Raw genomic sequence first — 72,089 nt, 5'->3', positions numbered from 1 at the left:
GTTATGCTTAATTTGTCTTTAATTTCTCCTTAATTTTACTTTTTCTCTCTTAGTAATAAGGCCTGGATCATCTTCACAGGAGATCAGCAAATTGACTACTATTCTCTTTCCATCAAAAAGCAGACATAACACATGCTATGTTTTTCTCTGGTATAATTCAATTTGGATTGTAGTTTAAATCTACTAATATGGAATAAATTATATCCTCCCAAAATTCACATGTTGAGGCTGCCATTACCTCAGAATATAACTGACAGTGTTTGGTGATAAAGCCTTTAAAGAGAAAAATTAAAATGAGGTCACTAGGGTGTCTCTAATCCAAGATGACTGGTGTCCTTATAAGATTTAAAAGACAAGGGAAAGTGCTATAGTGATTATACAAAAGAACATGATAAAGAAGTCAAAGCATACTGATACCAAAGACATCAAAACACACAAAACAGACGGCAGAATAAGAAACAAGAAACAACATATCTATAAAATAACCAGAAAAACAACTCAATGGCAATAGTAAGTCCTTACCTGTCATTGATTACTTTAAATGCAAATGGATAAAATTCTCCAGTTAACAGACATAGAATGGCTGAATGGATTAAAAAAAGGTACAAGATCCAACAATATGCTGCCTGTAAGAGACCCACCTTGGCTTTAAAGACACACATAGTACAAAAGTGAAAAGACAGAAAAAGATAGTTTAAGTAAATGGTAACAAAAAAAAATAAGGCAGGGATAGCTATACCTAGACAAAAGACACTATAAGCTAAAGGAGACAAAAAAGGCAATTATATAATGATAAAGGAGTTAATACATTAATAAGATATAAAAGTTGTAAATATCTATATGCCTAACATTGGTACACCTCAACTTATTTTTTGTGTGTGTGTTCAATTTGTTTTCTTCCAATGTTTTCCTCTAGGAGTTTTATAGTGTCTGGCCTTACATTTAGGTCTTTAATCCATTTGGAGTTTATTTCTGTGTATGGTGTTAGGGAGTGTTCTAATTTCATTCTTTTACATGTAGCTGTCCAGTTTTCCCAGCACTACTTATTGAAGAGACTGCCTTTTCTCCATTGTATATCCTTGGCTCCTTTGTCATAGATTAGTTGACCATAGTTTATCTCTGGGCTTTCTATCCTGTTCCGTTGATCTATATTTCTGGTTTTGTGCCAGTACCATACTGTCTTGATTACTGTAGCCTTGTAGTATAGTTTGAAGTCAGGAGGCCTGATTCCACCAACTCCGTCTTTCCTTCTCAAGATTGCTTTGGCTATTCGGGGTCTTTTGCGTTTCCATACAGATCATAAAATTTCTTGTTCTAGTTCTGTAAAAAATGCCATTGGTAATTTCATAGGGATTGCATTGAATCTGTAAATTGCTTTGGGTAGCATAGTCATTTTCACAATGCTGATTCTTCCAATCCAAGAACATGGTACATCTCTCCATCTGTTTGTGTTGTCTTTGATTTTTCATTAATGTCTTATAGTTTTCTGAGTACAGGTCTTTTACCTCCTTAGATAGGTTTATTCCTAGGCATTTTATTCTTTTTGTTGCAATGGTGAATGGGATTGTTTCCTTAATTTCTCTTTCTGATCTTTCATTGTTAGTGTATAGAAATGCAAGAGGTTTCTGTGTTTTAATTTTGTATCCTGCAGCTTTACCAAATGCATTGATGAGCTCAAGTAGTTTTCTGGTGGCATCTTTAGGATTTTGCATGTATAGTATCATGTCATCCGCAAACAGTGACAGCTTTACTTTTCCAATTTGGATTCCTTTTATTTGTTTTTCTTGTCTGATTGCTGTGTCAAGGACTTCCAAAACTATGTTGAATAGTAGTGGAGAGGGTGGACATCCTTGTCTTGTTCCTGATCTTAGAGGGAATGCTTTCAGTGCTGGACAATTGAGAATGATGTTTGCTGTGGGTTTGTCATATATGGCCTTTATTATGTTGAGGTAGGTTCCCTCTATGCCCACCTTCTGGAGAGTTTTTATCATAAATGGGTGTTGCATTTCTTTTTGTCAAAAGCTTTTTCTGCATCTATTGTGATGATCATATGGTTTTTGTCCTGCAGTTTGTTAATATGGTGTATCACATTGATTGATTTGCGCATACTGAAGAATCCTTGTGTTCCAGGGATAAACCCCACTTGATCATGGTGTATGATCCTTTTAATTTGTTGCTGGAGTCTGTTGGCTAGTATTTTGTTGAGAATTTTTGCATCTAAATTCATCAGTGATATTGGTCTGTAATTTTTTTTTTTTTTTAGTATCTTTGTCTGGTTTTGATATCAGGGTGATGGTGGCCTCATAAAATGAGTTTGGGAGTGTTGCTTCCTCTGGAACATTTTGGAAGAGTTTGAGAAGAATGGGTGTTAGCTCTTCTCTAAGTGTCTGATAAAATTCACCTGTGAATCCATCTGGTCCTGGACTTTGGTCCTGGACTTTTGTTTGTTGGGAGATTTTTAATCACAGTTTCAATTTCATTCCTTGTGATTGGTCTGTTCATATTTTCTATTTCTTCCTGATTCAGTCTTGGGAGGTTATACCTTTCTAAGAATCTGTCCAGTTCCTCCAGGTTGTCCATTTTATTGGCATATGGTTGCTTGTCGTAGTCTCTTATGGTGCTTTTTATTTCTGCGGTGTCCATTGTAACTTCTCCTGTTTCATTTCTAATTTTATTGATTTTCTTGATGAGTCTTGCTAGAGGTTTATCGATTTTATTTATCTTCTCAAAGAACCAGCTTTTAGTTTTATTGATTTTTGCTATTGTTTTCTTTGTTTCTATTTCCTTTATTTCTGCTCTGATCTTTATGATTTCTCTCCATCTGCTAACTTTGGGTTTTGATTGCTCTTCTTTCTCTAGTGTCTTTAAGTGTAAGGTTAGATTGTTTATTTGGGATTTCCCTTGCTTCTTGAGGTAGGATTGTATTGCTATAAACGTCCCTCTTAGAACTGCCTTTGCTGCATCGCATAGGTTTTGGATCATTGTGTTTTCATTGTCATTTGTCTCTAGGTATTTTTTGATTTCCTCTTTGATTTCTTCAGTGATTTTTTGGTTATTCAGTAGTGTATTGTTTAGCCTCCACGTGTTTGTGTTTTTTACAGTTTTTTTCCTGTAATTGATTTCTATTCTCATAGCATTGTGGTTGGAAAAGATGCTGGATATGATTTCAATTTTCTTGAATTTACCAAGGCTTGATTTAGGACCCAAAATGTGATCTGTCCTGGAGAATGTTCCATGTGCACTTGAGAAGAACATATAATCTGCTGTTTTTGGATGTAATGTCCTATAGATATATATTAAATCAAGCTGATTTATTGTGTCATTTAAAGCTTGTGTTTCCTTACTGATTTTCTGTGTGGATGATCTGTCCATTGGTGTAAGTGGGGTGTTAAAGTCTCCCACTATTATTGTGTTACTGCCGATTTCCTTTTTCATAATTGTTAGCATTTGCCTTATGTATTGAGGTGCTCCTATATTGGGTGCATATATATTTATAATTGTTATCTCCTCTTCTTGGATGGATCCCTTGATCATTATGTAGTGTTCTTTCTTGTAACATTTTTTTATTTTAAAGTCTATTTTATCTGATATGAGTATTGCTACTCCAGCTTTCTTTTGATTGCCATTTGCATGGAATATCTTTTTCCATCCCCTCACTTTCAGTCTGTATGTGTGCTTAGGTCTGAAGTGGGTCTCTTGTAGACAGCATATATATTGGTCTGTTTTTGTATCCATTCAGCCAGTCTGTGTCTTTTGGTTGGTGCATTTAGTCCATTTACATTCAAGGTAATTATCAGTATGTATGTTCCTATTACCATTTTCTTAATTGTTTTGTTTTTGTTTCTGTAGGTCCTTTTCTTCTCTTATGTTTCCCGCTTAGAGAAGTTCCTTTAGCATTTGCTGTAGGGCTGGTTTGGTGGTGCTGAATTCTCTTAGCTGCTGCTTGTCTGTAAAGCTTTTGATTTCTCCATCGAAACTGAATGAGATCCTTGCTGGCAAGAGTATTCTTGCTTGTAGGTTCTTCCCTTTCATCACTTGAAATATATCATGCCACTCCCCTCTGGCTTGCAGAATTTCTGATGAGAAATCAGCTGTTACCCTTATGGGAGTTCCCTTATATGTTATTTGTCTTTTTCCCCTTGTTGCTTTTAATAACATTTCTCTGTCTTTAATTTTTGTCAGTTTGACTACTGTGTGTCTTGGCATGTTTCTCCTTGGGTTTATCCTGCCTGGGACTCTCTGCATTTCCTGCACTTGAGTGGCTATTTCTTTTCCCATGTTAGGGAAGTTTTCAACTATAATCTCTTCCAGTATTTTCTCAGGTCCTTTCTCTCTCTCTTCTCCTTCTGGGACCCCTATAATGCGAATGTTGGTGCGTTTAACATTGTCCCAGAGGTCTCTTAGGCTGTCTTCAGTTCTTTTCATTCTTTTTTCTTTATTCTTTTCCGCATCCGTGATTATCACCATTCTGTCTTCCAGGTCACTTATTCGCCCTTCTGCCTCAGTTAATCTGCTCTTGGTTCCTCCTAGTGTATTTTTCATTTCAGTTATTGTGTTGCATATCTCTGTTTGTTTGCTCTTTAATTCTTCTAGGTCTTTGCTAAACTTTTCTTACAACTTTTCTATCTTTGCATCCAGTCTTTTTTCAAAGTCCTGGATCATCTTTTCCATCATTATTCTTAATTCTTTTTCTGGAAGGGTGCCTATCTCCTCTTCCTTTAGCTGTTTTTCTGGGGTTTTATCTTGTCCCTTCATCTGGTACAAATTCCTCTGCCTTTTCATTTTTTCTTTCTGTGGCTATGGTTTTCAGTTTCACAGAACGAAATACTGCTGATACTGCTTGATACTGCTCTCTGCCCTCTTGTGGAGGAAGCTGTCTAGGAAGCTTGTGTGTGTTTCCTGATGGGAGGGACTGATGGTGGGCTGGGCTGGGTGGGCAGAGCTCAGTAAAAGTTCAATCTGCTTCTCTGCCAACAGGTGGGGCTGTGTTCCCACCTCGTTTGTTTGGCCTGAGACTACCCAGCACTGGAGCTTACAGGCTCTTTGGTAGGGCTAAAGGCAGACTCTGGGAGGGCTCACACCAGTGAGCACTTCCCAGAACCCTCACCGCCAATGTCCCCATCCCTGAGGTGAGCCATAGCTGCCCCCCACCTCTGCAGGGAACCCTCCAACACCAGCAGGTAGGTCTGGATCAGTCTCCTATGGGGTCACTGTTCCTTCCCCCAGGTCCTGGTGAGCACACTATTTTTTGTGTGCCCTCCAAGAGTCGTCTCTCTTTCCCCCAGTTCTGTGGAGGTCCTGCAATCAAATCCTACAGGCTTTCAAAGTCTGATTCTCTGGGGATTCCTCCTCCTGTTGCCAGACACCCAGGCTGGGAAGCCTGACATCGGGCTCAATACCCTAACTGTAGCGGGTGGACTTCTGTGGTATAACTGTTCTCCATTTTGTGAGTCACCCGCTCAGCATTTATGGAATTTGATTTTAATGGGATTGCACCCCTCCTACTGTCTCACTGTGGCTTCTCCTTTGTTTCTGTATGTGGGGGGGTACACCTTAACTTTTAAAGCAAAATCTAAGAGAGGTAAAAGGATAAACAAACAAACTATAATAGTTGCAGACTTTAATATCCCACTCTCAACAATGGATAGATCATCCTGACAGAGAATCAATAAAGAAATAATGGATTTGAACACACTGTAGATCAAACAGCCCTAACATATAGAGAACAGCCCATCCATTAACAGCAGAATACATACTCTTCTCAACTGCACATGTAACATCTTCTAGTGCATACCATAGGTTAGGCCAGAAAACATGTATTAGCAAATTCAAGAAGACTGGAATCATACCAGGTATCTTCTCTGACCACAATGGCTCGAAACAAGTAATCAGTAACAAGAGGAAACTGGAAATTCATGAACACATGGAAATTAAACCACACTCTCTTGAGTAACCAATGGATCAAAGAAGAAATTAAAGGGGAAAAAAAGTGTCTTGAGACAAAGGAAAGTGGAAATACAACATATTTATCATCTTTCTTGCTTTTTGATAAACAACCTAACTCTATGCCTAAAGGAACTAGAGAAAGAAGAATAAACTGAGCCCAAAGTTAGAAGAAAGGAAATAATAAAAGGTCAGAACAGAAATAAATGAAATTAGAGAACAAACAATAGAAAGGATGAAGCAAACTAGAAGTTATTTATTTGAAAAAATACATAAAATTGACAAATCCTTAGCTAGACTAACCAAGGAAAAAAGAGAAAGGACTCAAATCAACAAAATTATAAATGAAAAAGGAGACTTACAACTGATATCACAGAAACATAAGAAGAAACTGTGAACAACTACATGCCAACAAACTGCACAACCTTAAAGACCTGGAAAAATTCTTAGAAACATATGACCTACCCAGACTGAATCAGAAGAAATAGAAACTCTGAATAGATAAATACTACTAAGGAGACTGAATCACTAATCAAAAATCTCCCAATGAAGAAAAGCCCAAGACTAGAAGGCTTCAGTGGTAATATTTACCAAACAATTAAAGAAGAATTAACACCAATCCTTCTCAAACTCAAGAAATCAAAGAGGAAGGAACACTCCCAAACTCCTTTTATAAGGCCAGTATTATCTTGATACCAAAACAGAAAAGGACACTACTAGAAAAGGAATCTACAGGCCAATATCCCTGATAAATATGGATGAAAAAATTCTCAATAAAATACTAGCTAACCAACTTCAGCAACACACAAAAAGGATCTCAGGTTATGATCAAATGGGATTTATCCCTGGAATGCAAAGATTGTTTGACATATGCAAAGTAACTAATATACATCATATTAACAGAGTGAAAGAAAAGAATCATATGATCATCTCAAAAGGTGCAGAAAAAGCATTGGACAAAATTCAACATTCACTCCTGATAAAAACTCTTAGCTGATTAGGCATAGAAGGACCACATCTCAACATAATAAAGGCCATGTATGACAGACCCCCAGCTGATATCATACTTAATGGTAAAAGGTTAAAGGCTTCTTTTCTAAGCTCAGGAACAAGACAGGGGTGCCCATTTTCACCACTCCTATTCAACATAGTACTAGAAGTCACAGAGCAATTAGGCAAGAAAAAGAAAGAAAAGGTATCAGAATGAGAAAGGAAAAAGTAAAATTGTCTCTGTCTGCAGATGACATGATTTTATATATAGACCTGAACATTTTTCCAAAGAAGACATCCAGATGGCCAACTAGTACATAAAAAGAAGCTCAGTATCACTAAGCATCAGGGAACTGCAAATCAAAACCACAAGGATAAGCTGCTTCATATCTGTTAGAATGGCTGTCCTCAAAAAGACAATTATAACAAGTGTTGGTGAGGATGTGGAAAAAAGGGGAACCCCTGTGCACTACTGGTAGGAATGTAAATTAGTGCAACTACTATGAAAATCAGTATGAAGATTCCTCAGAAAATTAAAAAGAGAATTACTATATGATCTGACAATTCTACTTCTGGATATTTATCTGAAGAAAACAAAATCACTAATTCAAAAAGATATATGCACTCCAAAGTATTGCAGCATTATGTACGATAGCCACATAAGGAAGCAATCTAAGTGTCCATCAATGGATGAATGGATAAAGAAAATGTGATACACACACAAACCAGAATACTACTCAGCCATAACAAAAGAACGAAATCTTGCCACTCGTGACAACATGGATGAACCTTGAAGATATATTGCTAAGTGAAATAAGTCAGACAGAGAAAAAAGACATACCATATGATCTCACTTATATGAATATAAAAAGACCCAAAAACCCAAAGAGCCCCAAACTGAGCTCATAGATAAAGAACAGACTGGTGGTTGCCAGACATGGTGGGGGCTGGGGGGTGGGGGTTGGAGAAGTGGCGAAGGTGTCAAAAGGTACAAACTTCCAGTTATAAAATAAAGAAGTCATGCAAATGTAATGTACAGCATAGTGACTATAGTTAATATTACTGCATTGTGTATTTGAAAGTTGCTAAGAGTATATCTTAAAAGTTTTCATTGCACATTGTGTGTAACAGTTCATAGTTACACACAAAATTGTAACTCTGTGGGATTATGGATGTTAGGTATAATTACTGAGGTGATCATTTCACAATATATGCAAATTCTGAATCATTACATTGTATATCTAAAACTTATATTGTCAATTATATCTCAATTAAATATTATAAAAAAGATTTGTCTGATAGAATAAGAAACAAGTGAAGTAATATTGATGAAAGCACTTTGTAAATCACCAAACCAAGCACCACTTGGTTATTGAGTGACAACAAAAGATGCTGCCTGGTGGTATCACAGATAAAGACTAAATTGATAATTGCATACAGGAAGCCTCAATAAATATTTATTGATGAATAATAATTAGATGGTCACAGTGGAATCACAAAACCAACTGACAATACTGTAGAATGTTGTAGTTTCAGAAATGCAAAAATTGTGCAAAAAATGGTTGCCTGAAATGCTACCTAGTATCAGAACCTCCATGATTATTAGCCAATCAAGTGTCTATTTTCTTTTTTCCTGCTGTGTGTATCAGGGAAGTTTTTTCCCCTGCACTTCATTTCTTCAGCTTAAAAGCATGACCTCTGACTTTCTGAGCAGCTGTGTAAAAATTTCTTAGATCAGTAAGGGAAAACATCACAAGTAATGGCAGGTGGATGGAACAGTGTAGTCGAAGGTTAACAAAAATACAGCCCCCAGTCGGTTCACTGCTCTGTAACAAATGGCTCAGTTACGAACAGAACTGATCTCATCTAAAGGATATTCTGGCAGAAATACTTCTCTTTAAAAATTTTTTGAATGTGTGATGGTGATATGACACTGAGGAGGGGTGCAGAGTAAAGACCCTTAATATTTGCTACTATCTGTCAGAAATGGTCATCTGAGAGAATGTATCATTGGGGAAAGTAAATCTCTAACCATTGCTTTGACCACACAGGCCAGAGGTGTTTGTTTTAAGATACTGAGTCCAGAGTTGAGGTCTGGTATTTTGCTGGTGACCGCTGAAGAGGAGGGATTTGGCTTCTGGCAGAATATAAAGCCAAGCTGACAACAAAGCTTTCCTTTCAAGCTATCCAAATGAACACATTTCTAATCTGAAATTCAAATACTTGACAACAGAAAGCCTGTGAGCTGGGCTTTCAACAGGAAATTGCTTCATGGTTTTAGCATAATGAATTAGGCAGTTAGACTAAATCCATTTAGTAGGAAAAGAATGCTTTCACATGCTTTCTAAAAGAAATGAAGGGGGGAACCTTCTTAATTTCCCGAATTTCTCAGGACTTAGAGACACAAATGCTCCATGTAAATTCTATCTGTTCTGTTCTATGATTGGTATGTACAAAGCCATCCTAGCCCAAGTATTCAGAAATCATCTTTGTTAGAAAATGCTGTGCTTTTGACTGTTGGGGAAACCAAAGGTGATGAATAGAGGTTAGGAAGGGCTCATCCTTGTTGTGTCCTGTACTTCCCAAATGCATTTTAATTCTGAAACCCTGTCTCAGTCACTGGCAATGTTAATTCCAAAGGACACAGTATCGCAGTCTTTTTGGGAACAGAGGCGAGATGTGGACGCTAAGAGCAAGCTTGAACAGAAGAGGCAGATGAAGACCAACACGCTCCACGGGGCAGACTCTCTCACATTCCTCATCATTGTGTCCAGATGTGCACCTCTAGGTCTCAAACCTAACACAGAAGCAGGCCAGTCAATCAACTGGGTTTATGACAACAGAGGCAGCACTGAGACTTTTAGCATAGGCAGGGGGAGGACCGCAATTAGGGGAAAGGGAATGATGTTTGCTTGTGTCAGGTCGATGTAACAAGGCGGACCTTAAGAGAGCCTGATGACAGACATCCTTTGGGAAGGAGAGGACTCAGGAAAATGAAAAAGCAAACAACCCCTCCTCCCCCCTCCAAAAAAAGAAAAACAAGAGTAATAATATCAATAGCATAAACAAGAAGCAGACAGACTCTGGGAGAGGAGTGGGTTAAATCCTATCCCAGACCGGTCTGCCAGAGGAGGGCTGATTTGTAACCAAGCCCCAGCAGCATTTCCTAGCAGCACAGTTGTGTGTGGCACTGCCTCTGAGCCTGGGCCCAAGACAGCCAAGGGAAAATCATTCTGTGTAACCAGGCTTCCATCAGAGCAGACAAATTCGTAACATGGTCTGACATCTTTGCGTTCACAACTTGCTAGGTAATATACCCAAACTATCTCCTGCTCCCAACCAGTATGGAAACATGATGTAAATAAATATGGTTTCTTTTTAGTCATTGTTTTCAACTTTCCTATCAGAGACAACAGTAAAGTCCTTCCAGTTGGCATGATGATGAAGACACTATGACAGGTTACATTACAAAGAGATGTTTTAAAAACCCTTCACGAGTGCCAAGCATCTAATTCATTTTTACAGTTAAAATAAAAAGGACCGTGTCCCAGTTTCCTCACTGCTAAGCAATCGTCCTTCTTGGCAGAGGATGGGAGACCTTGGCATGTATACAGATTGGCTCTGTGATCACCTACTTGAAAGGAGGCATAATGAATTAAGCTGAGAAATATTGACTTTAAATGTATGAGAACAGTTCTGATCTAGAATAGTAATGATCATCCCAGAAGCAGAAAATGAATATTTAATGAACCTTATGAGTTGTACTGAGACACCAACTAGAACTAGTCCAGTTCATTCAGGATAGTACTTCAACCCAAGGAGTGAGAGACAGGCAGAGAGGAGCGCTGGACAGTCCAGGAGCCTGGGTCTACCTGAGTAAAGCAAGACAGAATTCCACATTTGAGCCTGTGGCCAGACAATGAGCTTTCCTTCAGAATCATGTTCTGGAGTCTCGGGAGAGGAAGTGACAGCAAAGGGGCCACGTGGGCAACGGGGCACGCACAACAGCAGGCCCTCTCGCCTACGGAAGCCAAAATCCCTTCAATTGAGGCGAAGTCTTTAATTCCATGGTAAGAGATAACATGTAAAGTCTAAGTGAGTCTGGGAGAGCTAAAGAGAATGACATTCGGGTTAGTAGCTGAGCTTTATCTTGGGGTGGAGGGAAAGCTCCAAGAAGGGCTTATTAAATATAGCTCCTTACAGGTGCTGAAGATATCTTTGTGGTCCCCCCAAATTTAAGGTCTAGTGTACAAGGCTGCAAGGAGCACTGAGAGAAGGAAGTACATAGATGAGGATGGTTGGAAGCATCACAGACAGCGATAGGGCTTCTTACATTTTTTCCACCCAAGTCCTTGTTAGGTAGAGGAGACCGAAGGGGGGGTGTCCCTCTGGGGAAGTGGGAGGGGTTTAGCCTCATTAGAAGATTAATGAAAGCTCAATATTTCTGGCAGATGTGGTGGTTTACTCTTAAAAATTCTTGCGTATTTTCAATTCCAGTGTATATTCATGTTTGCTGTGATATAAATATGATTTAGAATACAAACAAGCTAATTTGAGCTTCAGGAAGAGGTGCTATGCTTATTGTGTGGTGACACCTGGCTTCCTGCCCGTGGGCTGCATTCAAGTGAGGAATGTGGACCTGGGGCCAGCACTTGACATAATCATTACAAAGCAAGTTGCTAAAAGCCCAGATCTGACTGTTGCTTTCTTATTCAGTCCTAACTCAAAACAGGCAAAGTAATCTAAGGAGAGTGTCCCCTGTCTTCTAGCTCTTCAAATGCTGCCTCTAAAGAATTACCTGAAAGGAAGACTTGATAAAATGACTTCAGTTTTGTCCCTACACCAGCTATGAGAGATTTAGCATCTTCTTTGGGATGACTTTTCTGCTTGTAGTATATAAAATATAGTAAGCATTAAATTGCTAACAAGAAATACAAATTGATCACAAAGGCACATTTATCCCATCCCCCGAGGTTATTTTTCTCTTTTCAACCCTCTGGAAAAAAACAAATTTTAACTAAGTGCTGGCGTAAGCACAGGGCAAGGCTTACAAGGAAAATACTGAGGAAAACCCTCCAGGGTTTGCATATCTGTTCAAAGGGCCATTTTCCTCCTGGGTTCTGCCCTGTGGCTACTTAGCCTGGGGAGTCTCAGGCCCCTATGACAGAACTTGGTGGGCTGGTGGCGCTTTTCCAGCATTGAAACAAATCATTCCCTTTTAAAAGTGAAAACAAAACATAAGTCAGGAGAAGCATTAGCTATGTATTTGTATCATTTCATTAGTGTTCATTAAAGTTTTTAGTGAAACAGCTAATATTTAATGTTCACACTAGGGCATAATTAGAAGACATTTCCTTTCCTTTATTATTTTCTTCAGTTATAGAAAAGTCAGAGTCACACTCTTATTCTTAGCAATTACCTTGAGTCAACCACACAGTCAGGGTACAACAACAGCCTCAAGTGTCGCTCATTTGTGTGCTGTCTTCGTATGTCACCTGTACATGTTTATCTCATTTTTCATTGTATAACTTTAAGTTCCTTTTTGTTTTCTTGGCTTTTTGTTTTCTTGGGCTTGTTCGAAGCAAAAATACTTATCAAATGGTAGTTCTGACATGCAGATGTGCTTCTCAATATATTAAAATAAGTACACAGCTGTTAAACTACAAAATACAAAAAAATTCCATCTGCCACCTAAATCAATCCTGAGAAACCCTAGTAACACATATGAAACAGGTAACGCCAGACTACATCACGCCCTACACTGGCCAATAAAGGAGTAAACACAGATGCAGGAGGTAGGTAGGATGGCCTATATTCTGCCGCTGATAGCAACTGCCAGAAATGGGGTTGCTCACTGAGTTCCAAGGAGGAGGGCTTGGGGCCACAGGCAGGCCAGGAAAAGAGGGAACTGGGGCCGATATAAGAAAAGCTCTCTGCCCTCCCTCTAGCTGCCTAAAAGCACACCAAAATTTGTAAAAGTGTCCTGCCTCCTCTCTCTACCAGGAAGTACTGAAGTTAGTCACCAGAGACAACTCCAGATCCTTCTCCGCCCAGAGACAGCACCAGAGCAATCTATGTAACACAAACCTTGTTAAAACCAGCTCTCATCTGCCATTAGTTTCCCCCCATATGTCTCCCACAACTTGCTGACCCCAGAAGCTCAAAGTCCTTTCCCTTTGTATTGTCGCTTGTCTAAACATTTATAATAATTATAATTGTTAGTACTGTTAAGATGTTATATAAGCCCAAGTTCTAACCACCCTTTTGAGTTACTCATCGATGGGTACTCCCATGTGTAAGTGTAATGTACATGGTAATGAACTTCTGTTTGTTTTTCTCTTGTTCATCTGTCTTATGTCAGGGCTGCACCAGAGAACCTAATATGAGCGGAGGAAAAGCTTTCTTCCCTCCCCTACACTACCTGTTAGTTTCTGCTGCATTTGAGAGTAACTGGAGATTATTTTCTTCTTGCCCCTACTGTTGCAATAGAACGAAATATATTTGTTTTAGAAATGGACGTCTCTTTTTTTCTCTTTGGGCAAATGAGTATTAAGGGCTGGGTAAATGAGCCCTGTTTTTGTGCCTGCAGTTTACGAGCACAGTAAAAGAAATGGGTGTTTTCCTGGGAGAATGTGTAGATCCTGCAAAAGTTTCTAGCTGAAGCCTAATGTTACCTTGAAAGGTCCAGAGCAGCTGGCCCAGCTGTGGCCCACAAGACTGGCCCCTGCCCTGGTGCTGACTGGGCAGGGAGCACACGAACGTCACATTCAGAGTGACCCTGGAGGGCACTGGGAAATAGGCTGCTCATGTTGCCCGGGGCCATTCCTGTTTTCAGCCATGTTCCCCTTGGAGTATAAATAGTGTTGGGAAAACTAAAGAAAGGGTGTGACAGTGTGAGAACAAGGACCATGTCTTGGTATTTTCATGGTTAGTTTTTCAGCAAATCACTAAGCAGTTCAAAATCATACATTTGGATGGCATGTTATTGAAGGGCTTAGCATAGTGCTCCATGACACTGTTCTGCTGACAGTTTGCTGCTTTTACATGGGCCACTTTTCTGAGTTCTTTACCTACAGTAATTCACTTAATCCTCACCAAAATTTATCTTCAATACACATTATCCCCAGTTTACAGATGGAGAAACTAAGCCCAGTTGTACAGCTAGCTGAGGCACAGCCGCTAAGAATGAGGGAAGCCTGGCTTCAGAATCTGTGCTCTTATGTCCTATGCTATCCTGCTCTTCTTACTAAATATAAGATGGATGGGTGGATGGGAGAGAGGGTAGAATAGCAGCTTATATGACTTACTGAGATTGATGAATCTGATTTATGTGAGACCAGAACCTTAGTGGCTCTAATTTCTCTACTTACGCTAGAAAGATTGAGATTTCTTTCCCCCATGTTCAGAAATGAAATAAAGGACCTGCAGACATAGAAAATAAACTTATGGATACCAGAGGGGAAAGTGGGGACGGATAAATTAGGAGCTTGGGATTAACACATATACACTAGTATATATAAACTAGATAAGCAACAAGGATGTACTGTATAGCATAGGGAACTACACTCAATATTTTGTAATAAACTATCTGAATCACTTTGCTGTACACCTGAAACTAACACAACGTGGTGAATCAACTATACTTCAATACAAATTTTAAAAAAGGAAAAAAAAGAAATGAAATAAATGAATGGAATCTGAACTCAGGATTGCTTTTGGCGTATTTAGGGAAAATGTTGCCAGGTTCCTTTTAACAACAACAACAACAGCTGTGTGGATGAGCACTATATGTTCATTAACGTTCATCTTTAAGGCATTAGTGGTAAATCACCAAATTCAGGATCATGTATTTTTTTAGTTGTATTAGAGCAGGCAGAATGTTAAATAATCTGATTCTTCTTCTGTTTTCCTTGTTATATCTCCTGGTAGGAATCCATTTATAATGGTCAACTCCCTGAAATAGCATATGCGTACATAAACTTTAATATTATAATTGGGTTGGAGTTATTTTGAATTTTAGAAACAGTTATGACAACTGGATTTTCAGATTAAAGCTCTGGACCAGTATCTGGATATTAAAATGTTAAAAGCATAATATGGCCTGATCATTATTTTTTTAGTGACATTCAGGAACCATTATGGAAATATATCCCACTGGGTATTACCCAGGGGTTAAGCTACAGAGCTCTGGGATCAGATACTTTAAGCTGGAAAACCATTTCCAGGTTGTGTGATCTGAGGTAAAGTACTGAACCTCTCTGTGCATTTGTTTCTTACTGTGTAAAATGGGCTAACATGATCCCATGATCGTGAGATGGTCCACGTAATTAGCTCTTAGTACAGCGTCTGATACACTGTAAGCAGTCAGTAAATGTTAGGTAAAGTGAATAAGCACACACTGTGTAGTTTTCATTTATATTATACTAATATTTCATTCAATAAAAATATTTATATTAGAAGAAGGTCTAGCCTCAGGTCTTTCACAGAATGCAATCTCACCAGGTGTTAAATTTGTATATTAATTATCCATTGATAGCCATCTGGTGTATGCTTTTTCTGACATACTATCTACAAAATAATCCCCCCTTAGGCCTTCCACTGAATAAAGCAGGAAAATAATCTGAGGTTGTCTCCTCTACAGTAAGTACAACTGTGGTTTGAAAATAGCCTTTCCATAATGGTACATTATTTTTTTCTTAGCAGTTTCACTCCTGCAGTCATCTAATACCTTTGAAGCACATTAATCCATTAAAAGGTGTTCTCCTAGTGTCTAGTAATTGCCAGTAAAGTCTAATCAGATAGCGGCAGCTACACAAGAGCCTTCAAGAAATACTATAAGATAATTAAAACATAAAGGTTATGCAAAAGTAGCAAATCAATGGAGACAGTAAACACGGTTTATCAACAGTCCCGAGAACATTTTTTCAATTCTAAAATGTAAATGGACCTGGGTTGGAGCACACGGCTAGGATGACAGATAGGATCCCGGTAACAGTTTAATTAACTCCAGTTTCCTGCATGTTAAAGGTTGCCTCAGCCCACTGGCTCATGTAACAAACCCTCTGAGGATTTTGTTAGCTGGTATCTGATATGAAGACCAGGCAGCCTTCCTTTCCTTACAGGGTTACGTTTTGCCCTCCTCCTCTGGAGGCCTTATCAAAACACAGCCCTCTGTTTTCTCTATAAATACACAGATATTTTTAATTTCAGCTCAAATGGTTTGACTTTGTAATCAAGGTAAAAGAAACACACACGCTGCCTAAGTAATGAGAAGAGTGCGCTGGGAAGAATTGCGTAATTAAAATTATACATTAAAATTCACACGTAGTGTGTGCAGAATGTTAGAAAACCATGGCAGCTCTCCAGATGATTCATTTGCTGTTTTAATTCTTCTATAATGTAGGCTATTTTATAATTAGCTGCAGAACTCTGCCTCTTGGTTAGTTCAACGTGATGAAAGGGATAATAAGAAATATTTACTATTAATGGATATTGAAACTACTACTCTGAGCAGCCCCAATAAAGAATGGTTATTTACTGTTCTTAGCTGGCCATTTAAAATGGAATATAGCCAGTGTTTTCCTTGCTATCATGAATTTAACTAACTCTTACAGGAGAGATAAGGGTAAGCTTTATTTGAAGAATTACAATCTGTTTTTAAAAAAATGGCTGTGAGGGCCAAGTGTTAGTTAAAAGAAAAATTCTTTTTCCAACCTGGTAGAATTAGGTTTCGCACAATTAACTTTATCAGTAGTAAATAAAGGAGTTACTTAACCTCTGCCCTGGCAGAAGTTCTTGATATTTTGCTTAGGAAAGGGCAAGAGGCCCATTATGGATTATTTATTCACTTTGTTAAAAGGTTATTCTTGAAGACTGTGATATAGAAACACATAATACATAATATGTGTTAATAAAGATCTATTTACTCCACCATTTAAAGAAGCTGGTTATTATATGATGCTCATTAATACCATGAACAGATTTTTTTTTTTTCAGTTCCCAAAGGAAAGATTATCAAGCTGTCGGTAAAGGACTCATTTTCTTTAAATTAGAAATCACCGAGGTATCCTGTGTAGAGGATATTAAAAGCAAGTGTAGTCATACCATCTTATTGCAAGATGAGCTAGAGGTAAGCACATCGCTTATCTTTTGAAATGCAGTGTCGAAAATGCCAACTACCCGTGATTTAAAAAATTTCTCTCTCTTCCAACACCTAGGTTTTCATCCTGAAGCAGAAATCTAAGCTTGTCCTTTTAAACAATGATTTAGAGGGAGAAATTTAACACCCCCTGCTTGCACATCCATTTTTCAATAAATCTATACTTTCTCTGCCCTCCGCCATGTTATCAGTCATCCACATCCCAGAGGAAATGGTTCAGGCTCGGGGTTAAATTAAGGTCCTATCTCCAGTGATTGTCTAGAAAGCTGTCTACATTCTCAAACAAACTTATCTGCATTATATACAGCCATAAATGCTTCCTGCCAAGTGAAGACACTGTTGTTTTTCTCTACTGATGTCAATGGTAAGATTCCTACGTGCCAGTTAAGAATTAAAAAGAAAAGTCACAATTACATTTCATTATAAATTGTAAATAGGTTGAACTTCAATCAGTTTAGTTCTGTGATGCTGTAATCAACATGGGATATGGATGTCCTATATTCTTACTAAAAACACAGGTCTAATAAGATGCACTGTCCTATTTCTCAAAATAATAGTTTAAGTCATACTGCTTCATACTATCTTCCTTTGATGGTTTGGCGATACCCTTTCTGCTCATTTGGGAGAAGTACAGTATCTGAAAAGACTACTGTTTTACAACCTCTTGCTTAACAAACAAAAAATAGAAAAGCACATCTGATATACATTAGTTTTACTAAATACGAGAATTGTCTCAGACATCAAGGAAGGTTAGTCAAGGTCAAAGATAACTAAACTTTCTGATAAAAACATTAAACACAATGCATGCACGCACAGACACACACGTTCTTTCCCCCCACTTTAACCAAACCCATTTAAATGCTCTTTGTAGAGAAATACTGTAAAATACATTGGGCTTTATCTCCTGTAGTGGATAGAAACAGCAACCAGCATGATTAGGAGCTAAACGAAGCCCAGTTTACAAACTAAGAAGGGTTCCACAATAATTTGCTATACAATCTCTGAACTGAGAAGGAGAAGAAGGCATCACAAAGAAATAGCTGAGCAGGGTGAGGATAGCTTATCCTAACTCACCATCAAACCACAGCATAGTTGGAGGGAGAGGAGTTTGTATTGTATGTTTAGCCACAAAATTCATGAACTCATTCATTCAATAAACATACTATGTTCCAGGGATAGTTCTAGGCCCTGGGGATGAATGAGTTAACACAACGTTAAGACAAAGTCAACAGTCCTCTGTGCTCTGGTTAAAACTGGCAGAACAGGTCTTCAGCTATCTTCAGGAGAAGATTTTATGAGCCCAATTCTTGCATCTCCTTGTATCTAGAAAAGCACTAAACTCACTGACTGTGACATCTGCTCCTTGTGACTAGCAGCAGGCCTCTGCCAAAATGTGTGCTTGACTGCACGTACCCCCTTCACTAAGATCATATTAATATGTATCCTGACCTCTCTCCTCACGTCTTCAGAGCAGTTTCTCAGAGCTATTGGAAATTCTGTCTTCTGGGCTATAGTCCTCATTTTGCATCAAATCATACTTAACCCACACAAAAAAAGAGAAACACATAACCATAAATATGCCTGATAAAAGTTAGTGCTATGGAGAAAACTGGGGTGGGGAGGACACTGTTCTGTACAAGGGGCTCAGGAAACGTCTCGTAAGTAAGGTGACCTTTGAGTAGAGAGCTGAAGGGAGCGAAGGGGTGGGCCCTGTGGACACGTGGGGGAAGAGAATTGCAAACAGAGACAACAGCAAGCACAAAGGCCCTGGGGTGAGTGCTCAGAAGAGCAGGCAGTCAACGTGGCATGGTTGGGGGAAAGTGGTAGGAGGTGAGAACAGGAAGGTGATGGTGCGCCATGAGATCACCTGTGGGTATGCTTCGGGCAGGTCATGTAGCACCTTGAAGGACAATGTGAGCACTGTGGAAAGAGGACTACTGTGACCTGGTAAAGGTTTTTAGAGCATGACTATGTCTGGTGTGTGGAGAAGAGACTCAGGGGACAGGGGTGGAGGCAGAAAGAAGAGTCAGGGGACTATTATAGTCATTTAGAGAAGAGATGATTGTGGCTTGGACTATGGTGTTGACAACAGAGGAGATGAGAAATTTTAGACACATTTTTAAGGAGCCTAAAGAACTGACTGTCAGATTGGATGAAGTGTTGAGAGATGGATGGATGGCTCTAAGGATTCTGGTTGGCAAACTTGGAAAAATACAACTGCCATTTACAGAGATTGGGATGACTTCCACAGGAGCAAGAATGTAGGGGTGGGAGTGGCTGTTGCAAGAACTTGATGGTGGACTTAAGTTTGAAATGTCCATTAGACATCCAGGTGGAGATGTCAAGTAAGAACTGGATATATGAGCCTGGAATTCAAGGAAGAGATCCAGGCTGGAGACATAAAATATTTTTTTTTCTTGTTTTTTGGCTGTGCCATGCAGCATGTGGAATCTTAGTTCCCTGACCAGGGATGGAACCCGCACCCTCTGCAGTGGAAGTCTTAACCACTGGATTGCCAGGGAAGTCCTGGAGACATAAAGTCATTTGAATATAGATGACACTTAAATCCAAGACACTAGATGAGTTCACCCAAGAAGTGGATGTAGACAGAGGGGAATTCTAGAATGCTGAGAGGTGGGGAAGAACCAGCAAAGAATACAGAAAAGACGACTGATGAAGAGGGAGGATAACCAGGAAAGAATTATTCCAGAAGCCAAATGAAAATGCTTCAAGGAAGGGGTAATGCATTACGTCAATGCTGCTGCTACAGAAAGTAAGGATAGAACAGAGAATGACCATTGGGTTTAGCTCTATGAAGTGATCTTGACAAGAATGATGTCAGTGCAGGGATGAGAACTAAAGCCTTATGGGAATAGATTAAGACAGAATGGGAAGAAAGGAGCTAACAAGGTCCTATGTCTTATAGGAGTTTTATTCTCAAGATGAGAAGGAAAAACAGGGAAGTACCTGAAGAAGGGTCTGGGTAGGGTTATTTTTAAGATGGGATAGATTACCGTACATTTGTATATTGATGGCAATGGTGTGGAAGAAAAGGAAACACAGGTGATGCATGAGAAAGAGGAGCGGATGGCCCACATGTGTATTAGGTAAGCACCAAAATCGACTGGTAAATTCCACTGTATAGATTGTAAATCCCTCGTGGTCTTACAAGCTCATAATTTTATATAGAGAGAAATGGGTTAGAGGTAGGAGCAGATGACTCCAAAGGTCCCTAACTAGCTAACACTATGATCATCTATGTTCACAAGTCTAAATACATACATATTCAAAATCAGGGGTAACAGTAACTTTACAAAGAAGAAACATGAATGCATCACAAGCTGTAAAAGTTCAGCACTCCCCTCTGCTGATAAAAGTCATTTTCAAGTGAAAAAAACAGATGATAGGGTTGGTCTTACATTAAAAATGTAGGTGACTATATCAGGTCATTTACCATTACGTAGTGTTGGTTCAGATTGAATTCAGAACCCTGAAGACATGAAGAAAGCAGCTTTTTCCTGGCATTCCTGCAGCATAAGTTTTGTTTCCTGGTATCTTTGTTAGATTACTGACAAAGTGCAAAGCTGTAAGTGGGATATTTTAATGAGCCGAATTTTAGGGACCAACGTTGTACTGTCCTGTCCTATCGTGAGAGCCACCAGCTAAGTCTCTCCGTGTGCTTCCCCTTCCACCTCTGAATTATCTAACCCATACTTGAAGGCCCATTTTTGTAACCATCTATTGTGGCCATCGGATATAATCCATTACCCCTAGAGTCTGTTCCACTTCAAGATGATATACTCTTAAAGGTTCTTTGATAGTTTCTGTAATTGTCTTTTTTCAAATCAAGGAGACCATAGACTTAAGAGCAAGAACAATTGCCTGCAATTATGTATCAAGATGAGCTAGCACTTGATTCCATTAAGCCTATACTTTCTAGATGTGTTAGTTGGGCCTTTTGCCCTTTGATGTTGCTAGAAATTATATATATATATTAAGTGCTTCAATTGAAAGGCATTTATTGTAAGAATACACAGGAAGGTAAGAAAGGCAAAAAATAATTTAAACTGTTGTGTATCCAAGGTGTCATGCGACTACAACGCTGCTCAAGAAACTGGACCTTGTCTAAAATATCCCCTGTGAATGTATAATGCCACTGACCCCTCAACAGCAAACTTCTGTGACCCTGATCTTTGGGTCACTCTATCTCTGTCTTTGTTCCATTGATTTCCAACAAAAGCATCCCTGTATTCCTCTCCACTTTGCAGCTTGTGCATGGTTTTCCAGCCTGGGAGATTGTTTACTTCTGTATCTCTGTATTTTGGCCTATAACTCTTTTAACCACTATCCATTCTCCCCAAGATAAAGGCTATGACTGACTTAATCATTTTCTTGGGTTTCCATCTACATCATTGGCTGGTTCTTTGTGGACTCATTTTCAAATCCCAAATCTTCCGGGTCATTAAATGTTGTGGTTTCATGAATATCACCCTGGTCTCCCTTCCCATACTTTGTCCCCCAGGTGATTTCATTCAACCATGCTGTTGTTTTTCACAAATATCTATACCCCTGTGATTTCAACTGCATAACTGCTTCTCCTCCTTCAGATATCAGCTCAAATGTCACTTTCTCTAAGAAGTCACAGTCAATCAGCCTTCCCTTTTACTATGACTGTGTCTTCCCTATAATATTCTGTGACAAGGACACATTTTGACATTTGTAGGATACTTTGACTACTATCTATTTCTCTCACTAAACTGTAAGATTCAGGAAGGTAGAGCCTGCCTCTGATTGGGTTAAGTACTGTGTTAGTTACCAGCTCCCTGCAGAACATGGGGCATTTAGTAGCATCTCAGAAATTAATGAAATACGGAATGAATCAACCTCTAATTTAGATTTTTTCCCCAGTGAACAGAGTTCATGTACTAAACAATCTCATAAACAGGCCCCCATGTCTGACCTATGAGTAGTGATCAGGGAGGTGGAGTCACATGAAACAAAACAAAGAAACTTCTCCATCCATTTTCTTTGGAAGGGGATTTGGTGAGTGGTAGACCTGCGGACTCTTTCCCAGTACATTCTGTCATCTCTATTCAGAGCTTAACTATGTACAGTTTTTCCTTATAGGATTGAGTCAGCAGCTAAGAGTGTAATACATATTCATCACTGTGACTCCCGCTAATATACCCCTGGGAGATTAATGTATGTCAGTGACTCACTATACCTTATAAGTGTCTATTGACAAGATACACCAAGGTAAAGGTCATGGAAAAAACACACAAGATAGAATACTGTTTTGTGTATGCTCTGACTTCAGAATTTGGAGCTGCTTAGACAAAGAGGTGTTTATTTTGTTTAAAGATGTTAGACTGGAGTAGGTATGTCAATAGTCTAAGATTAAATAACCTTTTTTTCTTAGAGCTGCAAATACTCTTTTCCCAGATTACTGGGTTTAACACTATTTCTTTTTACTAAGATAATCATTTAAAAAATGTATTAGCTTTGTTTTGAACTTTGTCAGCATTTGTGAACTGATTAGAACAAAAACTATTTAATAACAAGCTAAAAGCTATAACTAACTCATAGTTGATAATTAGGAAAAACCCCTTCTCTTGCATTGGTATACTCTGTTATTGATTTAACTTTCATTTTCAAGGTCATTTTTCCCCTATAAACTCTCTGGAGTCACTTAGTTAAATATACTGCATTACATAAAAAAAAATAAATAGTTCAAATCCAAATGCAACTAATCAATTTTATAGAAGTGAATAATGTTACTCATGTTATTTAAAAAAAAAAAAAAAAGAGTGTTGACAAATCCAAAGCAATATATACTATACTTGGTAGGGGTGATATAAAAAGCTAAAGCTAATTATTATTTTTGGTTTTTATACAAAAACTAATGACCTTAATGACATTGTTAAAAACTAAATAGTAGAGAAAATTATATAAAATAAAAATTTAAAATCAACTGCAATACAACCATCCAGATATTACAGTGAAGGAATTTGATGAGCATGGATATATAGAGATAAAAGAATATATAAATTGATCAGGCAAATTTTATAAAAACTTTATATTAATTTTAAAAGCATGAACTTTTTAAATTTAATGGATAAAAGGAAAAGTAAATGTTAATTACTAAAACACAAGTACATGGTTTACATCAAGGAAAAAGATTATAAAAATCCTAAAAAGGCTGGAGTTCATTTTAAAAGTCAAATTCTTAAACTTTAGACAGTATTTATCCCTGACCTGCTATGAAAGATGTTGACATTTGGACATTAGCACATTAAAATTTCCCTCTCCTTCTTTCTTCCTTACCCCCTGGTTTTGGTAGTTCTGAATATTACAGTGCCAAGGTTTATAACACTTACAGTATATTCTGTAAACATACTATCCCACTTTAAAAAATCTGGGTTCCATATTTCTCTTTTATACATCCATTTCTCTATTCTTAAGTTCCTTATTGTTGTTTTAATTTTATTAAGTACTTGTTAAAAGAAAGTCTTGTGAATGGTTATTTCCTAAGTTTTTGTGTCCACTGGAATGCCTGTTTTATATATATTCAGTCAAGGTCCATTAGGGAAATGGAGAATCAGTTCAAGTGCTTCAAATAGAGTGCGATTTGATGGAGGGAGTTAGATGTTTACTAAACTGCTGAAAGGACTGGAGTAGTCCAACTCAGTGAAACTGGCATTCAGGAAATTAGGAAGGATAAAAATCTCAGGAAGCCATCACTGATGACCTCAGTGGCCGACAGCACCCAAGTGAGATATTTGCAGGGGGATCCCTAGAAGCCACCATGTACCAAAGCCTATACACTTGCCTGCTGCCAGCACCAAGCCATGACGGCCTTTGCATCTTTTCTGCTTTCTACATCTTGTTCAAGTTCCTCTCGTTGGCAGAATTCCATCTGGAACTCTGCTGGCTGGAACTGGACAAAATGGGATTCCCAGTCTTTACACCTTGCAATACAGGAGGGGACAGAGGGACAAAATGATGCCTGGTTGCCACAGACAATCTGGACAATACTTTGACTGGTTATAATATTCTGCAGGCATTTATTCTTTCCCATAGAAGTATTCTCCTATGATTGTTTCCACCAAGTGTTGCAAGGGAGCCTATTTAATTCTTCCCATCTCCCTTCTTTCTTCTCTTTTTAAACCTAGATACCAAAGGACTTCTTTGAGTATTTTTGAAATTCAATAATATCAGTTTTGCAATTTATGAAAAACTCTGTTATTATTTCCAAGTGTCTACTAATTCTCCTATAAGAAGAGTGTATTTTCTCAATGCCTTATCATGGGTGGCCATATGACTTGCATAGACCAATGGAATGTGAGGAAAAATGACATGGCAGCATGGAGAATAAACACGTCTAATATTTTTAAGGTATTACCTATCACCATTTATAGTGGATGTTCCTTTCTTGCAGTATTTCTATTTCTAAATATCTGTTCTAAGGCAGTGCTCAGTGATAAGCACAGAAGTGTGTGCCAGTGTTTAGTGCAGCAATGTTAACCTGTAACAGTGGGACACTGGGAATAAGTAATTTTTTAAAAATATAACAAATGCCTTTATATCCACTACCTAGATTCAACAGTGGTTTACATTTTTTTCATATTTGTTTTATCTTTATCTCTATGTCTATGTATACATTCTCTGTCTTCCTGACACATACATTTTTGCTTAATCTTTTGGAAGTAAGTTGCAGACATTATGACACCTCACCCCTCTAAAGACCTCTAAATACCCCAGGATGCATTTCCTAATAAGGACTTTCTCCAACATAATCACAGTATAATCACTACACCTAAGAAAATTAAAAATAATTTCCTAGTAACATGTAACATTCAGCTCATATTGTTCATTTGTAACAGTGGAACACGAGGAATCAGTATTTACCAATACAAAGGATAATGGTTAAATGAATTGTGGGAACACCCAGAATCCAGACTGCTGGGGGCTAGGTTTGCATAGGTCTGTATTCACTAACTCTTGAAGATCTTCAAGACATATTGTTAAATTAAAAAAAGAAAGTTTAAGGGAAAATTATATAGTAAAGTTTCATATATACGAAACACAAAGTTTATGTATTTTATATGTGTATACATGCATAAGAAAAGGTAGAAGAATAAGTTTTAAAATGCTAAATGTGGTTGCTTTGGAGGCTGAAGAATGGAGTGGGAAGATGTTTTACTCTACGTACTTATGTATTTATACTTATTACCATGGTAATGTATTCATGTGTTATTATGTAATAAATGAACTAAAAGCTAAAAGGAAACCTTATTTTTAACGGATAATCCTTAGCCACTGTTTTGGTAGGTGAGGTGGAGACAAAATTGGAATCAAAGAGGCAAAGGGAAACCATCTTTTACTGAGAAGACATGTGCCTATTACTGTGTCAAGCATTCTTCTTAGAGATGTTCACGGTACTCTCTGAGATAAGATGTATAACCCCTACAGCAGAGATGAGGAAACTGAGATTCAACAACCTCTAGTGACTTAATCCAATAATCACACTATTAGCACATGGCAGAGTCAAGATCAAGACCCAAGATCTTTCTAACTCCCATATTGTTACACTTTGTAAGACAACTGCTGTGTCTGTACTCAATAGCCATTATATATGTTTATTTTGTAACAACTGCAGTAAGATATGTGTTTGGGCAGGAGTGATAAATGGAGTGGGCCGCAGCACTAGGATTTCCAAATTATTCTTGCTTTATCTTGTTTCTGTAGGACCCTTGTGTACTTCTGCTATCTCTTTGTACTTCTGCGAAGCTTTCATACTTTTTTTGCTCTTTGTGCTTCTATAAAGCTTTTATACTTTTTTCCCCTTCCTCCTGGATCTTCCATACTTGCTTATGCCTCTTTACCAGATTCCTGCACCTAAATAATCTTTGACTTTAAGTTATTCATTTTGCATAGATTTATTCTCCATATATTGTTTGGATGCAGCAGAAATTAGACCTCTTTATGTGAACTAGACTTAGAATGTATGAACCAAGAGAGTTTAATAATAGAGCTCCTTCTAGATGATTGTAAAGGTTATTTAAAAAGCACCAATGGGAAAATTAGCTAATCCAGATAGCATTCAAAGAGAATTTTATGAAGTTTTTCTATCTAATTTTAACTGCTTTATTAACTTGGGTCACCTAACCAAAATAATTCTTCCTGTATGTACACAGCAACTTAGTACTGAGCTGGGATTTTCAGAAAGATTACAGGAGTTCATAACTTTCTTGTTATCCACTCTAAATAATCTCATAAAATCATACCAAAATACTAACTAATGATGCTAACCTATATTGATAATTTAAATGGAAGCATCCTAGTCTATTTTATAATTATTGGGAGAAGGCCTCTGGTAATGTACATGAAGGTTTTACTGATTCTACTTAATTACCAGAGTACACTGACCAATATAATCATTTTTTAATTTCAGAAACTTAAATAGGAACAAAGGCCTTACTATCGGTGTGCAAACAGAAAAGACAGTAAATAAATGGCAACATTTGGGATGGAATGTCTAAATTCCCATCCCTTTCTTTAAGGAGTAACACTGCTTCGGTTTTGAAATTCCTCCTTTCAGTCTAGACGTACTAGAGCAGATACAGGACTAATGTTTCCCCTGGGAACGAAGAAATGACTAAGCATGTCAATCATGACTACCTCAGTCTAACTAGAACTCAAACCTTTTGTTATGATTCTCCCCACCCAACCCCCTAAAGCTTCTCATTGACCTCAGCCTCTGTCCACTGGGGAAGGACCATGTCTTCCAATTTTCTCATCTAAAGCTGCTGTATCACATTAGAGACTGACTTGTCTTTGGCTTTTAGCCTCCTATATCCCAGTTATAGATAAGGGGATCTAACTATGTTTGCCTGAACTGTTCCACATTACTTAGACAATATTAATCAAAATTCGTTTCTGGATGCAACATGCCCATCAAGAAAAAGCTATACTGGAGTACTTTGAGTATACTTACAACTAAAACATTCTCACTCTCTGAGCATTGGAACTGTTTGTGTTTTTCTGAGGAAAGAAAAAAAAAAAAACTGTAGCAACATTTTGAAGGAAAATCACTGATACATAGGCTATCACGTGTTCTACCCTTTTCAACTCAATCCCCTAGATTAGATAGTAAGTGACAGAACTTCAAAGAAAACCACATTCACAAAATCCATGAAATAGTCTAAAGTGGTCACATTATAAAGAAAGTCATACAGAATTTTCAAACTGTGTTACTGTGAAGGATTTTAGAGATTATGTAATTCAATCCCCTTATTTTACAGATGAGGAGGCAGTGTCCTTGGAAGATGAAGTAAACTGTGCAAGGCCAAAATGGATTATCAGAAGCAAAACGAAATGTGATTTAGTTATCTGCCTCCTAGTCTAACCCTGTTCCTAAACTGCATTTACGAATCACCAGTAGAGTTTGATTACTTTACATGGGCATTTTAATATGTTGGGAAAGTATGATTCTTTTGGAGTAATTATGTCGTGCTGAATGGGTGTAATAATTGCTGCTATGTCAACATAATGTGCCTTTTTTCATATATAAAATATTATAGGTGTCCTTGGACATTTATTTTGTAAATTTGTACAGGATTATACAGTCATCCTTTGGTATCCACAGGGGATTGGTTCCAGGACCCCTAAGGATATCAAAATCTGAGAATGCTCAAGTCCCTTATATACAATAGTGTGGCATTTACATATAACTTATGCACATCTTCTTGCATACATGAAATGATCTCTAGATTACTTATAATACCTAATACAATGGAACAGGATAGAAAGCCCAGAAATAAATCCACACACCTATGGTCAATCTACGACAAAGGAGGCAAGGATATACAATGGGGAAAAGAAAGTCTCTTCAATAAGGGGAGCTGGGAAAACTGGATAGTTACATGCAAAAAAAATGAAATTAGAACACTCCCTAACACCATACACAAAAATAGACTCAAAATGGATTAAAGACCTAAATGTAAGGCCAGACAGTATAAAACTCTTAGAGGAAAACATAGGCAGAACACTCTGACATAAATTGCAACAGTATATTTTTGGACCCACCTCCTAGAGTAATGAAAATAAAAACAAGAATAAACAAATGGGACCTAATTAAACTTAAAAGCTTTTGCACAGCAAAGGAAACCATAAGCAGGATGAAAAGACAACCCACAGAATGGGAGAAAATATTCGCAAAAAAGCAACAGACAAAGGATTAATCTCCAAAATGTACAAACAGCTAAGGCGGCTCAATATCAAAAAATAAACAACCCAATCAAAAAATGGGCAGAAGACCTAAATAGACATTTCTCCAAAGAAGGCATACTGATGGCCAATAGGCACATGAAAAGATGCTCAACATCGCTAATTAGCAGAGAAATGCAAATCAAAGCTACAATGAGGTATCACCTCACACCAGTCAGAATGGCCATCCTCAAAAAGTCCACAAACAATAAATGCTGGAGAGGGTGTGGAGAAAAGGGAACCCTCCTACACTGTTGGTGGGAATGTAAATTGGTAAAACCACTATGGAGAACAGTATTGAGATTCCCTAAAAAGCTAAAACTAGCGCTACCATATGATCCAGCAATCCGACTCCTGAGCATATAGCTGGAGAAAACCATAGTTCAAAAAGATACATGCACCCCAGTGTTCACTGCAGCACTATTTACAATAGCCAGGACATGGAAGCAACCTAAATGTCCATCAAGAGATGAATAGATAAGGAAGATGTAGTACATGTGTACAACTGAATATTACTCAGCCATAAAAGAATGAAATAATGCCATGTGCACCAACATGGATGCACCTAGAGGTTAATCATACTGAGTGAAGTCAGACAAAGACAGATATCATATGACATCACTTATATGTGGAATCTAAAAAAAAGATACAAATGAACTTATGTACAAAACAGAAAGAGACTCACAGACTTTGAAAACAAATTTACAGTTACCAAAGGGGAAAGGTGTGGGGGAGTATAAATTAGGAGGTTGGGATTCACATATACACACTACTATATATAAAATAGACACTCAACAAGGACCTATTGTAGAGCACAGGGAACTTTACTCAGTACTCTGTTATAACCTACATAGGAAAAGAACCTGAAAAAGAATATATATACATATACATATATATATATATATTTATAACTAAATCACTTTGTTGTACATCTGAAACTAACTTAATATTTTAGGTCAACTCTAATCCAATAAAAAAAAAAAAAAACCAAAAAACATAATGCAATGTAAATGCCATGTAAATAGCTGCCCAAGCAAGGTAAATTCAAGTTTTGCCTTTTGGAAGTTTCTGGAATTTTTTACTGAATATTTTTCTCTCACAGTTGGTTAGACTCCACAGATATGAAGGGCTGACTGTAATTTCATATCTCGTATAAGACTTGGGCACCATCTTTTATTCCATATATGTGCAGTTCTTATGAAAATCACAGTCTCATATTGCTGCACTTGAACTTTTCAGCTTTAAAATTTTACATTAACATATGAGTGTATTTTTTCCATTTTGCAAAAACTGAAATTGAGTCCCACAAAGGTTAAGCAATTGGATCTAGGATCCATATTTCACACTTTTCCTTCTGGATTGATAATCAGGGGTAAATTATACCAGTGCCATAAAGGGGCATAAAGATTAAAAAAAAAAAAAAAGAAAGAAACTTTGGCAGGCAAAAGTATCTTTTCAGATCTTCTTCATTTTTTCTGTATTTTCACTTTCCCCTCTCAGATTATTAAGAAATGGAAATAGTCATGGGGGAGAGACTTCAGGTTGATTCAGTAACCATTGATGTTTCTTGGTTGTCTCAATAAGAAATCAGTTTTTCAAGGGACCATTTACTGTTAATTGCAAATGTTCTTTGATGTTACAACTTTTGACAATTCCTCTTTTTGTTTTTTAACCAGTAAGGATATATTTTGGTTATTCGGAGGACATTAAATGGGTAACACTAACCTAAAGGATATCTTGACATCAACAGTTGTCAATACTCAGACATTTGTCAAGATTCTCACTAAAATTATAGGCTCTTTGAAAAGAAATGCAGAAACTCGGGAGAACTGTCTCCCAACAGTATGATGAGTAAAAGTGGCCTTCTCATGTTCCCAGAATTAGTAAATATCAGGGCAGAAATGAGGTCATTTGGTACATGATCTAGTAATTTCTTCAAGGAAACAGCAATAGAAAAGGACTAGTATAATATTAGCTCAGTTCCATTGATTAGTATAGCTAAGGACAAGTGAGGGCTTTTCAAAACATATTTTAAAAGTTCCAGACTCCCTCTTGCAAGAGCACTGGAATTATAACTAACTGCTGAACAATCATCAACAGAAAGATGCTGGAATTCACCAAAAAAGATACCCCACATCAACAGACAAAGGAGAAGCTGCAATGAGACAGTAGGAGGGGCGCAATCCCGTTAAAATAAAATCCCATAAATGTTGGGTGGGTGACTCATAAGCTGGAGAACAGTTATACTGCAGAAGTCCACCCACTTAAGGGAGGGTTCTGAGCCCTACGTCAGGCATCCCAACCTGGGAGGCCAGCAATGGGAGGAGGAATCCCCAGAGAATCAGACTTGAAAGCCAGTGGGATTCGATTGCAGGACCTCCACAGGACTGAGGGAAACAGAGACTCCACTCTTGGAGGGCACACAAAAAAGTGTGCTCACCAGGACCCAGGAGGAGGGAGCAGTGACTCTAGAGGAGCCTGAACCAGACCTACCTGCTGGTGTTGGAGGGTTGCCTGCAGAGGTGGGGGGCAGCTGTGGCTCACCAAGGAGACAGGGGCACTGGCGACAGGGGTTCTGGGAAGTGCTCATTGGCATGAGCCCTCCCAGAGTCTGCCATGAGCCCCACCAAAGAGCCTGTAAGCTTCAGTGATGGGTAGCCTCAGGCCAAACAACCAACAAGGTGGGAACACAGCCCCACCCATTAGCAGACAGGCAGATTAAAGCTTTACTGAGCTCCAGCCACCAAATCAAAGTCTTACTGAGCTCTGCCCACCCAGCCCTACCCATCATCAGTCCCTCCCATCAGGAAGCACGCACGAGGCTCCCAGATTGCTTCCTCAAGAAGAGGACAGACAGCAGGATCAAGCAGTATCAGCAGTATTTCGTCTTGTAGAAATTAAAACCACAGCCACAGAAAGACAGAAATAATGAAAAGCCAAAACACTTTGTACTAGATGAAGGGACAAGGTAAAACCCCAGAAAAACAACTAAATGAAGAGGAGATAGGCACCCTTCCAGAAAAAGAATTCATAATAATGATGATGAAGATGATCCAGGACTTTGAAAAAAGACTGGATGCAAAGATCAAAAAGTTTACCAAAGACCTAGAAGAATTAAAGAGCAAACAAACAGAGATATGCAACACAATAACTGAAATGAAAAATACACCAGAAGGAACCAAGAGCAGATTAACTGAGGGAGAAGGGCAAATAAGTGACCTGGAAGACAGAATGGTGATCATCATGGATGCAGAAAAGAATAAAGAAACAAGAATGAGAAGAACTGAAGACAGCTTAAGAGACCTCTGAGACAATGTTAAACGCACCAACATTCGCATTATAGGGGTCCCAGAAGGAGAAGAGAGAGAGAAAGGACCCGAGAAAATATTGGAAGAGATTAGAGTTGAAAACTTCCCTAACAGGAAATAGCCACCCAAGTCCAGGAAGCACAGAGAGTCCCAGGCAGGATAAACCCAAGGAGAAACATGCCAAGACACACAGTAGTCAAATTGACAAAAAATAAAGACAGAGAAAAGTTATTAAAAGCAACAAGGGAAAAACGACAAATAACTTACAAGGGAACTCCCATCAGGTTAACAGCTGATTTCTCAGCAGAAACTCTGCAAGCCAGAAGGGAGTGGCATGATATATTTCAAGTGATGAAAGGGAAGAACCTACAACCAAGAATACTCTACCCAGAAAGGATCTCATTCAGATTCGATGGAGAAATCAAAAGCTTTCCAGACAAGCAACAGCTAAGAGAATTCAGCACCACCAAACCAGCCCTACAGCAAATGCTAAAGGAACTTCTCTAAGCAGGAAACATAAGAGAAGAAAGGGACCTACAGAAACAAAAACAAAACAATTAAGAAAATGGTAATAGGAACATACATACTGATAATTACCTTGAATGTAAATGGACTAAATGCACCAACCAAGAGACAAAGACTGGCTGAATGGAATCAAAAACAAGACCCATATATATGAGGTCTACAGGAGACCCACTTCAGACCTAGGCACACATACAGACTGAAAGTGAGGGGATGGAAAAAGATATTCCATGCAAATGGAAATCAAAAGAAAGCTGGAGTAGCAATACTCATATCAGATAAAATAGACTTTAAAATAAAATATGTTACAAGAGACAAGAAAGGACACTACATAATGATCAAGGGATCCATCCAAGAAGAGGAGATAACAATTATAAATATATATGCACCCAATATAGGAGCACCTCAATACATAAGGCAAATGCTAACAACTATGAAAGAGGAAATTGACAGGAACACGATAATAGTGGGGGACTTTAACACCCCACTTACACCAATGGACAGATCATCCACACAGAAAATCAGTAAGGAAACACAAGCTTTAAATGACACAATAAATCAGCTTGATTTAATAGGACATTACGTCCAAAAACAGCAGATTATATGTTCTTCTCAAATGCACGTGGAACATTCTTCGGGATAGATCACATTTTGGGTCCTAAATCAAGCCTTGGTAAATTCAAGAAAATTGAAATCATATCAAGCATCTTTTCTCACCACAACGCTATGAGAATAGAAATCAATTACAGGAAAAAAACTGTAAAAAACACAAACACGTGGAGGCTAAACAATACACTACTAAATAACCAAAAGATCACTGAAGAAATCAAAGAGGAAATCAAAAAATACCTCGAGACAAATGACAATGAAAACACAATGATCCAAAACCTATGCGATGCAGCAAAGGCAGTTCTAAGAGGGAAGTTTATAGCAATACAATCCTACCTCAAGAAACAAGAAAAATCCCAAATAAACAATCTAACCTTACACCTAAGGAAACCAGAGAAGAGCAAACAAAACCCAAAGTCAGTAGACAGAGAGAAATCATAAAGATCAGAGCAGAAAGAAATGAAGTAGAAACAAAGAAAACAATAGCAAAAATCAATAAAACTGAAAGCTGGTTCTTTGAGAAGATAAATAAAATTAATAAACCTCTAGCAAGACTCATCAAGAAAAAGACAGAGAGGACTCAAATCAATAAAATTAGGAATGAAACAGGAGAAGTTACAACAGACACCACAGAAATAAAAAGCAGCATAAGAGACTACGACAAGCAACTATATGCCAATAAAATGGACAACCTGGAGTAAATGGACAGAATCTCAGAAAGGTATAACCTCCCAAGACTGAATCAGGAAGAAATAGAAAATATGAACAGACCAATCACAAGTACGGAAATTGAGGCTGTGATGAAAAATCTCCCAACAAACAAAAGTCCAGGACCAGACGGATTCACAGGTGAATTTTATCAAACATTTAGAGAAGAGCTAACACCTATCCTTCTCAAACTCTTCCAAAATATTGCAGAGGAAGGAACACTCCCAAACTCATTTTATGAAGCCACCATCACCCTGATACCAAAGCCAGACAAGGATACTACAAAAAAAGAAAACTACAGACCAATATCACTGATGGATTTAGACACAAAAATCCTCAACAAAATACTAGTCAACAGAATCCAACAACACATTAAAGGATTATATACCATGATCAAGTGGGGTTTATCCCTGGAATGTAAGGATTCTTCAATATACACAAATCAATGTGATGCACCATATTAACAAATTGAAGGATAAAAACCACATGATCATCTCACTAGATGCAGAAAAAACTTTTGACAAAATTCAACACCCATTTATGATAAAAACTCTCCAGAAGGTAGGCATGGAGGGAACCTACCACAATATAATAAAGGCCATATATATCACAAACCCACAGCAAACATCATTCTCAATGGTGAAAAACTGGAAGCATTCCCTCTAAGATCAGGAACAAGACAAGGATGTCCACTCTCGCCTCTACTATTCAACATAGTTTTGGAAGTCCTTGGCACAGCAATCAGAGAAGAACAAGAAATAAAAGGAATCCAAATTGGAAAAGAAGAAGTAAAACTGTCACTGTTTGCAGACGACATGATACTATACATAGAAAATCCTAAAGATGCCACCAGAAAACTACTTGAGCTCATCAATGAATTCGAAAAAGTTGCAGGATACAAAATTAACACACAGAAATCTCTTGCATTTCTATACACCAACAATGAAAGATCAGAAAGAGAAATGAAGGAAACAATCCCATTCACCAATGCAACAAAAAGAATAAAATGCCTAGGAATAAACCTATCTAAGGAGGTAAAAGACCTGTACTCAGAAAACTATAAGACACTAATGAAAGAAATCAAAGATGACACATGCAGATGGAGGGACATACCATGTTCCTGGATTGGAAGAATCAACATTGTGAAAACGACTATATTACCAAAAGCAATTTACAGATTCAATGCAATCCCCATGAAATTACCAATGGAATTTTTCACAGAACTAGAACAAGAAATTTTACGATTTGTATGGAAACACAAAAGAGCCTGAATAGCCAAAGCAATCTTGAGAAGGAAAGACAGAGTTGGTGGAATCAGGCTTCTTGACTTCAGGCTATACTATGAGGCCACAGTGATCAAGACAGTATGGTACTGGCACAAAAACAGAAATATAGATCAATGGAACAGGATAGAAAGCACAGAGATAAACTACAGTCAGCTAATCTATGACAAAAGAGGCAAGGATATACAGTGGAGAAAAGGCAGCCTCTTCAATAAGTGGTGCTGGGAAAACTGGACACGTAAAAGAATGAAATTAGAACACTCAACACCATACACAGAAATAAACTCCAAATGGATTAAAGACCTAAATGTAAGGCCAGACAGTATAAAACTCCTAGAGGAAAACATAGGAAGAACACTCTTCGACATAAATCACAGCAAGATCTTTTTCGATCCACCCCCTAGAGTAATGGAAATAAAAATAAGTGGGACCTCATGAAATTTCAACGCTCCTGCACAGCAAAGGAAACTATAAGCAAGACAAAAAGACAACCCTCAGGATGGGAGAAAATATTTGCAAACTAATCAACAGACAAAGGATTACTCTCCAAAATATATGAACAGTCCATCCAGCTCCATATCAAAGAAACAAACAACCCAATCAAAAAATGGGCAGAAGACCTAAATAGGCATTTCTCCAAAGAAGACATATGGATGGCCAAGAGGCACATGAAAAGCTGCTCAACATCATTAGAGAAATGCAAATCAAAACTACAATGAGGTATCACCTCACATTTTCTGATTATGAATGGCCATAATCAGAAAATCTACAAACAGTAAATGCTGGAGAGGGTGTGGAGAAAAGGGAATGCTCTTGCACTGTTGGTGGGAATGTAAATTGATACAGCCACTATGGAGAACAGTATGGAGGTTCCTTGCAAAACTAAAACTAGAACTACCATATGACCCAGCAATCCCACTGCTGGGCATATACCCAGAGAACACCATAATTCAAAAAGACACATGCACTCCAATGTTCATGGCAGCACTATTTACAATAGGCAGGACATGGAAGCAACCTAAATGTCCATCAACAGGTGAATGGATAAAAAAGATGTGGTACATATATACAATGAAATATTACTCAGCTGTGAAAAGCAATGAAACTGGGACATTTGTAGAGACATGGATAGACCTAGAGACTGTCATACAGAGTGAAGTGAATCAGAAAGACAAAAACAACTATCATAAATTAACACATATATGCGGACTATAGAAAAATGGTACAAATCAACCGGTTTGCAAGGCAGAAATAGAGACACAGATGTAGAGAACAAACATAGGGACACCAAGTGGGGAAAGCGGGGAGGGTTTGGGGGGAATGAATTGGGAGATTGGGATACCAAATTGTATACTCTAAATATATGCAGCCTATTGTCTGTTAAAAAAAAAAAAGTTCCAGAAAAAAATAAAATAAAAGGCTCTTCTTATTCTTGAATAATACTATGTTACATGAAATTTCTGTATAGTTTTGAGAAACTTTCCTCTTTCCAAACAAAAATACTCATGAAAATTAGAAATATTGTAGGCTAAATCTTGAATATGAGAAGTAAACATTATATAATTTCTGAGGCTATCTGACCACCTAATAGCTATTGATGAGCAATGACTGAATGTAATGCCCAGTTCAAAGTGATTTTAACATGATTTAATTTAAAGCTATACATTATAACTGAATAAAAAAGGGAAATATTATAGAACATAACATTCATTGAATTAAAAGCTAAGAGTTTAATGTATGATGAAAAGGTGACCTTTACATTCTATGTGAAATGCTTATTGCTTTGAAGAATTATAGATCTAAATTTTTTCTACTGTTAAACTTTTAAAATAATTGCTAATATTTATTTTTATGTTAGTAAGTGGTCAAATTAGATGAGAAGAAATATTCTATTCTTGGTATGATAATACTCCACATTATATTTTTATTTTAATTTTCATATATTTGCCATGATATAGGTATGGTATTTCTCCCTACTACCTCATCTCTTCATGAGACAGAAGTGTAATTTATTTCTAGACAATGCAAATTGATATGTTCATTGACAGCTTACATGATTAAAGGTAGAACATACTCCTTGAACTTTCTCATATAACCAAGTTGTGTATGATGGCTGCAATCTTGTAAAGCATAAAGATTTGGGAATAACCCCAACAATAGGAGAAATAATAAAACAGTCAAAATTATATTTGGTAGAAATGTGGTAATATGATTTATCCATTAAAGAGCCACCAGAGTTAATGCTAACAATTTTGCATTAATTTTTTGCTGTACAGTTTTGATGAGTTAGAAAACTCCAGTAGCCATTTCTAGTTCCTTAAAAGTTTAAAGAACCGTCTTTTATAATCTGCTCAACTTATTCCTGAGAAAATTTATGGACATATTAAAATCAATTTCACTTAAAAAATTCAGTTATCAAATGAAAGGCTGATTGAAATAATTGACATTAAGTGCTGTGTTGAGTAGCAAACCAGACTTCTTAATTGACATTAAACAGGAAAAGTTTGTGAAGTGATATTAAATTAACATTTACATTAAATTAATAAAAAATAGTTTGGAGTATGAGAAAAGAACTTTCCCATTAGTGGGAATTTCCATTAATAGAGTTGATATTAAATGAACTTGATAATAGTAGGCAAGGAGAAGAGCTGTCTTGCTGCCTGGAAATGAGAGAAAAATCAATGAGCAGAGAAGACACTGCTGGGAATGGCATCAGCTCCAAGAAAGGTGACTTGATTTTCATTAGTGAAGTGGTTAAAGAACTAGCATGATCTGTTTGGCAAAGAAATAAAAACCAAATAACTGTTCAATAGTCCAGAGATAATTTTTTATAAACCACACCTTTCAAATACTGATTCTCATCATGTTTTTTCAAAAAACTATACAACAGTTTTTTTTTTTTTCAATAGGAAATGGAAATAGGCTATTTTCAACAAGCATGATTTAATAGGACCATCTTAATGACTAGCCAGTCTTGTGATATTTGTTTCTCAGGTTTTCTTTATGAGCAGCAGCCTAAAATATAAAGTTGCAGATGCTTACTGACTATGGTAGTTCATTACTGAACTATATGTTCCATCATTGTACTTAGATGGTATTACCTCAATGAAGAGAATAAAGTAGGGAAAACTATGTTTAACCAGTGACCATCCAGATGTTTGCTGTTGCCTTACTATGAAGAGTATGTCCAGATGTTTTGCAGACCTAATACAATTATGCTTCAAATTGCTGTTAATAGCATTAGGATTACCCTATGGTACAAATGATAACTAGATCATTCCAATGATTGATAGTTTTAGCACAGTGCTCATTTCCAAAAATAGAACCTTCAAAACGTCTGATACTCATTTAGATAGGACTCAGCTAATAAGAAATATCTCCCTTAATTTTACTTCTGAAGCTAACAACACAAACAGTCCTGGACAGGAGAAAACTTCTTTGGCAGTCTTAGTGAAGTCATAAACACCTATCTCCTGGGATAGTGGTATGGGTGGAGTAAGTTGGGGCGTGCAGCATCTAGTCACTGGTGTTGGTGGCCCAAGTTCTAGAGAAGTGTGGCTGGTGGTGGTGGTCACAGTGTTCTCATTGCACTGGGCCAGTGGCATGTTAAGGCTGTAGCTCTGGCTGTATGGCTTCCCTCTGTTTTGAGCCAGGTTGTCTAGTACTCTTAGCAAGCCTATGACCTATCTGTTAAAGTTGCAGTCATTTCCTTTTCTCTTGAATAAGCCTGAATTAGTCTCTGTTGGTTGCAAATAAGAAGCTTACTGACACAAGTAACTTGCATCTAATTACATGGGAATATAATACATGGTGGGTATTTAATAAATATTTGTTGAGTGAATCAAAAATGTGAATAAGACTCTTGATTCTCAAATATAAATTTAGTTTATCTTGACACCAGTGTCACTGCTAATAAATGAAATGTCTCAAGGAAATGTATAAGCTGTCCTTGAAATACCTTTACCAATGATAGGCAGCTTTTTGAGTGTTCTCGGTGAGAATGGCATGGAAAGCTGTAGCTATGAGGAGTGATCCCTTTGGAACTCTTCTGATCTGCATGCAGGGTCATGTGTGCAAAAGTAAATTTGGGGGTGATAAGACTCTGTTACCCCTTATGGAGTATGACATTTTTACAAGTAATTTTAGTAGCTCTGCTTTTAAAAAATGCCTAACCTACTGGACTTAATTTCTACTTTATCAAAAACATGCACAATAAAGAGGAAATTATCTATTAGCAACGAAATGCATATAAAAGAGTATCATTTATCCTTTTTCTCAGGGATCGCATTGTCACAACAAACTTGACACTAAAATTACTACCTCACATTGACTATTATATTTCCTGCTTTACGTAAAAATTTTTCCTAGCTTGGCCATTTCATCCTCTTTATCTACTTTCTATTACTAAAACAAAAACAAAACACTGTAGTTTTTATAGTTGTTCCTGTTACTTTTAGTTATGATAAATGGAAAGGACCTTGTCTTCTGAGTTTTTGCACTGCTTCCTCACAGGGCATGCGATGACTCTATCATATGTTTTGCTCATTACTGATTAATCTCTTTCATTTTGAAGCGGCACCATTTCATTACGCCATCAAGTAATCAATCTGAAAACTTGGATGGGACAGAGACTGTCTTCAGAGTATGTAGAATAAACTTGCAAAGCTAGTAGCTGAGGATACAATAACTAGAAAATGTCCAATTATTGCTGTAGATTGTAACTATAGGTTTCAAAAAGGAGAAGTCAAGGAATATTAGAGCAATCAGGATCCAAATGCAACAGAGTGGGAACTGCAGTATAGGAAGTCCCTTAACAGGTGGAGGCTGGGCGATGGAGGTGGGGCAGTGGGTGGTGGGGCTGGAGGAGGCTGGAGGATGCTGAGAGGTGAGAATGTTTGGTTCTTCAAAATAATATTTCTCTTGTACTTCTTCCCATGTTGGGTAAAGGAAAGTCTTGACTGGGCTGGTTTCTCCAACTATAAAATTAGGACAAAAAGTCATTAGGATTTCAGATTTCATCTGGCTCCAATCCATTTGCTATACAAAGGGTCATGGAAATTAGACATTTTTAAAAAAATGTTCGCTCAGTTCTGCAGAGTATTACTTATTCATAGCCTAATTTTATAGAAGACAAGGGAACTGAAAAAAATATCTGGAATTCCAGGAAGCACTGCAGATCCCCCAGGTGTCCATGATTAGGATGAACTCAGTACAGTGCTCTGTGATGATAAATGTCAACTCAACAGGGCTGCAGTTGTGAGCTGGTTTGATTAGACAGCAAGGGGGTTCTCTTCCAGCCACTTCCCACTGGAAAGGTCAGCTAATCACGATAATTAGGAATTCTCTTGTATTAGCCTTGTTCAGCTTGGAACGACCAGCAATTAGTTGCAACTTCAAAGGTACAGTTTCTTCATAGAGACTATCAACCTTAACCAGGAATTGTTACAAAATAAAATGTTTTTTTTCAGGTTTTGAGTCCTAAGCAGGCTCACTTGATCTGTGGAGAGTGATTTTACAGTAATGTTTTTGATAGTCACTGTTGACAAAAAGACCCTGAAAACTGGACGACTGATGATGGATTAATTATGTTAAATAGGTGAACCCTCAGGTTACAATACTTGGGGAAGCCCAAGCATTTCAGACGCTGTTCTGCAAAATGAACAGCGAATCATCATCAACATGAGTCTAGGTGATAGGAATTCTTTGTTGAAAGCAATTTTCTACTGAGTTTATATGTGTGTCTGTTCAGTGGAAACATAAATTGCATGATTTTCATGTTTTGCAGGAAAAAAGCAAGTGTTGGGAAATGTGAATCATTACATATTGAGGATGGATAAACAGGGCAGTGGAGTCTTGAGGAACTCCTGACACGCAGACTCAGGGCCTCTTCTCCCGCTCTCCCCTTATTTGGAATACTCATATTATCCTTTCCAAATTTCTGTTTACCTGCTTTGTTTTATCACCCTGTGACATACTATTATGTTTTCTTTAGTTAATATGTCTCCCAAATAGAACTCAGAGGTGTTTGTTTTGTTCAGTGTTTAATGCCCAAATGTAGGAGGGGCTTGTCACACAGTAGGAGCTCAAGAAATATATATCTACAAAACAGAAACAGATTCACAGACAGAACAGGCTTTATGGTTGCCGGGGGGGGGGGGGGGGCGGTGTGGACGGACTGGGAGTTTGGAGTTAGCAGATGCAAACAATTATATATAGAATGGATGGACAACAAGGTCCCACTGTATAGCACAGAGAACTGTATTCAAAACCCTGGGATAAACCATAATGGAAAAGAATATAAAAAAGAATGTATATGTGTCTAAAACTGAATCACTCTGCTGTACAGCAGAAATTAACAGAACATTGTAAATCAACTATATGTCAATTAAAAACACAAAGAAATAGCAAGCCACTAAGAGTACTGAAAACTACCAAAGGCTGACAGAGTGGAGCAGAAATCCTTCATATCTAACCCTCCCACCCCCACCTCTCTCCATCTTCTCCTGGCCTCCATAAGCCTTAATCTAGGCAAGAGCTTTCTCTCTCTCTCTCTCTCTGCTTTACTTTCTTTACTTTTTTGCCCCTTTCCAGACAGTTCCACTGACAGTTAATGATAAATAACTGAACACAAAAGGCTGTATTCTGCTCTCTGAAAGAGGTATAGCAGCAGATGCTGCAGTTCCATGCCCCACAAACAAAAGGGGATATAAGAAAGCTAAGTGTGGTCCCTCCCTTTCTAGCCAGCCATTTATCCTTTGTCTAAAATGATTGAAGCAGACACTCACAATAAAATGAAAATCCAAACTGGCAGCCCTTCTCATTGGTTGTTTTAAGATCTCTGATTTCCAACAGTGAACAGTTTCCTAAACAATGTTCCTTAGTTAGCCAAGAGCTCTTTTCTGCTTAGGTTTTTGTCTCATTTTCTCTAGACTTGATTCCTTTGCTTCTCCAATCCATAGAACATGACACTAATATATTCTAGTCTTTCCATCTAAAAACAGATTTGACTTTTTAATTCCAATTCCGATATTATTCAGCAAGAACCCTGGCTCAAATTGGACCAGCTGGCTAGCTTGGAAGACTAAGCCCATTCGATGGATAGAGTCACACTGTATGAACATTAGGATGACCAAATAATTTATCATCCCAAATTGTGTTAAAATAAATTATCTAGTTTTTGAAAGACTGTTTACTGACCCACAAATTGGTTTTATTGTAATGGCATGCCCTTAAAAATAATCTTATTCCAAACTATCCAAAAAAAATTATTTCCAAAAGAATGAAATGACTTACATGTCTACAATAAAGCAAAAAGGAAAATGAAATTTTATGTCAATTGTTTGAACATTAAAAAATGACCATGTGGCTTTAGGATCCAGTAATTGTAGGCACTTAGTAAATAATTTCTGGATAAAGGGGTGAAGAGGACTTGAATTTCAGTGCACTTTTATTGCTTTGTGCTAAGTAGAGAAATTCAACAATTGTTATCAAATCGTCTATTCCAGCACCTACTCAGTTGTAAAGTCTACCCTGAGAATTTGTCAACATTTCAGAAATCCTTGGAAGAGAGAGAATGCTTTTTTGAAATGTTGCCTATAACCAACTGTGTGAGGCAGGGCTTCTTGATACCACAGCTAAATGTTTCTCTTGCCTTCAAGTGCTTTTCCCCCACAACTTCCATCCTTCAAACCACTGCATCACTGACCTTCCTTAAAAGTCCATCACCACCACATTTCCCACTTAGGAATTTTGTTGTGCTCTAAAGAGTTTCCCACTGGAATCAATCATCTTTTTACTGATGATCTCAAATTATGCAAATACAGAGGGCCACCTGTCCTAAGCCATTTAATAAAGAAACATGACCATTGACAACAAAATCCAATATATGACCCTAGAGAGTGAATCCTGTACTGATTTAGGGAAATGCTCTAAAATACATTATTAGATCAACTGACAAAGTTAGAACATGACAGTAGATTCAAGTATTGTACCAATATAAATTTATAAAATTAATAAATACTGTAGTTATGCAAGATAGTATCCCCAATCTTAGGAAATATAGACTGTAATATTTAGGGAAAAGGGCCATGATATGGGTAACTTACCCACAAATCAAAAAAAAAAAAAAAATAGAGAGCGAGTGAGCGAAAGGCAATAAGAAAATAATAAAGCTAGTAGGGCAAAATATTAACAATAAATTAATTTGAGGAAAGGGTATACGGGTGTTCCTTGTAATGATTTTATTTTAATAACTTTTTGTAAATTTGAAACTATTTCCAAACTAGAAGTTTAAAAAAATTTTTACCACAATAAAGATACTCCAAAACATAATTATAGCATTTTAAATTTAGATCTTCTGTACTGCTTGAGCCATCATAACAGTTTTCAGTTTCTCTTTTAACTTCCTAGAGATAACTGTCAATTTTGATCATCTTTCTGATTTAATCATGTACTAAATATTGAGAAATCTGTTCACTGCCTGTGCCTTTCACATGCTATTGGATGTGGCCACAGCAGAAGTAAAAGTGGAAATCACCAAACCCATCTTGGCATATTTTAAAGCAGCTCTTCATAATGATACCTCATTAACAAGTGGGAAATCCTGGACAAACACTAAACCTGATGACTCAACTATTATAAACAAGGACTGTCTCAAATAAACTGAATGTAGGGATACTGTAATTAATAGGAAGGCTCCTATGAAAGCCATAGTGGGTACAACTAAAGGGAAGTGATTCTTAGAAGAGGGATGATGATGAAACAATCCCAAATATTTCCCTACAGATGATGAAGGTAAGGAAGGCATTAAAGGTCAAAACATTAATGCTAAGTAGTCCCACTCCAGAAAATAGTTTCAAAATAGAGTTATGCTATTTAGACAGTTGAGGGTCAGTAGAGATTAATATTGGAAACATCTGCTGGCAGTTCATATGCATTCTTTTCAGAAGTAGTAAAAATATTATGTTACACTGTCAGAAACAGATGAAAGATGACAATTTATAGTTTGTTGTTACCACCAGTGTAATTCCCTTCATATTTCTGTCTCAGTGACATTCAGTTTCATTTCTTTTTTTCTTGTGAAGTTGTAGAAGCTAAATAAGCTGTCAGGTGTCAAATATAGAAAAGTCTATTTCTTCTTCTGGAAAGATGAAAGATTACTTAGAATACACCCTCAATTATACACTATAAAATTGTAGGGATTTGCTCTCAATTATGCAATGGTTAAACCAGTGCCTTACATAAAGTTCATTCCCAGCTAAGGAAAAGAATTTTAGGATAGCTGTATCCTAGTAGGAACAGTCTTTCGGTCTAGAATGACATCACCTGCCTCACTAACAGATAATTGTGAAACATATCAGAAAGGTTGTCTATTTGTATTTTGTAGTCCCAGGATGAATAGTACCAGTGCTTCTTCCCCCGCCCACACCCACTGCCAGCCCTTTCCTTCTTTGTTAATTTCAATCATTTTTAGTGCTTTCTCTGTGCCAGACACTGCAGTAAGTGTTTTACATATATTTTCTCATTTTATTATCCTTTTCCAAAACTGAGAGGTAGGTATCACTCCCATTTAATAGGTAGGAAAAATGACACTAAATTGTGAAACATTTACTTGCTTCAAAGTCAATTAATGAGAACAAAGTGTTGGCAGAACCAAGAACTGATTTGAAGGTCTGATTCTAAGCCCTAGGCTCAAAAACCACAGGAATATTCTGCCTTCCAATGACTCATGACCTTTATTCCTAGATCAGCAATTTCCCTTTTAAACATGGGGCTGCATTTGCCCTGTGCCAATACTGGGAATACATTTTGACTCCCCTATAGGCGTCTTTCACGTCTTTCACGTCTTTCAGACGCCCCTACAGGCGTCCTTCAGCAAGTCAGCCTGTTCTCCCAATTTGAATAACAACTTAGGAGTCTTGCTTCACTAGAAATGGGTTCATTTCTAATGCATTCTACTCCTGAAGAATTCTAAATTTAAGGATGATTTTACAACATATTAAGTTCAAAACTGTCTCTGTAACTAATTTCTAACCATCTGTCCATATCTATCTTTTGGAAATTAACAGAAAAAGTAATTATTCTTCCATTTGATAAATTATCAAGCATCTTAAAGATAGCTACATTTTGTGCTAATTTTTTTCTTTTCTGCAAAAACTTCTCAGACCATTGTTGCCTATCTGGCTCTACTGAAGAAATCTCATTTTCCCCCCAGAAAGGTAGAGTTAAGAAAACAATTTTAGGACTTCCTAGGTGGCGCAGTGGTTAAGAATCCGCCTGCCAATGCACGGGTTCAAGCCCTGCTCTGGGAAGATTCCACATGCCATGGAGCAGCTAAGCCCGTGCGCCAGAACTATTGAGCCTGTGCTCTGGAGCCTATGAGCCACAACTATTGAGCCCATGAGCCACAACTATTGAAGCCCACATGCCTAGGGTCCATGCTCCACAAGAGAAGCCATTACAATGAGGAGCCTGCGCACCACAATGAAGAGTAGCCCCTGCTCGCAGCAACTACAGAAAGCCCGGGTGCAGCAACAAAGACCCAATGTAGCCAATAAATAAATAAAATAAATAAATTAATTAAAAAAAATTTTTTTAAACTTCCCGTTTTCTGAGATCAACTTGGGTTTTTCTATAACTCCAGGAATCTCTTTCAGGGGTTTCACCTCAGGTTGACCCCAGATCCTTGGACAATTTTATTGGCTCTTCTCTCCCTTCCCATGAGTTAGAACATTAGTGGCAGACCAAGCATACGTTTAGATATTAGTATGCTACCTTGGTCCTTTGTCCACAGTGGGTATTACATCATTTTTGCTGAGGGGAAAATTGCTGGGCTGCTGGGCGCTTCTATTAGTCCTCTAACTTGAGCGGTATCATTTTACAGGATTCTTTCTACATGCATCTCTCCTTTATTTCTTGAGATAATCCTCTGAAGAGGATGCTATAGCGCCAATTAAATAAATGTTTCCCTTTCTTTCTTCCATTCTAAACTGAAGTTTAAAGCAATTAAGAAATTGCCCAACATCATATAATCCAATATTCAATACCTTTGGATTCCAAACCTTCTTCTCTTTCCACTAGTTTTGCTTCTTAAACTCTGAATAATTTTCTTAAATGAAGCCATAAGAGTAACTCAACGTCTAAAATAGATAAAGGTGGCATTGAACAGTAAACAAGGTGCAGTTTGAGTTAAATTTATCACATTTACTTACTCTAAAGTCAATTAATAAGAACAACGAAGCCTCTCTGATGCTGAACACAACTTTTGAGTTGTTAGTTATAAACATCACTTATAATCATATCATTGCAGCATATCAAATTCATTTTCTTATGATTTCCATATGTACCTTTAGATAACATTTCTAATAGCTTACCTTCTACTCTGAGGATACTCTTCAATTAAGCTGATTCAATAGCTTCAAAGTAGAATAGTAGGACTATTTTGTTTCAAAGTTCAGTCATTAAGACTAAGAAGTGCTTACATTCCTTATTCTTGAGAGATGTGACAGGTTACATGTGTTCTGTAATCACACTGCTTGTCTTCAAATATTAACTCTTAGTTCTACGAGTTTGACCATGTGAAAATTACTTAAACTTTTTGAAACTCAGTTTCCTTATCAGTAAAATGGGCACTTTGTTAGGGCTCTACAGATACTAGCTATTACTTTTCGATATAAATATAATGTAACATACGATAAAATACAAGCTCACCAAACTGTAAGTAACATATAAAAGTATCTACAGTATCATCATGACTAAATATTGACCACTTCTTGTGATTGCCAGGGAACTATTATGTTAGAATGAAACTGTTCCCCAAACAGATCTACCTAAACCTTCTTGGGTGTTATTTGAGTGGCATTACAAATTAAAGTAGGGTATTTGATACCCAATTTTATACGCACAGATATTCACTGAACTGCAATTTCAAAAGGGCCAGTCCTGAGCTATTAACCACTCAATAAATAACACATTTACAAGTCCAGACATGTTCTCAGTATGGGAAATGAGGCTTTTATTCCAAAAGTGAGTTAAAATCAAAGTGCAAGTCAACTCATATGCTAATATGTATTATGTGACTAACTGTTTTACAGTTTTAATATGGATTAATACATAAATATGTTAATAGAGAGGTTTAAATCAAGTGCTTTCTGGAACATCTTAAGTACCTATAGAAAACAGTTTGAACATTTCTGATCCTAATATATCTTGAGGCTAGAGAGTTTCCTTATTAGTTTATCAATATTCCTTTCAAAATTGACATGTGCTTTTTTCCCCCTTTTTGTCACCAATAGGTTACATCTACTTGGTTTAACTAGATACATCACCAAACCTTTCTAAGCCTACTTCCTTACAGCAAAAACAGGGATATTAATAACTTATCTGAATGGTAAATTAAATTATATTTATAATGTATTTAGCATTTCTCTATAACATGGTAAGTATTAATTGATACCTGTTATTATTGCTATTGTTTAGTTTTTCTTATATTGGATATGTTTATGTGTTTTGAAGTGGACAAATCAGAAACATTATTCTAAAAAGAAGATTAGAAAGGTCTCCAACATTCTGTTGCCTGTCCAGAAGCAAATATAATCAATTTTACTAGCTTAGAACTGAATTTACACAAGTTAAAAAAGCTAACTGTGGGAAACTGGCTTTAATTATATGTATGCAGATGGTTTTATAATTCAGAATATTGCCCATGTGGGAGAATTTGGTAGGTGAATAAAATAAGAACTTTAATGACACGATTGCTTTTTATGTGACCACAGATTTAACTAATTTAAAATGTTTGGCTCTTGGAGGATTGAAAGGAGTAGAAATGCCCTGAGTCTAAATCAATTTTGCTGCAATGGAAAAGTATGGGGAAAACAGGCTCCAAATAGAAATATAAAATCCTCCAAGAAGTTTATTTTTACCTGTTACACAAGTAACTTTTAAGGGCAATGGGATCTTCTTTCTCTTATACTGCTATTTTAAGTATTTCAAGATCACCAGAGGAATGCTAAACACCTGAGCCCAAAAAAAGCAAGCACTCCTAAATAATAATCTAAAAAATAATTCAATTACAACATACTTTCAAAAAATCAGTTTGTACAAAAACACATTAAAATAAATGATCTGTCTCATCATTCAGGAGGCATCTCGCTCAGCTAGAACTAAACTTATTTCAGACTCACACATACAGAAATCTCAGCTAAACTACAACTATATGGGCACACACAAATTAAAAAGAATACACATTATAAGTGTTTAAGGTGCTAAAATTATTTTGGAGAGTACATTTGTATATTTTTATGACATACTCTGTCACTGCCTTTTCAAATTTGAGTAAATTGTAGTTTGGAAACCATAATTACATTGGCTTATGTTTGATAGTTATGTTTTGTAATACTGAGCCAATATTAATCAAGATTTCCTAAATTTACATCTCATTCCCTGTATGTCATGTTACTGCTTATGTGCTTTGGATAATTATACTCATCTACTGCTTTTATTATGTGGATGAATACCACTCCCTTAGTCCCATAGCTTTCACTCATCTTTCAATATTCAGACCATGGTTTAAAATTCCTTTTTTTCCCCTTTTGGCCAATACTTGTTTTTTAACTGAGTGATACTTTCACCTTTCTGTCCACCGTCCTTCCTACTCATCAAAACCATATTGAATTTTGCTGCAGAAGAAAGATGTGTTCAATAAAACTTTGCCAAGAAGATGGTTATTGATATGTCTTTGAAAGACAGCTGTATTGCTTATGTACCATTGGGGACTGGAGTAGTGAGACTTAAATTGCTTGTGGTACCGAGCAAAAGCAAATCGGTTTCTTTGCAACTTAAAAATTTGAAATAAAGTAGTCTCTGTGTCTTTCTCACATTTAAGACAAGGTTGTGAGTAAAGAAATGGTCCTTGGAGATAGTCTAAAGAATTAGGCTATCATTATGGAAAATGCTATCCATACGTTCACTGAACTATTTTATGGTGATAGTCTTAAGAATGTAATTAGATTTAGAGCCAACAGAGAAAAATAATTTATAGTCAGTTTTTAAGTCTTTTAAAAATTCCTGTAAAGATATCTTTGAAAACACCAACACATACTTAAAATCCTTAGAAAGACCATAGTTGCTCTCTATGAAATGTTTAATTTTAGGAATATTTCATTCGATGGCTTTGATGAACTTGGCTATGGACTGAGATCTAAGGAAGCCACATGTAAGTCTTGGATTCATGTAAAGGAAAGTGACTTCTAAACATAGTAGGAACTCACTAAAAGTTCACTGAAAACATACAGACATATATCAGTTACATACAAAGGAGGCTTCGTGGGGAGGGGGACAACTGAAATGCAAGCATGTGCCCCTTTATTTTGTCTAGTGGGAAATGTGAATTTCAAAATATGCTTTTACAAATTGTAGTTACAGAAATTTTCTTTTGGTAGCCTAGTCTGAGATATAAAAATGGCTTTGCTAAGGTATTCCTGAACAGCTTTGTTAAGGTTGAAAAACATTCTTGGCATTGTACATTTCTTCATAAACTTTAACTAAAGAATTGTCACCTCAAATTAGAGTATGTTTAGTGTAAAGTAATCCAAACTGTTTATTTTCAACATTACAAATTTGTTTTCCTTTTTTTACTTTGCTTTTCTCTCTTAAACAAAGTTCTTGTGTTAACATGATGCATCTGTGATTTTTCACATTTTTTTCATCACTTACTGTCATCAATAAGAAAATAACTTTTTTATGGAGACCCTATCTATCTTCACATTTTCATCCCATGTGCCACATACATTGGGAAGATACAAAGCAGATATCGTTGTGCACTGAAGGAATTTACTCTCCAGTTGGGGGGTGCTATGTTCTTAAATGCTACTCTTGCCTCCAGATTCTTCCCCTCTTATACCACCTTCTAAAATATCACCAGACATACAAGTGAAAATTTCCTGGTAACCTGGTAAAGCAATACATATTTATAAATATATCTCCAATCCCCTTTCCATATCTCAATGCATGTGAAAAGAAATGCAAAAGGACTCAAGAGACAGTAAAACCAGGGCAGTCTTTAAAATTGAACTTTGAATGTGCTCCTCTACTGACATTCATATCCACTGTCAGAAAACTGAAGTCTTATTGGCTTAAAGTGCTTGAGAATAATCTCTATCCAGTCACGGGGTGACAGCTAAGCTGTGAAAACACAGGGAAGCCAAACTTAAAAATAATAGTAGTTATTATTTTAAAACTTGAACAGAGATGTCACCAGCCACACAGTGCATGTGCAATAGATCACACAGGTTTAAACCAAGCAACTTACTAGACAAAAAATTTAAAAACGCAAACAACCAGCAACAATAAAATCTTTGGGGGAGAATTCAGAATCCACAGTTGGTACCATGTAGTATTTAAAATGTATAATTTTCAACAAAAAATTATAACTTATGCAATGAATAAAATATCTATTTGGAATACACCAAAAAAAAAAAAAAAACACCAAAACTTGGGACACACACACACAAACACAAAAAGGAAGATCCATCTGACAACCCAAAGATGTTGGATTTAGCAGACAAAAAGTTCAAAGTGGCTAATATAAGTATGTGCAAAGACTGCTAAGAAATCACGTTTAAAGAATTAAAGGAAAGCATGACAATAATGAATCAACAAGTAAAGGAGAAACATTTTTTCACATGGAAACTGACATTGACAATTGCAATTAATAAAATTAAAAGTGAAGTAGAGGGGTTCAACAGTGGATGGGGGGATGGATGAAAAGAGAATCTATAAACTGGAAGATAAATAGAAATGATCCAATTTGAAGAACACAGAGAGAAATATTGAAGAAAAAGGATCAGAGCCTCAAAGACATGTGGGACCACACTGAGTGTACCAATGTATGTGTAACTAGATAATAGAAGGTGAGGAGAGAGAAAAAGAGATAGAAAAAAAAATGTGAAGAAACAATGGTCAACCTCCCAAATCTGATGAAAAAAATTAATCTACATAGCCAATAAGTTCAATTAACCCAAAGTGGGAGAAATCAAAGAAATCTATGCCTAGGCACATTACTGTTGAAAGTAAAAGACAAAGCAATAATTCTTAAAACCAGCAAGAGAAAAACAACTTATCACATACAGTCATGAATCAATAAAACGAATGACTGACTACTCAACTGAAAGGGCAGAAGCCAGAAAGAAGTGGAATTGCATATTTACACCTCTGAAAGAAAAAAGTTCTCAATCATCTACAAAGCAAAACTATCTTTCAAAAATGAAGGCAAAATAGAGACAATCTTATTTAAAGAAACATGGAGAGAATTAACAGCCCACAGCGCCACAGTAAGTGGTATCTGAGGGAAGTTCTGAAGGAAGTGAGCTACATGTATATCTGGCAGATCAGAATGCCAGGCAGTGGGAACTGCAAGTTCAAAGTCCCCAAGGAAGGGTTGTGTTCACTTTATTTGAGGAACAGTAAAGAAGCTAGTATATTTGAAGCAGAGTGAATGACTGGAAGAATAAAAGGGAATGGAATCAGAGAGATATGGTGGCCCTATCATATACAGCATTTTTTGGTTACAGAAATATGACTTTTACTAGGAGAACTATGAAGAGATATTTGAAGGTTTTGAGGTGGTGGGGGGTGGGTGGAGGGTGGAGATTTGACCTGAACGGATAATATTTCAACAGGATTTCTGAGCACTGTGTTATAAATAGTTTGAGGAACAACAGGGTTAAAGGATGAAGACCAATTAGCAACATAGTACTTTAATCCAGGCAAGACTTAATGATTCCTTAAACTATGTGGTAAGGAGCAGAGATAAAAAGTGTTTGGATTTTTTTGATATGATTTGAATGTAGAACCAGACAGGATGTGTTGATGTCATGGTTTTGGGTTGTGAGAGAAAAAAGTAGGTCAAGGAAGACTGAAGATTTTTGCTGGAGTATTTAGAAATATTAAGATGTGAGATTAGGGAAGGAAGCACTATGGGGAGGAATACAAAGAGCTACATTTTGGACACATTAAGCTTGAGATGATTACTACATATTTAACTGGAGACATGAAGTAGGCTAGGAATATACACACCTATTTCAGGAGGGAGTGAATTTAGGCTAGAGATATAAATTACAGAGTCACCAGAATTTGGATGGTATTTAAAATCATGAGACTGGATGAGATAATCACAGAGAAGAGGCATAAGTGAGCTAAGGAAAACTTCAGTATGAAGAGAACAAAACTATGAGTAGGAGCCAGGGAGAAGGATTAAGGAGGAGTTGCCAAAGAATTAGTTGGAAAATCAGGTGAGTGTGTATCCTTGAACCCAAGGAAGGAGAACATTTAAAGAGGAGGGTACAATTAGTTGTATGATTGGTCAAAAGGGATAAGAACTGAGAACTAAGATTTAGCAATGTGGATATCTTTGGCAAAATTAGAGCAGTTATATGGCTTGATGGAGGCAAAATGCTTATGGTATGGGCTTAAGAGAGACTAAAAGAAATTGCAGATACTCAGTACAAAGATATATTTAAAGTTTTATTGTAATGGTAAAGAGAAGTGGAGTGAAAATGTAGAGCTGTATAATGTGTTCAAACTTAAGGTGTTACCAACTTAAAATAGATGGTTATAGATGTACATTGTTATATGTAAGCTTCACGGCACCCAAAAAGCAAAAACCTATGGTAGATACACAAAAGATAGAAAGGAATCTAAGCAATACCAGTAAAGAATGTCATCAAACCACAAAGGAAGAGAGCAAGATAAGAAGAAAGGAAAAGAGAACTACAAAACAGCCAGAAAATAATTAATGAAATGGCAATAACTACATAACTATCACTAAATACTTTAAATGGACTAAATTCTCCAATCAAAAGACACTGAAGGGTGGAATGGACCAGAAAACAAGATAGACCCATGTATATGCTGCCTACAAGAGACTCACTTCATGTGTAAGACACACAAAAACTGAAAGTGAAGAGAAGGAAAAAAGATGTTCCATGCAAATGGAAAACAAAAGAAATGTGAGTGGCTATACTTATATCAGACAAAGACTGTATTAAGAGAAAAAGAAGGGCACTACATAATGATAAAGGGGTCAATCCAATGAGAGGACATAACATTTGTAAGTATTTATGCACCCCAAGTAGGAGCACATAAGTATATAAAGCAAATATTAACAGATCCAAAGTGAGAAATAGCAATACCATAATAGTGGGAGATTTTAATACACTACTTACAACAATGGATAGATAATCCAGACAGAAAATTAATAAGGAAATATTGGCCTTAAATGACAGTTAGATCAGATGGAATTAACAGACACATATGAAAGAGTCTGTCTAAAAGCAGCAGAATACACATTCTTCTCAAGAGCACATGAAACAGGCCACAAAACAAGACTTAAAAATTTAAAAACACTGACATCATAGCAAGCATCTTTTCAGACCACAATGGTATGAAGTAAAAATCAATTACAAAAAGAAAACTGGAAAATTCACAAACATATGGAGATTAAACAATATGCTACTGAACAACCAATGAATCAATGAAGAAACCAAAAGAAATAAAAAAAAAATACATTGCCACAAATGAAAATGGAAATAGAACATGGAAAACATATGGAATGCAGCAAAAGCAGATCTAAGAGGGAAGTTCACAGCAATAATTACCTTCCTCAAGAAACAAGAAAAATCTCAAAAACAAAAAGAAACAAAAAAAAAAAGCAAATAAAAAAACCCACCAACTACCCTAAAGTTTACACATCAAGGAACTAGGGAAAAAAAAAGAACAAATGAAGCCCAAAGTTAATAGAATGAAGAAAATAAAGATTAGAGTGGAAATAAATGAAACAGAGAATAAAATAACAATAGAAAAGATGAATAAAACCAAGAGCTAGTTCTTTGAAAAGATAAGCAAAATTGACAGCCCTTTATCTAGACACACCAAGGAAAAAAAGAGAGAGGACTCAAAATAAGAAATAAAAGAAGAGACATTACAATTGATATCACAGAAATAAAAAGGATCATAAGAGACTTCTATGAACAATTATAGGTCAACAAACTTGACAACTTAGAAGAAATGGATAAATTCCTAGAAACATGCAAACTTCCAGATTGATCATAAAGAAATAGACCAATTACTAGTAAGAAAATTGAATTAGTTATCAAAAACATCCCAACAAACAGAAGTCCAAGACCAGATGGCTTCATGGTGAATTCTACCAACATTCAAAGAATTAATACCAATCCTTCTCTAACTCTTCCAAAAAACAGAAGAGGAGGGAACACCTTCAAACTCATTTTGCAAGGCCAGCATTACTCTGATACCACAATTAGACAAGGACACTACAAGAAAAGAAGATTACAGGCCAATATCACAGATGAACATAGATGTAAAAATCATCAACAAAATATTAGGAAGCCAAGTTCAACAATACATTAAAAGGATCATACACCATGATCGAATGATATTTATTCCAGGGATACAAGGATGTTTGAACATCTGTAAATCAACATGATATATCACATTAGCGGATAAAACTCATCTGATTATTTCAATAGATGCAGAAAAAGCATTTGACAAAATTCAACATCCATTTATCATAAACAATAACTCTCCACACAGTAGTAGGTATAGAGAAAAATACCGCAACATAATGAAGTGTGTTTATTACAAGCTCACAACTAATAACATACCCAAATGGTGAAAAGGTGAAAGTCTCTTCTCTAAGATCAGGAACAAGACAAGGATGCCCACTCCCACCACTTTTAATCAACATAGTATTGGAAGTCCTAGTCAAAGCAATTATACAAGAAAAATAAATGAAAGGCATCCAAATTAGAAAGGAAGAAGTAAAACTGTCACTTTTTGCAGATCACATGACATTATATATAGACACCCTAAAGACTTCACCCCAAAACTGTTAAAACCAATTAAAGAATTGAGTGAAGTTGCAGCATATAAAATCAATATACATAAATCTGTTGTATTTCTATACAAGAAAACAAATTACCAGAAAGAGAATTTAAGAAAGCAATCTCATTTACAATTGTGTCAAAAAGAATAAAATACCTAGGAATAAATTTAATGGAGGATGTGAAAGGTCTGTACATTGAAAACTATACTACATTGATGAAAGAAATTGAGGAAAGACACAAACCGTAAGATATTTCGTGCTTGTGGAATTGGAAGAATTAATGCTCTTAAAATGTCTATACTACCCAGAACAATGTATAGAATCAATGCAATCCCTATCAAAATTCCAACTGCATTTTTCACAGAAAGAGAACAAACAATCCTAAAATTTGCATTGGACCAAAAAAGACTGACTAACCAAAATATCGTGAGAAAGAAGAACAAAGCTGGATGCATGATGGTTCCTGTTTTTAAACTATATTACAAAGCTGTAGTAACCAAAACTATATGGTACTGGCCTAAAAACAGACACATAGATCAATGGAACACAACAGAGAGCCCTAAAATAAACCCAAGCCTATATAAACCCAAGTCAATTAATTTATAACAAAGGAACCAAGAATATACAATGGGGAAAGAACAGTTTCTTCAATAAATAGTGGTGGGAAAACTGGAAAGCCACATGCAATAGAATGAAACTGGACCACTATCTTATACCATACACAAAAACTAACTCAAAATGGATTAAAGACTTAAACTTAAGACCTGAAACCATAAAAGTCCTGGAAGAAAACATAGGTGGTAAGCTCTTCGACATCAACCTTGGTGATGATTTTTTTTGGATCTGACTCCAAAAGCAAAGGCAACAAAAGCAGAAATAAACAAGAGGGATGACATCAAACTAAAAGGCTTCTGAACAGCAAAGGAAACCATCAACAAAATGAAAAGGCAACTTATGAAATGGGAAAAAAGATTTGCAAATCTTGTCTGATAAGGGGTTAATATCTAAAATATAAAAAGAACTCATACAACTAAATATTTAAAAAATTCTGAATAGAAACTGAGCAGAGGATCTGAATAGACATTTTTCCAAAAAAGACATACAGATAGCCAACAGGTACATAAAAAAATGTTCAAAATCACTAACTATTACGGAAATACAAATCAATCACAGTGAGACCTCACCTCACACCTGGTAGAACATCTACCATAGAAAAGACAAGAAATAATAAGTGTTGGCCAGAACATGGAGAAAGGAAACACTCATGTACTATTGGTAGGAATGTAAAGCAGTGCAGCCACTGTGGAAAATGGTATGGAGGTTACTCAAAAAATTAAAAACAGAACTACTATATGATCCAGCAATTCCACTCCTGGGTATTTATTTGAAGAAGATGAAAAAACTATTTCCAAAAGATTTATGCACTCCCATGTTCACACATCATTATTTACAATAGCCAAGATATGGAAACAACTTAAATGTCCATGGATGGATAAATGGATGAAAGAGATGCTGTGGTATATAGAGAGATTGAAATAATATTAAGTCACAAAAAAGAGTGAAATCTTACCACTTAGGACAATATGGACGGATTTTAAAGGCATTACGGGAAGTGAAGTGAAGTCAGAGAAAGACCAATACTGTATGACTTCACTTACGTGTGGAATCTAAAAAACAAACAGACAACCTCATAGATACAGAGAACGTATCAATGGTTGCTTGAGGAGGGGCAGATGGGAATAGGAAATATGGGTGAAGGGGGTCAAAAGGTACAAACTTTCAGGTATAAAGAAGTCATAGGGATGAAATGTACAGCATGGTGACTATAGTTAATGCTGTATTGCATATTTTGAAAGTTGCTAAGAGATTAGATTGTAAAAATCCTCATCAGAAGAAAAAAAATTTTGTAACTCTGTATGGTAACAGATGTTAATGAGACTTACTGTGACCATTTTACAATGTGTACAAATATCGAATCCTCACATTGTACACCTGAAACTAATATATGTCAATTATACTGCCAAAAAAGGGGAAAAAGAAATTGGAGCTATCTAGCACAAAAAATATTTGTTTTATTGTAAAGGGAAGGAGAGAAATGGAGTGATAGCTTGCAGGAGGTGGGGAGTGAGGTTTACAGAGGTTTTTGTTTTAGTGGGAGAAATAATACGTGTGGTTGCAATTGGTAATTATCCAGTAGAGGAACAAAAACCTATTGATGGCTGCAGAAGTTCTCTTGAACTGATGAGAAGGGATAGGAGGTCCACAAGTTTTGGACTAGTCTGATCAAGGAATGGGGACACTTTAGCCACATCTGCAGGAATAACCTATAGGGTATGTGGGTGCAGATGTCAGTAGGTTGGAGAGTTCTTTTGTCACCATCCTCTGCAATAATGATCACTTTTTCTACTCATGAAAATCCTTGGGTCTACATATTCCTTTTGATCAATACCACCAATATTATTCTTAGAAAGCAAATTAATTTATTATACAAGTCTTCCTCTTTCATCGGTAGGCTCCAGGTGTGTCGATATTTTCTCTACGGGAAAAATGCACACTATCTTTGATGTTTATTTTCCTTGACACACACAGGTCCCCTTTGTCCTTATTTACAGGTTTATGACTATTTTCTAGATGGCTTAGTTATCCAAAATATGACCATCTAATAAGTAGAATGTTACAATGCCAACATATTAATAACTGGTATTATTTGTATCGTGCTGTGTGGTTCATATATTTTCATATATGTTACCTTATTTAATCTTCAAAAAACATGAATAGTAGATGAAAGAGTTATTTTTTTACTATTGTGATTTTACAGATTAGGAAACCAAAAATAGTGGCATGTCCAAGATATAAAACAAAACAAAAACGAAAATACACTAGTAATTGGTGAATCCGGGATTCCAATCAGATGTTCTGATTCCAAGAATATTAGGATATATTACACTAGGGACAAAAATCCCATAATTCTCATTTACTTGTAAAAGCATTATAATTTTAAAGTAAGTTTTCTAGTTAAGGGAGGAAAAGCACCATTTATTTAGAAGAGTGAGTTTTAGCCTTTCACAAGTTTACCAAAATACGTGAAATAAAAACAATACTGACAGAGAAGGGTATGTGGGATATGAGAATGGCAGTGGGAACTACGGTAAATTTCGGTAGATTTTTCTGCCCAAATGCATTGCAGTGTGTTTAGGAGGCTTTTGCTGTTTTTGCTGTGTTACAATCATTATAGGATGATTATTACTACAGTAGTCTTCAGGAATATTTTACCAGTGAATCCTAACAATATTCTGATGACATAGATGACATTTACGAAGTCAAATAAAAACAAAGAACAGATGTAAAGTACTCTGGTAGGTGGAATTCAGAACTACAGTCTCAGTACATTGCCCTGATTCTAATCATGAGAAAGGAAGCATGTTCTCTTGAAACTGCAGCTGAAATTGTGAATTCCTCACAACAGAGTGTGTTCACTGCAGAATCAGAGTAAAGAAATCAGAATCCATCATTACAGGGCTTGACGGTAAACTCTTCAAGCTACAGATTTTGTATCACAGTCTTTTTCTAACTTCCCTCAGTCCTGAGCTGTGGAATGATGGTCAAATTACTTGCAACGGCTTATTTGACTCTTTAAGGCCAAAAGAAAAAAGATGAAATTTACAGTAATTTTTCTTCCAGTAAAATTAAGTACCTGATTTATTAGGTAAGAGGTAATTTAATATGTATATTTAAACAACAGATCATTAGCACTTCATTTTTTAAGATCTTTCACAACAGGGCAGAGATGGCAGATGATTTTTGCTTCTTGTTTTTAAATGACTGTATGGTCATTCTTTATATCTCTTTAAGTCATCTGGAAGCCAGGCACTTCTGAATTCTGACCCCCTATGTCTTTTTCCTTCACCACAGAAACCTGGTTTGACGCATCACAAGTGTTGTATAGCTCATTTGCGCTACAGAAAGGAACCAAGCAACCAGTGAATTGTAGCTGCTTTTAAAAAAAGAGTTGAAAAAAATCAATAATAAATTATCTTCCTATACAGCAGTTTAGGTTCTTTGCACGTCCCCTCTGACATGTAGATGTAGTTATAAATTGATTTAGTTGGGGACTGTAAAGAATCTCACTTGCTCTGGACTGCCTGGTGAATGTGCATTAGTGAAATAAAAATAACCCACCTTGTCAGAGGGCCTTTCTAGGAGCTGGCAAACCCAGCAAGTTATTTTTATAGTTTAATGAGCTAGGCCCTGGCTTCCACAGGGAGACACAGCAAGTGGAGTGCTTCATAATTTACTGCTGTAAAATGATCAGGATTCATGTTGTCTATAAAACATGAAAAACATTCTTCATTCCTTACCAATTAGATCATAGTTACAACTCACAGTTCCTTTGAGCTTAAAAGAAAAAATTTAACTGCTAGACATAAATGAATGCTGTGGTTAAATTAAACCCTTCAACAGCCCAAACAGGCTTGAAAGAAATGCCTTCTGGATGTTATTAACACGCATATTTAAGTGCTATTTTTAAATTTTAACTGCAAGCCATAGCAAGCACAAATGTTTAGAATAGCTATTTTGGCATCACAGCATTACTTTCACATTTTTTCATCTTTACTAATTCTTTCCAGTAATTATTTCACCTTTTATTATATTAAATTTTTTTACGCAGAGATAGAAAACTTGTTTTATAAGAGTAACTGTATTTGAGGAAGCAACAAACAATTAATGGCAATGTAGCTTTTTAGTAAAGTTCTGTACATTTATTACGTCAACAGGATGATGTGTCATTTTCCATGAGTATTCTAAAATTCCCAAGAATTGAGAATTGGAGCTCAACTTTTTAAAGGTTTGTTTAGAATTATTTAAAAATATATTCTTTGTAGAAAAGTTGAAACATAACTACAAGGAAGACCATAAAAACCACCCTTACCAAAGTAAACTTTGGATATAAAGCTCGTGTGTGTGTGTGTGTGTGTGTGTGTGTACAGTTGACCCTTCAACAATGCAGTGGTTAGGAATGCTAACCCCCTGTACAGTCAAAAATCCAAGTGTAACTCCACATTTGGCCCTCCAAATCTGTGGTTCTGTATCTGCAGTGGATTCAACCAGCCTCAGACATGTAGTAGCGTTGTATTTATTGAAAAAAAAAAAAAATCCACATATAATAGACCTGCACAGTTCCAACCTGTGTTGTCCAAGGCTCTGCTACATATGTATTTTTATATGTGTATATGCACGTGTGTGTGTGAGATAGAGTTTTGGTTTTCCATATTGTCTATATCACAACAATGTACTTTTTATTATAACATTACATACTTTTGAACACAAGATGTGTTTGTTTGCTAGGGGTGCCATAACAAAATACCACAGACTGAACTGTTTAAAAAACATACATTTATTTCTGACAGTGCTGGAAACCGGAAGTCCTAGATCAAGGTGCTGGCAGGTTTGATTTTTCCCGAGGCCTCACCTTCTCTGGGTATCCTAACATAGCCTTTTCTCTGTATGTGCATTTTCCTGGTCTCTTTCTCTTCTCATGAGGACATCAGTTTTATTTGATTAGGACCCCACCCTTACAATCTCATTTAACCTTAAATTACCTCTTTAAAGGCCCTATCTCCAAATATAGTCGCCTTGAGATTAGGGCTTCACTATATTCAATTTTGTGAGTGAAATAATTCAGTCCATAAAACATGACTTTAAAAGTTCACATGATATTTTACCTTATAGATGTCCTATATTTTAATAATTCTCCTGGTTTGAGACAATTAGAATTTTTGACAGATTCTGCTATTAATCGTAGTACTGTTATCTGCATTTTATACATGCAGAAGACACATCTGCTTTTTTTAAAAAATCTATTTATTTATTGGCTGCATTGGGTCTTCATTGCTGTGTGTGGACTTTCTCCAGTTGCTGCGAGTGGGGTCTACTCTTTGTTGCAGTGCGCAGGCTTCTCATTGTGATGGCTTCTCTTGTTGCAGAGCACAGGCTCTAGGCACACGGGTTTCAGTAGTTGTGGCACGTGGGCTCAGTAGTTGTGGTTCATGGGCTTAGTTGCTCCATGCCATGTAGGATCTTCCCTGACCAGGGCTCGAACTCGTGTCCCCTGCATTGGCAGGTGGATTCTTAACCACTGCGCCACCAGGGAAGTCCACATCTGCATTTTTATCTACATCTTTGACAATTTCTTTGGTATATGTGCTGCTGAAGCGATGATTTTGATACTTTAATATAAATCACTAGAAGTGAAATTATCATACCAGGAAAACAACATTTTAAGCCTCTTCTTCCTGTGTGTATAGAGTGCTTTTTGTCTTCTGTGAAATCTTTGCCTATTCCAACGTCTTGTAGGTATTATTCTGTTTTTTTCTAGAAACTTTATTGTTCTTTATTTATGAATAGGCCTGTGATTCACCTGGAGTTACATTTTGATATGAAGTGAGGTAGGCATAGTGATTCATTTTTTTCCCCATAAATATTTCCAACTGTTATAGTACCTTTTGTTTAAAAGAGTTTAATTGTATTAACTTGGTGACTTGGTTGAAAGAAACCAGTTGATTGTATATGCATAGGTCTATTTCTTAACTCAATCCTGTCCAGCTCATCTACATCTCTATCCTTATGTCAATGCTTCTGCTGTCTTACTTATTTAATATTCAATCTTGAAATCAATTAATATAAATCCTACAACTTTGTTCTACTCTTCAAGATTTTGACTATTCAACTCCTTTATATCTCCTTATAATTTTTAGAATCAGCTAATTGATTTCTTTAAAAAAATCTGCTGCATTTTGATTGGTGTTAGACTTACAATTCAATTCTGAAATATTACCATATTAATAGTGAGTCTTCTACTGCACTGATGTAATATATCCCTCAACTTACTTTAATTTCTCTCGGTAATGTTGTGTTAGTTTTCAGTGTACAGAAACTGCACAGAGATTGATTATTTTATTTCTAGGTGATTAATGTTATGATGCTATTTTAAATGATATATTTTTTAAAATTTCATTCTATAGTTGTTTGTTGCTAATATTATAAATAAAATAGAATTTTGTATATTAACTTGTGTACTGTGACCTTGATAAGCTCACTCATTATTTCTATTGGCTTTTTGGTGTGTGTTGATTTTATAGGGTTCTCTTTATATACAATCACAACATCTGTGATAGAGACAGTTTTATCTATTTCTTATCTTTATGCCTTTTCTTTTTCTTGGCTTGTTGCATTGTTAGAACTGCTACTGTGATGACATTATGAGTGAATGTTTTGTTTGAAATTTTACTTAAAAAGTACTCAATATTTCACAATTAAGTATTATTTTAGTTATAGGGTTATCAATTATTTTTATCCAATAGATAGTGTTTGATTCTATTTTGAGTTTACTGAAAGTATTCCTTAAAATCATGACTGGGTATCCAAATTTCTCAAATCTTTTCTCTGTATCTATTGAGATAATGTGATCATATATTTTTTCTCTTTTATGCTGTTAATGTGGTGAACTGCATTGTTTTATTTTCAAATGTTAAACCAAATTGCTTTTTTGGGATAAATGCCTCTTAGTTATGACATATCCTTTTTCAATATAACTAGATCTGATCTGCTCATATTTAAGGATTTTTTAATCTATGTTTATGAGGGATATTGGTTTATAGTTCTCGTTTGTAATGTCTTCATTTGGTTTTAAAATTAAAGTTGTGCTGTCCTCATAAAATGAGTTGAGAAAGGCTTCCTGTTCCTCTAAATTCTTAAAATTAGTTGCAGTTTAGTACTTTTCTCTTAAAACTTTACCAGAATTTATTTTTCAGTTATGGAGTTCTCTTTGTGGGAAGGTGATTAATTTTCTTAATAGACATAGGACTATTTAGATTGTCTGTTTCTTTTTAAATTTTGATGAATTGTATTTTTCAAAGGAACTGTCCATTTCATCTAAGCTATTGAATTTATTGGCATGGTTTTGTTTAAAACGTCACCTTATTATACTTTAACGCCTATAGGATCTGTAGAGGTGTGCTTTTTGTTGCAGATATTAATAATTCATGCATTTTTTTCTTTTTCCTCAGGCTTGATAGACTTTACACATTTTAAGAAGGAACTTTTAACTTTGTTGATTTTTCTCTGTCAGTTATCTAGTTTATTGCCTTTCAGTCCTATTTTTAATTTTTCTTTTCTTATATTTATTTCAGGTTTAACTTTCTCTCATTTTTCTAGCTTCTTATCAGAAACTTAGATCTTTGCTTTTATATGTCTTTTTTCAAATACAGTTATTTAAAACCACAAGTTTTGTTCTTAGCACTATTTTATCTGTTTCTGAGACCTTTTGTGTGTTTTTATTATCACTCAAAAATATTTTCTAATTTCTGTTCTGAGTTCAACTAATGAGCTACTTAGAAGTATATTAATTTTCAAATATTTGAGAATTTTCTATATGTTTTATTAATTTCAAGTGTAGTAACATTGAGGCTTAGAACACACTTTATGATTTTATTCCTTTGAAATATATTGTGGTTTCTCTTGGTGAAAAGTCCTATATACTCATGAGAAGAATGAGTATTTTGCAGCTGGTGGCTGTGGTATTCTACAAATGGCAGAAAGATCAGGTTGGTTGATAGTGTTTCAAGTATTCTGTATCTATATTAATTTTTATCTCTGTTTTATCAATTACTTAGAAGGGGGTGACAAAATCTATAGTTATGATTGGACATTTAAGTTTCCCTTTTTTTCTGTCTTGTATTTGTTTCAAGTACTTTGAAGATCAAAATTAGGTAAGATTATTTATTTTGTTGATGACTTTTTACTATTATGGAATGTTCCTCATCTCTGATAATCCTTTTGTCTGGAAGCATATATTATCTGATTTTAAATAATCAACACTACCTTTTATTTATGCTTTGAGTTTGCATGGTTTATCTTTTTTCTATCGTATTACTTCCAAACTTTGTGTCTCTAAATATGATTTGTGATACTAGTAAATAACACTGTGTTGCTATTTGATTTATCCAGTTTATGGTATATTTTGATCATATGCTGGTTAGTAAATGTTATCACCTTCCAGAAAGGGCATACCCCTTCTTTTGTTACGCTGGTAGTATGAATGAATAAATCCATCTTATATGTAGTTGAGTTTGCTTGGGGTTGTGTTACAGCTTTCGATAAATTTAGTGTATCACTGACTTCAAATGGTTGAGGGTGAAATCAGAACTTTTCCTTTAGCAGCACTAGGGATCTGAACACTACTAGATTTTAGATATCTCTTATGTTTTACAACCTAAATGCCAGATCTTTCTCTGTTTTACAACCTGGCTGACAGCTTTGTGGCTCACTAGGGAGTTTCTTTTTCCTCTCCAGTCCGTCCTGGCTTTCTGGGCTTTGAAAGACTTCTCTCAACCCTGCTCCTCTGTCCCCAGCATTCAGAATCTGCTGTCTCCCTATCAATGAAGATTCAGTGTACCTTTGAGGGGTTTTATTTTTCCTTCTGCCCTGCTCTCAACCTTTAGCAAGTCACTGCTGGGCACTCTGTGAATGTCTGGGCACCTGGTCAGTGGGGTTCCTCTCGGTTCTCCTGCCCTATATCCTGCCTTGATTAGATCATAGCAGTGAATTTCCAGAGTGATGTGGAAGAATTTCTTTCAACTCTCCTTTTGTATGAACAAGCTTCAACATACTACTCCCATGTACTCGTTTAGGTCTTTAAGAAAAAGTTCTTGGGTAGGTGCAGATTTCTTCTAGGGCTGGGGATCCTTAGTGTTATAATCCATTTTGTCTGCTCACAAGACTATTAAAAGTTAATTAAAAATTTGGCAGGTTTATCCCTCTGTTTGTGGTAGATTTCTTCTCTTCCCACTACCCCGGCAAAGATGAAAAAACACATAGTTATTTTTCCCCTAGGATGGGCCCATCATGTTTAAAATTTAGTTCATTTAGATATCTTTGTGCCTTCAGCTTGGATTTTTTTTTTTTTTTTAACTAGAATCTTGTCACTTATCCAGCTTGTTCTCATTGTTGGGATAGAAGCAACAGTCTTTTGTTGCCTTCCCTGTCTTAACTGGCAGTGAAGAGTCCCAACTGGAATTTTACTTGGAAAATTTAGTTCAGCTAATTAAGTATTTTGGCAAAAATTGGTGCCTCAAAATATCCAAACTTACCATCCTGAAACACATCATATCTCTCCACTGAAATATTTATATACTTTACCCAGTTCCCATTTTTTGTAAGAAAAAATTTTAAATGTGGTCAAAAAATATTTGAATATACAACAAACCCTTGGCTGGACTAAGGAAAAAAAGAAAAGACTCAAGTAAAAATCAGAAATGAAAGAAGGGACATACTGTAATGCCTTAGAAATAAAAAGGATCATAAAATATATGAATAATATAAAAACTATGAATAATTACATGCCAACAAATTGGATAACTTAAAAGAAATGGATAGATCCCTAGAAACATACAGTCTACCAAGCTAAATTATGAAGAAATAAAAAGTCTGAAAATACCTGTAACTAGTATAAAGATTCAATCAGTAATCAAAAATCTCGTAACTAAGAAAAACTCAGGACCAGATGGTTTCACTGGTGAATTCTATCAAACATTTAAAGAAGAATTAAAACCAACCCTTCTCAAACAATTACAAAAAACTGAAGAGGAAGGAACCTTTCCAAACTCATTTATGAGGCCAGCATTATCCTGACATTGAGGCCAGACAAAGATACCATAAGAATAGAAAACTACAGGGCAATATCCCTGATAAATCTAGATGTAAAAGTACTCAACAAAATACCAGCAGAGCAAATCCAACATCACACTAAAAGGATTACACAAAACCACAACAATATGGCCAAGTGGGATTTATCCCTAGGATGTAAGTATGACTCAACATACAAAAATCCATTAATGTGATATACCACATTAACAGAATGAATAATCAAAGTCATATTATCATCTCAACAGATGCAAAAAAAGCATTTGACAAAATTCAGCACCTTTCATGATTAAAACCCCTCAAACTCAGAATAGAAGGAAAGTACCCCAGCATAATAAAAGCCATGTAGCACAAGTCCACAGCTAACATCATACTCCTGATGAAAAACTGAAAGCTTTCCTATAAGGATGTCCAATCTCACTATTTCTATTCAATACAGCACTGCAAGTCTTAGCCAGAGCAATGAGGCAAGAAAAGGAAGTAAAAAGCATCCAAATTGGAAAGAAAGAAGTAAAACTGTCCCTTTTTGCAGATGACATGATCTTTGTATGGAAAACTCTAAAGAATTCATCAAAAAACTATTCAAACTAAAGAACAAATTCAGTAAAGTTACAGGATACAAAACTAACATAAAAAAGCAGTTGTGTCTCTAGACACTAATCATCTAAATTATCTAAAAAATGAAGTTAGGAACAATTTCACTTATAAGAGTGCCCAAATGAATAAAATATTTGAGAATAACTTAACTAAGGAGGTGAAAGACATATACTGAGAACTACAAAACACTGATGAAGAAAATTAAGACACAAACAGAAACATATTTATGGATTGAACAAATTAATATTGTTAAAATGTTCATACTACTCAAAGTGATCTACAGATTCCATGCAATCCCAATCAAAATCCCAGTGTTGTTTTTACAGAAAGAGAACAATTCAACAATTCATACAGAACCACAAAAGACCATGAATATCCAGATCAATCCTGAGAGAAAAGAACAAAGCTGGATACATTACACTTCCTGATTTCAAAGTATGTTACAAAGCTATAGTAATCAAAACAGTATGATACTGGCATAAAAAAAGATACATACACCAATATAGAATACAAAGCCCAGAGATACACCCAAGCATACATGGTCAACTGATCTTTAACAAGCATGTCAAGAATTCACAATGAGGACAAAACAGTGTCTTCAACAAATGGTGCTGGGAAAACTCAAACCCTTAACTTATGCTATGCACAAAAATCAACTCAAAATGTGTTAAAGACTTAAATTGTAAAATTCCAAGAAGAAAACATAAGCGGAAAGCTCCATGACATGGGTCTTGACAATGATTTCATGAATATGACACCAAAACCACAGACAACAAAAGCAAAATTAGACAAGTGGAAGTACATCTAACTAAAAGCTCTGCACAACAAAGGAAACAATCAGAATAGTGAAAGGCAACTTAAAGAATAGGAGAATATATCTGCAAACTATATATCTGATAAGAAATTCATCTCCAAAATATATAAGGAATGCCTACAACTCAATAGCAAATAATGAATACCCAATTTAAAAATGGGATAATGACTTGATTCATTTCTCAAAAGAAGAAATAAATATAAATATTAAAATAAATACATAGAAATACATATATAAGTAACCAATAGGTATACAAAAATACTGAACATCACTAATTATCAGGGAAAATAAACCAAAACCATGAGATATCACCTCACACCTGTCAATATGTCCATTAGCAAAAAAAAAAAAAAAAAATATGTACTGGGGGACGATGTAGAGAAATTGCAACCCTTCTCTCCTTTATTGCTATGCAATATGGTGTTTCCACTACAGAAAACAGTGTGGAGTTTTGTAAAAAAACAAACCCAGAAAACAAAAAACAAAAACCCCTACTATATTGTCCAGCAATCCCACTACTGGGTATTTATCCAAAGGAATTTAAATCAGCATCTTAACATTATTAGCACAGCATTAATTGTGGAATTATTTACAATAGCCAAGATGTGAAAGCAACATACATGTCCATGAAAAATAAATGAGGAAAATCCATTATATACATACACAGTGGGCAGAAATTATGAACAGTATAATAAACCTTAAGGATACTTTGCTAAGGTAAATATGCCAGGCACAGAAGGACAAATACTGCATGATTCTTCTAATATGAGATATCTAAAATAGACTTAGAGAAGTGGTTGCCAGGTGCGGGGGAAAGGGATAAATGGGTAGTTACTAATCAATGGGCATAAACTTTCAGCAAAGTAAGATGAGTAAGATCTAGAGATCTGAAGTACAACATTGTAACTATAGACAACAATTCTGTATTGTACACTTTAAAAATTATTGAACAGATAGATTTAATGTTAAATGTTCTTACTACAATCAAATTAAAATTTAAAAGTTAAAAAAAATTTTTGCGTACACTAGTATTTTTATGTGAAGAACTGCAAAAAATAACTAAGACTCTAGGGATAGTTGTTGTCCCTCTTTTCTTATGGTTTCCTTGACACCCCCCCACCCCCGCATATTGACTCTTCCTTTCTCACTCCAAGCATTATGTTTTTTTAAGAAAAAAATGCCATTTCAAATACTGTAATCATCTGTTATTTTTTGGTGTTTAGTGTTGAAGAGAATTCTGAAGCTTTTGTACTTTCATTTGGATATAACTTCCCCTTCTCGGATGTTCATAGAATTATTTTTAATCTACAAACATATGTGTAATAGTTCTTGGCACTCGTTCATTATTTTTTCTAGTTATTATTGAACCCATGTAAAATGGTCTGGCAGCACCACGTCCCAGACTCTGGGAGAACAATGGGAGCTTCTAGGCCAACCCTGATGGGACCCTTTCCACATGATCAGCCTAAAATTCGGATTACTGTTTTAACTTTTGTCTGTGATCACCTTATGTTTAGACACCTTGTGGAAAAACTTCAGGTTGAAAATGACAAGGAAGAATTACGAAGCCAGAGCTGGGCAGGGTTTTGGTCTATGTCTAGCCTTGCCTATTTTATAGCTGGGAAAACTGGACAGAGCACAGAGCACCTGCTCCCACCACGGCCAGTCCAGGGCAGCTGAATGCATGCTCTGCTCCATCTTTTTCATTCATATTTTTCATGATTTTCAAGATAGAGAATGGATTTCTGAAAATACTTAAGACTGTGCTCTGAACGCTTCATTTAAAAATTAAATACATTTGATTCCTGATCTTCATGGCAGGTTTGCATTAGAGATCACTTCCAATACCAAGAAAAATTAGGAAGTTATGAAAAAAATTTTTTCTCCTCTACTCTTTATTTAGTACCTCAAGCTATTATATACCTATATATCTATATATCCCTATATCTATACACACACATACACACATGCAAACACACACAGACACATACACACCACACACCCACACACCTTCTTGATCTTTTTTGATGTCTTTCATCTTTTATTTCATTGCCTTTTCTTCTCAGTCTTCTGTATCAGGTTTGCCTTTTCACTGCATGAATTAATTTATTTTCCTTCTCTGCTGCAAGCTAGTCACTCTACCACTTCTTAAAATTTGCAATCAAATTTTTATACCTATGGAATCTTTTCTAATCACTGGTCATTTCTTCCTTATGATTTATTCTTCTAAATATGTGTGCCATTTTCTTGACTCTTTAAAAAAATGAATCAAATTAAAAGGAGATTTAAAAAAATATATCTGGATCTACATATTTTTAAAGGCCCAGAATATATCTCCTGTGCTTACCTATTTCAGAGGAAGCCCCTCCTCACAGGCTGACTACTGTGCCCTCCCCCTTACCTTTCCGCCTCTGAGAGAAATCCCCACTAGTACAACTTTCTACAACTTAAGTTATCTTGCCCCCAAAGGAAAGTTTGCTTTCAGTTTCCTCAGTTTGCCTAACTTACGGCCTCAAACCCAGAGAGGTCACTCACACTAATGCAGGAGGTATGTCGTGCTTTGAAAGGAGCTCTTCTTGGCGTCAGTTCTCTGTGCCACATTCTATCCCATTTTGTCTATCCTGTAGCATATGGATGGCACCTGTATTAATTTTCTATTAGTGTTGTAAAAAATTACAGAAAACTTAGTAGCTTACCATACCCATTTATTATCTCCATCTCTCCCACTAGATTTACTTTCCCATAGCTCCTATAGGTCAAAAGTTTGGGTAGGATCCTCTGCTCTGGGTCTCACAATATCAAATTTAAAGTTTTGGCTGGGTTAGACTCTTTTCTGGAGGACTTGTAGGAATGAGGTCCCCATCTCCTTGCTGGCTGTAAGCCAGAATCTGCTGTCTGCACATGTAGATACTACTTGCATTCCTTCGCATCTGGTTCCCTCCATCGTCAAAGTCCCTAGGACATATTCAGTCCTCCTCATACCTTAAATTTCTCTGCTTTTTTTTTTCTTACTTCCCTATTCTACGTTTAAGGGCTCACGTAATTAGGCTGGGCCCAGAGAAAATCCAATATAATCTCCGTATCTTCAAATCAACTGATTTATAACCTTAACTACCTCTGCAAAGTCCCCTTTTTCATGTAACATAAAATAACCAACAGGAGGTAGAGCTCATACAGGCAGAATTCTGCCTGCTATCATATTGTTCCCAGAATACACAGAAGGGAATGAGAGAAAAAAAAATGGTAAGAGAGAAAGATACATGTTTTAGAGGACTGAGTCATTTATTCTTCAACAGAAAGCAATCATAAATTGCCTACTGTTATTTTAATTAAACTCAATATTAATAATAAAACTAAGATAATTCAGGGTTATGCATATACATATGCTCTAAAAGATGAAATGTTATACAAAGGATCAGTAGTCTTAAAATCCCAACAATTTCATATGGTAGCCATTTCCTGTGACTTTCAAGCAAAAATTAAGGTAAATTATTTTCGGGAAGTGATATTCTGGATCATCTATTCAAAATCAGAGAAGGAAGGGGAAGGTATTTGTTTAATTTTAGTAAATAGTCATTAAATGAAGTGTATAAGTAAATTAGATTTTGTGAAAGAAAGAAAAGCGAAGGAAAAAAAAAGAATTTACCAGGTGAGTATATTTCTGTGAGGCAAAAAAACAAATTAATTAAAACACATGCACTGTGAAGGTTCAGTGTACTGGGTATCAAGGTATATGTCTGAATTCACCTTGTTTATATAATATTGGGGTAGACAGTAAATAAGCACAGACTCTAGAGTGCATCTTCCTAAACTGTAGTTCTATATACTAACAGTGTCTGTATTCTCTTGTAGTTATCAAAAGACAACAAACTGAAAAGCCTCCCAGGATTGTACATACAGCATCTTTTAGAAGCTACTTATTTTTAGATTTTTCCAATTAATATTCATACTAATGCTCTTTCACATATCATCTATCTTTCATCTTTCAGTGTGATAAAAATGAAATGCTGCCAATGACAACGGACTAAGGTTTTCACTGCATCTTTTTTTTTAATAGAGGAAATTGATAACTTCTGGAAAAGCTGGCAATGTGAAAGTCTGTTTACAGACCTTATTTCCACTTAAGTTGAAAAAAAATTACAAACAAAAAGTGAATTTTTAAGGAGGCAGAGAAAATAACCACATGATTACTCTTGAAACTAAGGAACAACCAAGAGTATAAGGAATTTTAGTCACAAAGAAAACAAATTGGATAAAATGAATTTGACACACCAAAAGCCAATACTCAACTCCCTTCAAGGAAGAGATTCAGTGTTGGAGCTGAGACTATTCCTTGGCCTTTCTGATCTTGCTGCATAAAAGTTGTAATCAATAAATGAGGAACAAGATGACGAGACACTATGGAAAACAGCATGGAGTTCCTCAAAAAGTTAAAAATAAAACTACCATATGATCCAGCAGTTTCACTTTTTGGTATTTATCCAAAGAATATGAAAACACTAACTCAAATAAATATGTACTCACATGTTCACTGTAGCATTACATATAAGAGCAAAGACACAGAAGAAACTTACATGTCCACAGATGAATGAATGGATAAAGAAACTGTGGTATACACATAAAATGGAAAATTTTTCACAGATTAAAAAAAAGAATGGAATCTTGCAATTTGCAACAACATGGATGGACCTCAAGAGCATGGATGCTAAGTGAAATAAGTCAGACAGAGAAAGATAAATACTGTATGATCTCTCACGTGTGGAATCTAAAAAACAAACATCAAATTCACAGAAAAAGAGATCTGGCTGTTGGTTGTCAGAGGTGGGTGGTGGGGTGGTGGGAGAAATCAGATAAAAAGGTAAAAAAACCCACAAATACTGTAAATATTTGTTAAATGTTAGTTTGGCTAAAGTAAGTATGAATATGTTTTATGTACATGCTAAAGAGGAAAGATTATCTCATCTATTATGTAATACTTTGAGTGTAGCAAAGTATATACAGATAATTTATAAACTTCTGATTGTGGAGATGCCTTGAGAAAGGGAAAAGATTAAAACTTTGTTAGCTATGACATAAATCATATATTTCCATCTTTGATTACAAAATTACGACATATATCTTTAGACACTTTATAAGAAAAAAAAGGTGGCTATTTCACATTGAAATCTTTATGACAGCTGATGTCATCTCTTATCTAAAGTACTTAATTTAAAAAAGGATTTTTTAATACCTTAATGAATAATTTCAGCCTAAAAAAGATGAGACAACAAAAACAAAGTGAACTGTA

Source organism: Hippopotamus amphibius, chromosome 1, assembly GCF_030028045.1.
Source record: "Hippopotamus amphibius kiboko isolate mHipAmp2 chromosome 1, mHipAmp2.hap2, whole genome shotgun sequence".
NCBI lineage: Eukaryota > Metazoa > Chordata > Mammalia > Artiodactyla > Hippopotamidae > Hippopotamus > Hippopotamus amphibius.
This window is presented reverse-complemented; position numbering follows the sequence as displayed.